The following is a 55849-nucleotide window of genomic DNA, read 5'->3' as shown; positions in this document are numbered from 1 at the left end:
CCTGCCTTATTTGCTGATGTAACTTACTGTAATTCATGTGAGTGACATCAGCTGCTGTGGAGCTATTAAGTGGCACCTTGAAGAAATCACATGGCTGCCACACAGTGTAACCAGTGCTTTGCTGAGGGATTTCCTCTGTTTTCTCTTTATTTCTAGTTTGTTTTGTTTATTCCCTACAAACTGCTGCTGCCAGAGATGTAAAGCACATCACTTCAGGTGACATCAGCATGTGTAAAACATATAAAAGCATTGTGTCTCAGTTGTACTATATAGAATTAACATGGAATCTAGAGTGATATGGGTTCAACTTTTCTCCAGATGTTGTACTGCAATCAATTCACTGCATGAAACGTTGTGTGCGCACACACACACACACACACACACACACACACACACACACACACACACACACACACACACACACACACAGTCTGCAGAGAAAGAAATGTTGAGGAATATTCAAGTTCTGAAAAATGTCTTTCATTAAACTTCCAGGCTGGGAAATGTAATGTTATTGTAATCTGTTCTTGGTCATCTCTTCACACACCCACTCAGGCAGGTGCTGGTAACTAAACCCCCCCTCAGGAGCCCAGTTACAGTAGACTGTGATCAGACTCCAGACTCCAGCACCCCAGCATATTCTGCTCCACTGCTCCCAGTCCCATCATCCTCTGTGATCCACATCTTTCTGTTAAAGGATATCTATTCAGTGGATTCCAGCCACACAGATAGTTTTGATCTTATTTGTCCAAGGTTTTGAGAATATTGTCTCTAGACTACTTCCTCCATTCATATTAGAGCTTTGATTCTCTGCCCTGACCTGTTTGGGCCCGATCTGCCAGTTTCAGGCCGAGTGTGGTTGTAATTTGTGTGACAAATTTGTCTGTGATGCGACAGTGCTGAACATTCAAAGCTGTCGTGTCCTTCCTATCCTGAGTCTAAAGTGTGACTCCTACTCCATCTGATCTTTGACTTCTTCCTCAGGCCACAGAGTGCACATGGAGCCGTCCGCCCTCTTGCTGCTTTGTAGACATTCCTGACAGCGTCTCCCCTCTCTGTCTGAGGCTTCTCTCTGGACAGCTGGGTCTTAAGCAACATGATCCCCGCTCAGCAGTGCAGTCCCTGCCAACACTTTGTGTGTATATATACAGCATGTGTGTGTGAGGTTGTGCATATTCAATACACACACATGTCTTAGATATGAGAGGGGCCACACTGGTGAGCTTCTCATTGAAAAACAGGCCATCAAAGAGTGATTTGGGGAAATACCGACTTACTTACTGTGACATATGTTGAGATTGAGATTGTCTATATTTTTATCTTAGTAGTGGATGTGGTCTGGACATAGAAAGCTATTAGGTTGCATCAAGGGAACGTCTCACAAACCGAAAATGACGAGTCACAACTTTGATGACAAGAGGTTTTGAAAGTTGTTCAGTCCCAGTGCATGTGACACTAAATATACATCCAGAGTTGTGCTCTAGCTTCTGTGTATTAGAGGTGGGTTACAGGTTTGTGACTGTCACAGCCCGAGAGTGGGCAGATATGAGAGCTGAAGATGCGGATATGGGGAGGTATTTCCCTGTGACTCAGAAGACAGAAATGGATGTTGAATTAAAAACAAACACTGTTGTCATGGCTACAGATGATTCGAAGAATGATGCCCTTGTGAATAAGATAAGGGGAAATTTGTCCAAATGTAACCGCAAGAGCAGATCAGGAAATATGATGGTTTTTATTTGGATGGACGAATGATGAATGGGAAACAGCAGAGAACCATGGAGAGCTGGATTTTGATCAAGCATACATTCTTTTGGCCCAATTTTGACTGAAAAGGTTTACGGTATATACATCATGACTTTGTATTGTTTCCGCCATGGCCTAAGGGTGTATGTCTGTCTTTGTATTTACTCAGGTATTTACTCAGGTATGTGCTCAGGTATGCACTCACCTGAGCCATGCGTCACAAGGGGACATACCTGAAGAGGTTGTTTCCTGTAAAACGAGCCGTGAATAGCATTTCTCTGAGATAATCCCATTCTTAAAAAAAGACTAAAGACCAGGTACACCGCTGCCAGCTTTTTTAAGACAGCTGTACTGTTTCAGCTCATCAGAAAATAATAACAGTAAGTTCCACAATTAAAAGATCATGTCCGACACAGATCTGTTAGTATTCAGACTATCTCCCGAGGCCTTGCCTAATACCCTGGTAGCCTCTGCTGTTTGGGTTATTAGAGGTTTGTATTTACACAAAGCACTAGTGTTGTGTCTTGCTGGCGTCAGATTGGATTCTGACCGGAAAGGCCAGTGAGGAAATGACACAACAGATTGAAGTGAAACAAAGATAGAAGTTCCCACATGTCAGGGTCCTACAGGAAGCAGAGTGATACTCTCATGAAGCGTGAGGAGGTGGACTGAGCCATGACGCATACCTAAGCGATCCCGTAAGTTATGCTGTGAAGTGAAGTGGTGCACACACGTCATCAGGCGGTGCTACCCTGACGTGCTATAGGCTGTTTGACACGCTCTCAATGAGCTGTAACGTCACACAAGGTTAGTGCATGTGGTCGTGCCCCACTGGCAAGCTCACGGCCGCCGCTCTGCGCTGCTCTCGTATAGCGGTTACAGCTGATAAAGCTCACCCAGCCGACAGCATTGTCACAGAAGCACAGCACACTTCCTCTGATTGTCCATCAGGTAAACACCTCTAGCTCTGTCAACACTTTTGCCATTGTTAGTACTGTTTACACCATTAGTTGTAGTTAACAGTGCTAATTTGTGTAACTGTTGAATGTAAACTACACTCAAACTCCCAAATTCTCAGAAACAAAACTGAGGATGTAACCAGTGTCCTCAGTTGTTCTTAGGGCCCTGCATGAGAAGAAAAACAATATTTTACATAACAAGATAAAACAAGACTTTTCTAAATGTCACATTTTGTTCCACAAAAAGCATTAAAGCATTTTCCGTCCTGGCAACGCTCTGGTCTCTGTACAACACAGTGCTCTAATGGACTGAGTCATTTTTTCATGTCGAGGCAAACTACTCCATGAAGAGGACAATATAAAAGATTCATATCTGCATATCAATAGATTAATGCCTTGACATATTGTAGAGTTATTGCTGCTTGTGTGGGAGTGAGACAAGTTTCTTCTGGCCACCGACCTTCACCTCACAACACCCTGCCCAGCTGTTACACCATACGCACTGCCTCAGCTTGTCCTCACTACAGCTCATGTTTACGATAAACGCCTCCGAATCAGACATTCTGTCCGGCTTGGTTTAAAAGCTGAAGATTAACTGAAGATGTGTATACAGTTCATTGCCCTGCACACACTTTTCTCACATCCTCTACTTATTGCATGTATCTTTTCCTCAAGAATGTAACAATGCATTCACTGTTGCGCAGCCATGATCCGTCCACATAACGACAGCCTGTATGGAGCGATGACGCCAAGGCTACAAGTACGGCCTGAATGTGGCTAGTGCTGCGTCAGAGGATGTTTATGCAGCCTGAGATCAGAGAGGAAGACACGGTGTGTGTGTGTGTGTGTGTGTGTGTGTGTGTGTGTCCAGACAAGAGAGGAAGTAAAGAGCACCATGATGTGGATTGTGACGTCTTTCATCAGCTCCAGAAAACACTGCTTAGAGTCACGTTAAATACTTAAACAAGAAGCAATTCCTGTGTCAAATTGTGTAAAAAATAATATCATGCCCTGGTAACAAAAAAAGTGTGTGGCCCTTGGCTCAGGGACCGTGTGTGTGTGTGTGTGTGTGTGTGTGTGACATTAAAGTGGTGCCAATTTGTGACACAGTATTTTTAGAAAGGAGGCCCGTCCGCTCGGGTAATACTCCTCAGATCAGTCTAACCCTTTGATGCGTTCATTGTAGTGTGATCCTACTTCAAAGCTGCACACACGGATGGGACGGGACGGGAGGAGTGTGACTCCACTATACACTTCATTACAGCAGGCCAGAGATTCAGCTTTCTGTCACCTTTGACCTCTGGGCGTTTGTGCTCGTAACACACTTCCACTCCACAAGATCCATGACCGGAGGTATTTATTTGCAGGGGGGCTCAGGCCAGAGAGGACACGTCTTTTTTTTTTATGTCCACACAGTGTTCAGGATACACAGTGCTAGTGTTTTAGCTCAAACAATCAAAATCCATCACAGTATTAGAACAGCTTCTTTATTCCAATTCACAGAAAATATTTTTATTTTTTTGTTTGTGCACCTGTGAGGCATCTTGTAACTCTTGTTACATGTTACAACCAACCCCAGAGTTTAAAGTTTATTGTTGGTGTCTAATCTAACACATACTTTTTAGATGGCTAACATACAGCCAATAATAACTAAATTATAGCTAATTTAGAATGATTTATTCTTTCACTTCAATTTTATAACCTCAATTTTCGTATCTCTTTTGTAGGCCTTGGAAGGTTTTCTGAATATGACTAAAGCCGTGCTCACTGGGTTGAGCAAATATAATTAAATAGGTGTGTACCTGGTGTCACATTATAGCCTTTATGTCATGATGACAGGGCAGTAAAGTGGACTTCCTGTGTTTTTTCCTCTGCCTTTTAAGGAACAGAGGCACCTGATAAGGAGGTTGAAGAGGAGTCATCTGAATATCGACTAAAACCAAAGTTCAGCTTTTGTGAAGCTCGTAGTCCAAAACACCACCAACAGAACACATGAAGTAACCACTTTTTAAATGTAACAGTGGCGACCTATAAACCTACCACACCTCGGAAGCAGTTGAGGTGTGCTCAAAGGCACCACTTAGTCTTTTAAGTGTCCCGTGCTGCTGACTAAATCTGCTTATCAGTTATGACTCAAGCCTGAAACCCTCCACGTGACAATAAAGAGTCACATTCCACCTGACAGCAGAAAGGAAAGGGACTTTCCTGTCCTCCACTCCCTTTTTACTGTTGCATGTCTGGCATTTGCTAAGAAATGCTGTTGGTGAAAAGCGTTCCCACGTGTCAAATATACTGTTACTGACTCCATAAGGCTGTAATGAGATACTAACAGACATTGACACCAAGTAGACAAAGTTCTAGTTGAGACATGAAAAACAAAAGTAGAGGAGAGGGCAAAGTTATGTTAAAAATGTACGATTTTTTATTCAAATAAATACACACTCAACACAATATAGAAATAGTAAATAATTTAAACAACACAAGCTGTTTGCCAGTAACAACATAATCCTGGAAACAAATAAATTAACATCATGGTTTTAGGAGGCATTCCTCCCAGGAGAGCAAACTTGAAATAGTTTTGACAATTCAAGAGTTCAGTCCCGTGTGTGGAGCTTCTGAAAATCTCTCCCGTGTGTCGGTTGAGATCCGTTGTCCCCGTTCTCCGAGAGCTCAGTCCCGAACAATCCTTCATCTCTGGACCGGAGGACCTCGTCTTCCTTTTGGTCCGCTTATTATATATGTATGGTCCACTATAAAGACATTGAAAAAACATCATTAGTTTCTGCGTTCAGCTACTGCTAATGTGTATTCGTATTCATACATAATGTCAGCAACATGTGATGGGGTATCCCTCACCATATTAGGAGTGGTTAACTGCTAGAGTCCAGCGGCTCAGGGCGCCCTCGCCATGCGCCTCTCTTGCTGTCCGGGAGACGCGCTCTCATTGTCCTGCCGCGTTTTAAAGTCCTGGATGGCCTTTCTATTCTGATAATCGATCAGAGCCATGGTGATCACCGCGTTCCAGCAATTCTCCTCCCCAGAGCACCGGAAATCAATCTCTTTATTGTCTGTGGTAACGATGGTGAAATAGACGAATTTGCCGGTGCGCTCCACGCAGTCCACCTTCTTGATGGACTGCAGCTTCAGCTCCTTGCCCCTGGTGCGCTTCTGCGTGTCGGCGTAAATGTTGAGGCTGTCCGTGGTCAGGACGCACGTCTTCCTCTTCCAGAACTGGAGCAGGTTGTCGCTCCTCTTCTCCAGCTCTCCCTCCTTGAGGACCTGGCTGATCTCCGCCGCTGACATTTTCATTGTTTATGTCGGGCAGGTTTGTGAACCCCTTCTGTGTCGTCCGAGGAGGAGCCCGAGGAAGGAGCTTCTCTACAAAGGCTTTGGTAATCCAGAGTGTCGTTGTGAATGAACCAAGGTAGCAGAGGACTTTTATAGTCTACTCTGGCCTGAGCCCTTCCCACTTGACGTCAGATGACTTGGGAATGCAACAGTTGCCAGTGGAGTAATTCAAGGCTGTGTGTGGGCGGAAGTAGCGGTGGGGGAGGGCAGAGGAAGTCCTAACGTGGACCTAATTACACCACCAACATGTTAATTACTAATCCACATCCTACTGCTAAAATAAGTCAAAATATTTGCCCACTCTGCAGTGAATGATTCTGTCTAATACGGTTAATTACCAGATGTGCACAGAGTGAGCTGAGCACACACTGAGCGTAAAACCAGTCTGGCCCTGTAAACCTTTAATGTCAACATCTATTTCAGAGGAACTTTTGAATTCCCTGTTAAAGTTTATGATCCAGACTTGTTCCAAGACAGCCTGGTAATTCATTCCCTTTATGCCTTCACTGTGCCAGGTTGCTGTGCCACCCTGCTCTCTAGTTATTCTTTTAAAAGGTAATACTTCAGACAAAACTTGTTTCACCTCAGTGGTATTTGACATAAACTCTGCTATTCGTGTCTGTGGATCTCAAGCTGCTGAAATGCACCCAAACAGTCCAGGAGCTGCACGGTTTCAATCCAGTGAGCAGAAGATTTATCATACTGTGTGTAAAGACTTCAAGTCAGGTGATCTCAATGTCTGATGTAAAACCCCAAATATTAAGTTGAATAAACTTTCAATTAATAAAATATCTATATTTGCATTAATGACAAAGCATTAGTTGATTCCACTACATTGGATGTGCTACTGTTTGAAGCTCAGAGGGATTGAGCTCCAAAGTGTCAACACTACAGATACCAAGTCTTGTTTAGGGTATAGATGCTTGTGTCAATAGGATTGAAACCAAAAAAACACACATAACATCCTTGACCCCATCAAGCACCAACGCAGGCTCTGCTGTCTGCCTCGCTATCAGTCTCCTCTCTCAGACATTTTGGAAACATCTCCCCTCCAGTTCCCCTCCGGAAGTGAAATGTCATCACGGGCTCAGGCTCTCAACACACACGCACACAGAGTTCTCCAGTAATTATGCAAATATCCGGGTGACCCCATTGGAATCAAACCGCTTTGTGCCCACATGAGTTAGAGAGAACCCCGGATGAGACACATCAACACCACCACGGCCATACTGACATTTGACTGCACCAAACACGTAACAATGGTGAATCACTTTAAACAGCACGGCGAGCTGTCTGCTAAGCAACCACTGCATGATTGCTGACACTGGAGCGGGATGTGGCGGCCAGTTTAATCCTCTGATTTCAAAGAAAAGGAAACCACATGTGTCTACTGAGTCAAACAGCACGACTGCTTCTGTTGAGTGAAGAGGTGCACTGCCGCCTCTTTACCACCCTGTTTGTTTTTGGGGTTTTCTCTTTGTTGCCTGGCAGTATGTGTGTGTGTGTGTGTGTGTGTGTGTGTGTGTGTGTGTGTGTGTGTGTGTGTGTGTGTCTGCGTGTGTGAGAGAGATCCTGTGATGTGTGCATATATAGGTTTTTTGTTTGCGGTGGAGACTCACAGACATGCCCAGGCAGTGACTCAGTGTGTGGTGAAGCGCCTTACTTTGGAGGAGTTTGCTTGCCAAAGGAGGGCCAGGTGTGGGTGAGACAGAGTGTGTGCACATGTGGATGACTATGTTGAGTCTATATAATTAGATCATAATTTATTTTCCTTGTGAAGAGGGTTGGAAATGTGCGCAGCAGTGGTGTTTGCCCGTGTTTCTGAAAAAGATAGAGAAAAAAGAAAATATAGAAATTGGACAACTAAACTATGTCTGACGGAGCAGTAATGGGTTACATGCAGAAAGTAGCCCTTAACAGTTATATTAGTAAAAACAAGATCACTATTCAGTCAGAACACCCTCAGATGTCTTTAAACAAAGTGTTTTGGCCAACATCAAATTCCTCAAATAAGCCCTCTGCACAAGCCCAACAGCAACAAAACGCCAATGTGTCACTGTTTCTTCTTGTTTTTCTAGCTTGTGAGAAAGTACAACTCTTTCTGGAGGGAGTCAGATTAAGTCATGGATCTCAGGAGGTGTGTTGTGACAACCTCGTATTCAAATCAGTGCCCTCCGGTTCTCACCGTCTCCGTATAGACAAAACAAAACCCCCAGAGACACACAGAGACAGGAAGTAAGATAATGTGTCTTCTGCAACAAGTGAGGAGGGTTTTGATTATAAAATGAACAGATACAATGTGAGTTACATAGCACAGGAGAAACAAAACAACTTCAAGTCTGTCGTTCTTTTATTCTTGTTACCTCAGTGTGATGGAGTTTTGTAGCCATGAGCACATGGGTGTAACAAGACAGCAGGTGGAAGGACCAGAAGGGCCAAAAGTTTGGTAGTCATGTCGGGGCATGAAGCTGCTGAGTGTTTACTGTGAGTCACACAAATCACCTAAAACACAAAAGAGGTCAACTCCTTAAACCGTGCAGGAAATTACTTGTTTAGGATGAAAATAAGTCAGCAGCCAATGTGTTTGAGATTAATCTATTTCTATTAATAAAACCATTAATAGAAATTACACATGGGTTACACAAAACATGACTGAAGAGCTCTGATAAATGAATATACATTGTTACAGCCACTGAGAACAAGTCACTATTTGTGTATATATTTTTAAGGATTAAATTTATTACATAATTATTGACACATTTAAATACATTTTTTCCTCATTTTTTGAACTCCTTGAGCCCAACAGACCCAGTACCGAATCCACCCTTGTGGTGAAGTTACAAAAAGTTGCAATGAAAGATGATCTATTTATAGAAGACATGCCTGTATAGCATGGAGCTCTTCAGTCATATATGAATATTGATTGATTGATTTATTGGAAATAAAAAATGTTTTGAGGTAAACAGTAACCAGTAAACATACATGGAGACCGCCTGAGTATGTCTTTATAAATTGTATCCTAAGTGGTGTATTTAGTGTATTTTTCATCAAATATATGCTCACAGTTGCAGTGAAGAGTAGTGCACATGCAGTTGCATCATAATCCATAGATCCTGGTTATAATGGGATATTGCATTTTAATTTAATATACTAGACGAGGATTCAAATCTTGTTTTTCCTTTAGTGAATCTCCACTTACTCTGGAACGGTAATAGAAATAGGTTAACTTACAATGGATTTGTATTCCTTCCTTCCTACCTTCTTCAAAGGAGACCAGACATATGCATATATGCCTTATGGTTGAGGAACTATACTTGATTTATTTTGGATATGTTATTTGAAGTGATTTGTAGGGTTAAGGGGCTAAACAAGTTAATCTAAACCTGCAATTGAACCAAAACCACCAGAAAACCAAAACAATTAGTTTGTCTGTAGAGCTCAGAATAACTGCTGTGTCAGGTTATATCTATCTGTGCATTTACCACATTCTCACTCCCAACTCAAAATAAGTAATCATGTGATCTTTGATGAAAGAGAGAGCTGGTCAGGCAGGAACAATGAAAGGTGTGGAGGAATACAGCACAGCTGGCCCGGCTATACAAAGCAAGAAGAAGCTCTGATAACAACGCACACAGAGGGAGAACAACTAAATTCTCTGCTCAGGTAGACATTACTCCACTGTATCTTTACAGGCTGCTGCTATGATGTTCATAATGTTAAATACAACTTCTTTAAATAAGCTATCCATTCAAATTATAAAAAATGTATTGATTTCGGAGGCTTGTAAAAAAACAAGCGAATATTTGCGAGAGTTTGGTAGTTATTGATTATACTGCATATAGTTTTATACAGGATAAATAAGACCTCAGAAAGTATTTTGGAAATGGACATTATCCTAAACTGGCTTTTGCATAACCATTATCTCTACACAATTAAATGAACGTTGCATTTTGTGTTTGCATGCACTTTATGTTTATGCACATCATGAAGCCTCGCACAGACAGTGGACTATACATAGTCAGCTTAACAATGGGGAGCAGTATGGATGAGCTGGCTGTGATGAGCCGCTGACAAGTACAGCAGAGCTCGCAGGTAACAGCTGCATACTGTGACACGTTTATGACTTCGGCCTGTCTCTCTCACACACACACACACACACACGAACGCACGCACGCACACACACACACACACACACACACACACACACGCGCACGCACACACACACACACACACACACACACACACACACACACACACACACACACACACGCGCACGCACACACACACACACACACACACACACACACACACACACACACACACACATCCTCTTCTGCTCTTTGGTGACATGCCCTTGTGATGAGACTCCAGAGCTATTTGAGGCATTGTTCTGATAAGCCCTGTGTGTGTGTGTATGTGGCCACACTGGCATTCAGCAGCGTGGGAAAAAGAACAAATGGCTGATGAAGGCAGCTCTCAGTTAAACTCAATTCTTGAAGAGGAACCGTTGGAGAACAATAAAAAAAACAGTCCATCTGATGAGGAACTGGACAGTTACTGTATGATGTTAGTCAAAGATTGCCAATGGGCTCAAATCACCGTATGTTACAGCTGGAGACGAATGTATGCATGGAAGAACTATTAAATATCCTTTAACTTAAATCAAAGTAGCAATAGAAGAATATATAAATATTCAATTACAAGTAGACGTCCTGCATTGAAAGGGATTAGTAATAAAAGCAGAATGCCCGCTGTCAGAGTATTAATTGTTGTTGCATTGACATAAGTAGCATTTTAATATTGTAGTTGGTTGAGAGAAGATGAACTCCTTTATTTACTTGTGTCTAGTTTGATCTCTAGATGAATAACAACAGCCGTCAGTTAAATGTAAAGAAATATGTCTCCTGAAAAATACGGCATTGCAATGACTGAGCCAGCGGTTGCAGCTAACGGTGCTAACGGCGCTAACAGCGTTAAGCTAAGAGGGAACCAGAGGGTGGGTGCGACACTTCGGGACAGCGTTATCAGATATAACCGCCGTAAGAGAGCAGTGCAGAGTGGCGGCCATGTGCTGGCCACTGGGGCACTCGTACATGCACATACATGACCTACTGCACAGCCGGCCTGGCTATGTCAACAAAGCACAGAGAAGCTCGGATAACAACACACATTGAGGAAGAGCCACTTCATTCTATGCTCAGGTAGACATTACTGCACTATATCTTTCCATTACAAATATTTGTTTACTGCTATATCAATGCTCTGAATGTTGAAAAGAGAACCTTTAAAATGTAGTGAAATAGAAGCATATTGTGTACCTAAGTACATGTAATTGTACTGAAGTACAGTACACAGGAAATGTAGTCAGTTACATTCGTTCACTGGCCTTAATAGTTTGGTATGTATTCCCAGAATACTATTCAGAAGAGACAATCTCATAAATGTCATTGCATATTAAACGCTCTTAATTGTTGTGCCCCACGGTCATTAACACATACTTCATCACAAAAGGTGTGTAAACCATGCAGTCGGTCCACTTCCTTAACACACATGCATGACACGCATGGGCCACATGAAGACACGCCGGTGAGAGTTATGAGATGTGCTCCAGGAGTCCAGCACCTCATACTTGCCGATTTGACTCTGCGAAGAATGGCAGGTATGCAGGTCTGCAATCCTTCTCCCTGCCAGGAATGTAACGTTCACTCTGCTGTCTGCATAGCTTCACTGCGGCTTATATGATAAACCTAGAGTCTTTCCATTGAACTAAAACTAAGCTGTGGTCGGAGCAGGGCCATGGACTGTACTTTTAGGCTTGATGGTTTAACCTCTTTTAGGCCTGTGCTGTCCTGCTCCACAGTTAAAAGGTTTGTTGTAACAACAGCTTATCCACCGTGTTTGCAGAAACACAGTGGACTTGAAGTAGAACACGAAGACAATGGCTCATTGTGAGATAATCATATCACATAAAGCCAAGAGGGACAGTGAAGAGATGATGAATTAGTGAGGAAATTCTTCTTAATGTTTGCTCATTTATGCAGCCGTGATTCAACAAGTCTGACTTTGACTGGAAGTCATCAATCAAAATCAACCAGATTCATTCAATGATTACCTTGAAGAAGGAATTTTAACCAGAACTATGTGAGGCAATATTATGGGGGTGCCAAGAATAAAAATCTCTATAATTACAGAAAAATATTTATGCAGAGCATGGCACAGCATGCAGAGTTTACATATATTCAAACCAGCCTTGCCTCTGCAATGCAGTTCAGGTCTGACTTCATCTGTGCTCAGAAATGGAGGAGCGTGATTCAGGTTAAACATGCCACACCTAGTTCCCTGTTCATTCATTGTTCCATTCATAAATCCAGACAGAGGTGTGCTGCCCTGTCGCTATGCTGTGATTGGGCGTGAAGCTTTCTTTCCCACACATACCAGGCAGAAAGGTAACTGGTGATAATGCAGTAAAGCAAATAAGATTAGCAGGGTTATATTGCCATTGTTTATAGCTCTTCATGTTAAGCACACACATACAAATATAAAAGAACAAAGTAGTTGTGGTTGAAGTCACTTTAATGAAACAGATTGTGGAGAGCTTTGTGATAACTCTCATACGTTGGCTTACTTTTCAAGGACATGATTTTGTTTCTCCTACAGCTCCTTCTAGTGTTTAAGAGAAACAGTGACATAGAGGTCAAGTCAGGTTTGATTCCACTCCCACTTCTCTTCTAAAAAGAGTTTACACATTCTCTCCATATTGCCGTACACTCGTCCAAAGGCATCACAGTCAAACATGCTCCAGCCTGAAATGAGTCAAAAAATAAATAAAGAAAAAGGATTTGATTGTGCTTCGGCCAACAGCTGTCTAAATCCCTCCATATTTCCATCACCTGACGCCCACATACAACATTTAAACAGTACAGAAGAAGATGATTGGAGGGATCTTAAAGAGTTTCATCTTGAGGCGACGGAGAAGATATTGTGAAACCCACGCTGAAGTGTTAGTCACAGCCTTGTTTGGTTTCACTCCTGGACGAGATTGTGCACCCCAAGGACAGTGGCTTTCCTTAGGTTTCCCATGAGGCCTCTGCAGTGTGTGGATCACCAAAGTCATTGGGGTTCATCCTCTGGGCACCACGAATGTCTGTACAAATGTATCCATTACTTATTGAGATACTTCAATCTGGATCGGAGTGGTGGACCAACCGACCGACATTTTTGTCCATTGAGCCACACTATAGAGTGGCCAAAAATAAAAATAAAGTCAGGGGAAAATATCTTCCATCAGCTGATAATGAGTACGAGTAATAAAGAATGATCGAAATGTGTGCAACGCTGTGAGTTCTTGTGCCAATGCCATCAGAAACGTTATCAGATCTCAGATGTAATGGGCTCTTTAGTTCGACTCATTCAGTTCTGAACACCAACCCGGCGTCAGCAGCATAAAGCACCTCTCTATTCCCTTCTTTCTCTGGAACTCAATCTGGCTCACACCACTTCCGACCGGGAGCGGGACGATACAAAAGACCCCACACAGACAATCTCGTTCATGCACACTCCTGTGCTCACGTACACGCTCTGCCAAAAGCACCTTGGAGCCAAGAGTGGGACAGTGGGTGCAGCTGCAGCTGGGGGGCAAGTCTGGAAGAAGACTGCAACCAAACACTTCTGCTGGATGAGGATGAGATGAGGGCAGAGAGCTTCATTTAGGGATAATGCTTCCTTTGTTCTACTGCTCTGGTCATGTGCAAAGCTCGGAGATCATCTCCCTTTGAGTCTACCAAAATGCTTTCTTCTGTATGCGTTGTTGATACACTTCTCTGTGCATCCATCCATGCACATGCACACTTGACAAAACATTAAACATCTGAGGAGTGGTGTTCAGAGGATATCAAAGAAAGCACAAAAGATACAGCCTAAGTAGTTTCTCTTTTTTTTCAACCCCGTCTTCTACAAAATCACGTTCCAATACTGTACATCTAAACTGCACTCTCAATTATATTTCAAGGGGGGGGGGGGTGTTCTCCTGGATTGCGATCGAGGTTTGAAACACGTTAATGATGTAAATTGAAATAAAACAAAAAAGACTAGTCAACAGAAGTACTTGGTTAGGTTTAGTAGAAAACATCATGGTTTGGCTTGAAATGACAACATTGAAACAAAACTGCAACAAACGTTCTTGGTTCACACAGGCCCCAAACAGCAGTTTCCATGGTGACTTCATTGTCATTTCATTCTCCATCTTTCGACAGGACCAAATGAGTTGACTTGACATTTGTTTTATGAACAGCCTGCTGCTGCTGACACCCCCCCCCCCCCCCCCCCCTTACTTTCTTTCTAAATTTAGTTTATCATTTCATAAGTATATTACTGGTTAATTTCTGTACTTGACTCCAACATTACGTTGGCATTCTAAAGGTTTACACACTGTAGCAAATTCATTTGACACCGTAGGCATCAATTTTCATTGGGAACTGTAAGCAGAGTCCACTGTGCAGTTCCATTTCCCTGGCCGTGTTTGAGAAAGCACAGAAATGAGTCTTTCTGACACAATTGGACTCCTTGTTACAGTGAGGCAATTCTCAACCCCCACACAGCAGCCCTAGTATGAATGGTGTCTTGTTCAAAAGTCAGTAAAGCAAATCCCCCAAAATTACAGCAAGAGACAGGAGAGATTTCAGTTTGTGGTTTGTCTGCTGTGGAGGACTGAAGGATCAGGACTCACTGCTGCTTGTTCATTCCCTCCGAAACATCAAAACCACTCGCATATTTTATCATCAAAAAAACATTACGGACTTTGTGTTGACAGTGACCTTGTCCTCATCATGAACTTGTTTTCTCACACTGTTCCCATGAAGATTGAAACATAAACACAGCTGTTAAGTGTTGCTGGACGAGGTGACGGGATAAGAAAGCACCGGCCTTTCAGCACACGGTGGAAAACTTGGGTTGCTTGGACGCGGTGTCGCCACCCTCCTCCAGAAGCTTCAGAGCACTTAGCCATTATCTCCCACAATGCATTACAAGGGTCTCTCAGAGGAGCGTACATGCTTTCTCTATCTACAAGACAGAATGCCAGACATTCTGGTTGCCTTGGCCTGATATTGGGCAGACCGTAAGCAAATTCCTCCGGCCTGGATACAACTCTGCTACGTCACCGTGGTGTTAGAGGAAGAGAAGGGTCAGTGCCTGCGCTCTAAGCCCAGCACGCTGAGGCTGTGACTGCATGCTTTGTTCTAAACTCCCACTAATAATTTGCAAACCATCACCTGACACCTAATAGTGAAGTCTGGCTATAGTGAGTGTGGCTATTCAGTGCCCAGTCACATTATGCTGTCAACAGCATGTGCATTCACCCGGGAAAACTTACCTGAGCACACAATCCATCAGCAAGAGAGCTGCAGTGAGCTGGCCAGTAACTGTGACGAGGGGTTGCAAGAGGTCAAAAGAAGTTTGGGAAAAACTGCTCTACACTACCGCTAAAGCAAAAAATGGTGCGCACACACAAACAGGACACAAATGAATTTCCATGTCGCACAACTTTAATAGAATATTTTAACTAACTCTGTACAAATTGAAAAGAAATATTGCGCAAGTAACAAATTGTGAATAAGAACCAGTTAAGGCCATTGCTAGCGCACGGTCCGATGTGGTAGATTTGAAGATGTCAACCGTGGCTCTGAAAGATCTGTTCAACAAGATCTACAATCGTTCTTTTTAAAAAAAGAGAGAAGGGGTGGGTAGTATTTTCGCTGAAACTGCAATCGCTGACCAGGCAACGGTGTCCCAATCAAACTGCCAAAAATCCAAGTGCAGTATATAAAATACATTGGCAAACCTCTTCCATTTGTTTTCCACAGACATTCTACTGACTCATTAGACAATAACGGAAATATTTATATATTCTTAAACAACTTTAAATGCTGAATTAGATTACACTTTGTTAATGACAACTGGCAAACAATTGAATAAAAGAGGACGGTGTGTTTTGTCTTTCATTTTGGCTTCTTGGCAACGGAAATTACATTTGATTCAAACATCCTGCACCCTGTCCCATCATCCACTGTAAGTTACTTGTTATCATTTGTTAAGACCTAGATACATACATACCAGAAGTGATAACCAAAAAAGGTTGCAGGTCAACCAAAGCGTCTGCTTAAATGTGTCATATTTTAAGGAGACATTCACCAGAATGAATGTAACGCTTGGGTTGGGCTACTTTTCAAATGTCTTGTTTTCTTAAAATGTTCTTATTATCCTTGATGACACAAACTCAAAAGAGCATTTCAGGGCTGATGGTGCAAACAGGGAAGAGCTATACATGACAGTTCTGAGGTAAACCACATGCTTGTCACATGATGTTAATTCATGTTGCGTCTCTAATCAAGTGCTCAGTTTAAATGCTTGTTAAGCCAAATAAGCCTGGGCAGAAATGAGCAGCATTAATGCATAACACAATTTTTCAATGTTTAACAAAAAATAACTGGGCAGTATTCAAGTTTTGTTTACCTGCTTTGCCCAAATAAAATTTGAGCCAATGAGAATGAGCCTTAAGAGCTCCTGAAATGCACAACTGACACCAGAATAAATAGTCCAATGACAATATGACAAAGAACATTTAAAAAAAAAAAGTTAATTAAATTCAAACGATACATTGAATGTCTCTTAAAAAAACACCATAACAAAAGAAAAACACTACCCCAGTGAAAGATTAAGTCAGACTTGTTCAACAGTTTCCTGGTAAACTCAAACTTCTCTTGTTGGCATTAAAAAACCCTGAGTAACCAATTTATTTCCATGAAAACTTAAGTTGGGATCCATTTATTTCATATTTTTTTCCATATGATTATGTTCTGAGGTTCTTGGCAGTAGGAACCTCCTGCACGCTATGGCCGTTTAATTAAATAGGGGGGTGAGATGGGCGCAAGACGAAAGAAACAGAAGTCATGCACATAGTAAAAACACAGTTTGGTTTGTGTTCTATTGCGTTCAGATGAGTTCATAATGGGGCGAGGCCTGCAAGAGTAGGAGGACTTGCTGATTGGCTAAGAACTGATTTGACGGGCAGCAGGTCACCACCTCCCCTGATCACCACAGTTACTGCTGTTTGCATTCGGCGGGCTGGGGCTGTTCTTTCTGTTGGGAGCAGACGGAGAGAGACCAGGTTAGAAAACAAGACGGCAGAGAGCTAATGAGGCCACTGGGCATTAACCAGCAGCTAGAAGAGGCTAACAAGAAAGCAGACGCTAGAGAATGAAAGCACCTGTTCGCTACAGAAAAGGGCACAATGTTAGAAACCTGGGAAGGGACTACAGGAGGAAAAACAAAAAGCGGTACAGAGCAAAGACAGGACAGGGAGAATAGAAACTAAATCTACCTAAGATGTGAGTTGAGGGTCCTAAACACTTCGGACTACTGGAAGTATCCAGGATGTAGGGAAAGGGAAAGAGAGAGCGAGAGCGAGAGCGAGAGAGAGAGAGAGAGAGAGAGAGAAAGAGAAAGAGAAAGAGAGAGAGAGAGAGAGAGAGAGAGAGAGAGAGAGAGAGAGAGAGGCAGCCAGAATAATAGACCAGAGCCAATGGCCTAGACAGAGTATAATGTGGGACGCCATCCTTATTTCTCCCTTACCTAGAAATTGCATTGGGTGAGAATGATTGATTATGCCTGTAATGGAGGGGAATCCAGGGGAGGGAGAGACAACAATATACACAAGTTTAATCGTCACAGTCACAAATGACATCGGAAAACATTGCTGAATTCTGTGAATGAGCACACTGAAGCAAAATGAATAACTGATGAGCTGACAGTAGGGACCACGAGAGAACAGCTGTACTCATTCAGACAAAGCAGCCTCGTTGGTCACTCCTGATGGAGCTGCTTACAGGCCACGTTATGCACTTACTTAGTATCAGACTGGATTAGATTATAATGGATTAGTCATCTCGGTCCAACCAAACCACAAAATAAATGTCTCTTTCACAGAATGGCATTACATAATAATTCGTAGCTAATGGTCTGAGAGAGTAAGTGCAGGTAAGGGAAACACATCTTAAAAAGTCTGCCATACACACATCAATGTATCCGTCTATACTTACTTTAATTAATCAAGTATTAATTTGTTAAAAAGTATTTTTTTTTCCTTGAGTTTTATCCAAAAACAAAACTATTTTCTCATCTTTTTGTACAAAGCGTTTCATTTTATTTTCCCCCTCTTTACCTTGGTTTTATGTCACAATGGTGAACGCCTCTGACTAATGGCATGAAATATAAAAAAAAAACTCCATAACGTTACGTTATAATGTTACTCGTATGCAGAGTTGAACTTCAATATTCTACACATTGGCAGCTGTGTTGTAATCTTAACATCAGGCTCTCTTAATCACATTCACTCTCCCTCTAAACTGCTGTGTGGACATTTGTCTCCGACCTAATTTCAGCTAGTTAGCATTAGCTAAATCTGGCATCTCTGTCTCGTGTCCATCACGACAGACAAACGCACAATCACAGCTTCATTTAAATATGGAACGGACAGGAATACCGTCTGTTTTCTCCCCGTCTCCTCGGCGTTGGCTTTAAAATAGATTTTTCAGGGGCGTGGCTATATTGATCCCTCACAAAACGCTGTATTGTTAGCCTCTCCCTCCGCTAATTTTCAAACGTTTACTCCAGAGATGAAGGACATGGTGTGATTTCCTGTCATTCATCATGTGATCTACCCTAACCCCCACAGAGACATTGCCACAAGCCTTCTCTGACCACAAGACATAACTGCTGCCCAGCAGTGCGGTGTCCTCAGGGGGTTTAGGATAAACACTCAAGGAGCTACATGATTAGCACCACTATCACTGACACAAAAGTAATAACAAGAGTAACGAAAACACTTGAAACATGAAAATATAAAAAGTAAATAATTCACACTGACCTTGGTGTCAAAGTCTCCCTCATCATCATCATCATCTTCATCATCTTGCTCCTGAGACACAAAGACAAGATTTAAAGGAACCCCTGGTTAACAAAAAATATACCACATATATATATATATATATATATATATATATATATATATATATATATATATTATTATTATTATGACATGGTTTAGAAGTGATGTGTATGCTGGCACAGTTGCAGACCCAGGTATTGTGTAAACAGTGATGACCAGCTGTCTGGTACAGCCGATCAAACTCAGTGTCTTTACTAACCTCTTCGTCTCCCTCCTCCAGCTCCTCCTCTTCAAACTGTATGAAAAAGACACAGTTAAACAGTGATGACAAGTTTAGCTTATATGTCCTCAATTTTGTTTCCAGTTTGCAAACATCCCATGTTGTGACTTTTTCAGTGTTCAGGAGTAACGGCGTGTTAGAGGAACAACACTCACGCTCTCGTCATCTTCCAGGGCCTCTCCAGTGAAATACAGCACTGCTCTGGGAACTATTCTCTCACGGAAGAAATGCCCAATCTCAAAGTCTGTGGCTAGGGTGAACTCAGAGTCTTCGTCCTAGAAAACACAAACACATAAAGACCCGTTTAACACCGCTACAAATCCCATGGATTTATGGTAACCGAAGAAGACATAAAATGGGGTGGTGATTTTATGAAGTACAAGCTACATTTACTCACCATTTCTCCTTCTGGTGAAGCTGTAAAGGAAAGGACATTTGAGTTAAGCAATGAGCACCTCAACACACTGCTCTACAATGACTATACAGGGCAATTAAAGGTATGAGGAAATATTGGATGGATTAGAAAAGGCATTCATTTAAAATTACCAGTCACAGGCGGATGTTACACTTGTTTTATCTTAGCTGTAATTCAACCAACATCTGAAAGCCCATTTATGGCAACAACCGTGCTTATTATCAATGACATCACAACACATCATCCACATAAAGTGACGGTTAGCAAACAGCCGTGCTCCACCACCCGGGAAATAAACTGACTAAAGGTGACGTCATCCTTTCTCTTCTTTCAACAATACTGTAATGGAGGAAATGGCTTTGCTACTCTTAATGTATTTTGTACACTCTACAGTATAGTAAAAGCATCAGTGTTTTAAAATGTACTCTAACATTGGGGTTCTACTACTTTACAAATAAACATTAATCTAAAAAGATACAAAAAGACTACATTTTAAACGAATCAAATAAAAAACGATGAATCTTGTTCACACATCCATGAACTGCACAGCAGTCGAGACACATGCACTCTTTGTTTCACATGACCAGTGAGTGACGGCTTCTTCACTAATGGACATCCAAACCCCAGAAGTGCACACCTGAACACACTTGAAGAAGAGCCATTTATATCCACCAGTCATACACCGAGGCCATGACCGAACCGGTAAGACAAAAATCAGCTGAGCCAATGAGTGATCAGGTTGACTTGTCAAAAAGTCAGTAAAGGTCCAGGCATGTCTGACAGGTAGGGTGACTGTAATTAAATAAAAGGTGTATTCGGCCTAAATTACTGATCCTTTGAGAGAGAGAATGACTAATTTCAAGATATTTGAAATCTGAAGGATCATCTTATCTTATCTTCTAGACTGACCTCCATTATCTTTGACGAGGGCAATCTCACCAGTAAGGTTACCTAACAAATCAAATGTTTGCTTTTATCATTTAAATAAATAAAGAAAGGCTCTTTTTTTTCCTAAACCTTGGTATTCCATCCGCTGCTGTAAATGCTTTTACAATACTCATTTATTAACATTCATTTATTCTTTTGAAGCTCTTTGAGATGTTAACTCTTGAGTTTGCACTATATATAAACTCAACGTTTACAGATTTTCTTATTCGCACATCAGATATTTTAAGAACATATTTACGTAGTTAGACTGTTGTTTTGTTAGTGATCTTGCCATTTTGCCTCAAAGTTTGAGTCAGTCATTAACTGACTGTTTAACAACAAAAGCTCCTTAACTCTCCAAGCTAGAAAATATGATGTAAAATTTTTCCAGTGAGTGCAACTTCATGGACACAATCCAACATCTGCCAGCATACCGGCTGGTCGGCCGACATGCAGCAGAGGAACTGCTAAATCTGACACAGTTTTAGAGTCTGCCGCCACCTGCTGTTGAATTCAGGCTAATTCAGTGAGCGTTGGTAAAACCACATGACATGCATGCCAACATGTTGCCATGTTGACTGTCAAGCAATTATATGTGTGTGAGTTTCAGTGATTCATGGTTTGTTCAAGGAGTTTGTGTACAACCTGAGTTTTATTTAAAGAGGTACTGCTATGAGAGACAAGTCTAAGTATGACAAAGCTTTGAATATTAAATTTAGAGCCCAAAGAAATTCAGTACATTTTGTGTGCATCTATTACTGTGTGTGTTCTCACCTTTGACCGGGTTAAAGAAGTTGAAGAAAGAGTCGTCGGGGACCTGTTTGGTAACCGTGCGAACAGTGCCACGGCCTTTATGCTTCTGCTTCTTCTTAATAGTTCTCACTGTCACATCCTTCCCCTTGTGCCAGTCTATCTGACAGCTAGAGAGCAAGAGAGAGAGAGAGAGAGAGCGAGCGAGAGAGAGAAGAAATCAAAGACACAAAAAAGGTAAAAGTTGGTAGAAGTGGAGGCTGATATGTGGGATGTCAAGTCAAGAGATGAATATAGAAAGAGTGAAAAGAAATGTCTTATGAAGCACACAATCTCTACTTTATCCTAAACCTCAACATCATTTGTGTAAAAGCCACAGTTTAGCCATCATGTTAGTGTGCTCTTTCTCTCACCCTTCACAGTCAATGATCTCGGGCCCCTCAAATGAGAACGGCTCCGCGTCGTCAGGTTCTGACTTCATCCTGTAGACTTTAGTGAGGACTGCATTGTTGAAGTAACCATTGGACTCAAAGTGGAACTCTAATGTGAAACTCTGAGGGGGGGAGACCAAGATAGATCGACAGTTTGAACTCCATCTAGTTTATCAACTTGAATGATATCAATTCATTACTATAACGTGATGAAACTGACCATTGGTTGTCCTGGCTCAGAAAACTTGACTTGAATATCTTTCAGGTGCTTTAGGATGGGCTCGTCATGTTCCTGGTGGTAGATAAAAGTCAGATCAGAGACATGTGAAACACATTCAGAAAAGTGGGTTGACATGTGTATCAATCATTTAAATGTACCTGCAGCATGTCACTGAGCATGTCCACACTCTTGAAAATGGTGAGCCAGAACTCAGGGATGCCTTTTGGATCTTCCCTTGGCATGGCTTCCTCTTTCTTTGCATCCTCGATAGCAGCTTTTTCCTTTACCTCCTCCTACAGGAAGTGGACAGAGCACTTATCAAAACTGAATGATCACCAAAAATCTAAACAATTTAGCTAGTTAAGCTTTCGAGACAGGGTTCCTACAGCTTGAGGCAAGTTAGATTTAAGACTTTTAAAAGCCACTCGGAATGAAACTTAAGACCAAATCTACAGCCCAAATTGAAGGGAAAAAACACAGCAATTACTTTGTGGTGTTTGACTCATTGGTTGTGTGTTTCTTAGGATGAGTGTCTATATACCGTGTTGCACTGGAGACACCAACAAAAAAAACAACTATGTACACTCAGCCTCACTTGCATGTGGGATTCCCCTGCATTCATTCTCATCTTGCTGAGTTTGAAACACGTACTGCACAAAACACAACGTGCCTCTTATTCATTGACTGGTACCAGTTGTAGCCATGCTGCGTAACCTTGGTTGAATAGCCGATTGTCATTGAATTTGAACTTCCCCATGTTATCGCGAGATTGCAGACAGTGTATCTGCTCTGAGCATTTCAGCCATCACAGTTTGTTAGCCCTAGTGATTCTCATTAAAACCACATTTCCTACAATCCTGTTTCCTGTTGGACAATTTCAGCAGATTTTTGGTATCATTGATGAGATTAAGCAATCTGTGTGATTGTAAGAAAACTATTTTCCTTTTGTGGGAAACTGAGTGGAAAACCAGAAGAAGTAGGATTTGGCAAAGTGAAATCTGTACTTACAGCTAGCTCCTCCTCCTCCTCTCTGTCACTGTGCCACTCACACTCTTCATCTGTGGGTTCCACTGTTCCTGTGACAAAATCTCTTCTCTGTGACACACATTCATTACAACAAAGTTAATCATTTTAGAGAGGCATTGCATTTGTGAATATTAGCATGAAATGTATGTGTGTGTCTGTGTGTATATATATATGTGTGTATATATATATATATATATATATATATATATATATATATATATATATATATATATATATACACACACACACACACACACACACACACACACACACACACACACACACACACACACACACACACACACACACACACAGACACACAGACACACAGACAGGTGCAGCAGCATTCCAGCTGACAGTCTTCAGTGCGACTAGGAATGGCTGAGTTCTTGTCACTAGCTCTGGAAATAGCCTTGACTGACAAAAGTACAGATGACTACTCGTTATAGCAGTTTTCAATTTAGCACCAAGGATGCATCCTCACTGACATCATATCAGACCAGAGAGACACACTTAACCACCCATTGGTGCAGGGAGCAATTCATGTGATTATTAGACATTTGGTCTCTTAACACATAACAGACATTGTTAGTTGTCTTTTTTCCCCTAGCTTTTGCTCTGTTTGCATAAACATACAATTAGCAAAGGAAATGTGAGACATCTGGGGTTACAGTCAAATGAAGTAAAGTAAAGAAAAAAAGTTACTGTACCTTGTCAAACAGTGGCTGATAGAGGGCAGCATACTTTCTCTCTAACTCGTGGACCTCCTCGTAGAATTTGGCCTCTATGTTGGCACACTGCACCTGTAGCCTTTTCAAGGCATGCACTCGCCGCTTCACTACTTTGGGAAGCATGCTATCAGAGAAGAGAAACATAAGAATGATTTTTTAAATTATTATCAATTATTGAAATTGACAATCATTAATCCGGTAAAGTGGTGAGTCCGCCACCTAGGTGGTTGGGAACCACCAGAGGATCTCAAGATGTTTTATGAGATTGAAAGATGATTTTGTTTGGGTGTGGTAGTGTGATACTGTATCTTTTAGCAATAATATTTCTATCGTCTTAGTCAACAACTTTGTAAGTAATAGTTAATAATCTAACAAACATCAATTTAAGTGTGAAAAGTTTTGTTTAATAACAGAAGAATAGTTTAATGTATTGACCCTCAATTGGATAATTGTAATTGTGTGCGTGTGGTTTGGAATCCATTTCATTTTAGGGTATTTCATTTAGTATTTAGTATCTGATGACATCAAGGTCACAAACCTGAATGATAACATTCACCATCAGATCCCATGTAAACCTCACTACAATACCACCTTGGGTAATACAACATGTTTAAGTCATGAGGAAGTTACTATAACTGACATATTTTGACTGGTATGTGCCAATCACATCAATATGCTACTTTTTAAAAAAGCTGCACAGGGAGTAAATAATGCCAACGTCTCCAAGGAACATACAAACATGAATGTTTTATGCTAATAATCGCTGTTTAGATAAGATAAGTTTTGGATTGTTAAATACAGCTACATTGTTTGCTGTATTGTATCAGAAGCATAAGCAGTTACCATTTTACACTATTGCCATCCTAAGTAGGGCAACTGCTGTGAACAATAGCATGCTACATTATAAGAACTTTTCAATTCGTACCCTTTATCTCACATTATATAAACCTAGTATAAAACATCTGCACTAACCTTTCCAAGAAGTGGATGCCGACAGGTCTTTCAATCTGCCCACCTGGATTTTGCATCCCTTGATCCCCTTTACCTGCCAAAACCAACAATGAACATTGTTGCAGGTTAATCATCATCACACAAATTGATTTTTTTATTGACAATAATTCATTAATAATGTTTGACTGTGGCTCACCATAAACTTTACAATATTACACACTCCAATTCATTAGTATTCAAACAAATACTTTGTGGAGCTTGTTAGTTGTGTTTCTTTTGGTTAATTACATTTTTTTTTGTTGGTAAAAACAATAATTTCAAGTTTCACTTGGTTTGTATTAGTCTTTGTTAAATGCAAATACACACAAATATCACCTTATGTTAAACCCTGATTCAAAACAGATGAACTAACGTTCCCTACACTGAATATCTACTTTAGTATAGTAAGTTAACTTAAAACACGTTTGTCTTTACCTTTATTGGCTTCCATTACCAAGTGGCAGCTCCTTCCTCTAATAAAGACGGATCAATTATGTTAGATACATACTCATCATGAGTCACAGACAGAGTAACTACAGAGTCAGCAACAGTGTGAAGGGGGGGTCAATTGTTGTTCACTAGCGAGCGCGTTATTTAACGTGCGACACGCATTTTATTATAATATAACCACAATATTAAGTCAAGTCTCTGATTATTTTATGAGTGATAGAAGCTGAGACAAGCACCAGCTGGTTAGAGCAGCGGTCAAACCAGCTGAACTAACCGATCAACAGCAACACGGGTGTTGAGCAAGCGCTGGCCGATGACGCATTGACATGCTAATGGCAGCTGGGCTAGGATATGACAACCAAAGTTAGCATCTCTCCTTTTACGATGAACAAAATGCGTATCGCTGACTCTGACAGTTACAGAAGAACAATGATAAAGCAATATCAAATGAGTCTACGCACTTACATCGGAAGACTAACAACCACATACTAATAACTACCTAGTATGGGCGGTGCCAAAAATCTGACAGCAGCTAACCGGGCTACCTAGCTAGCAAGAAGCTACTAGCCAACGTGCTGTGAACAATGCTTTAGCTAACACAACAAGTGCGAAGGTTACCACGTTTAGGTTCCAATAAACTTTGATCCGCTATTCGCACACAACAATTATGATAGTGTTTGCTAAAGACTTGCTGTGGCAACAATGCCATGGCTTCCCATTATGTAGAGAAAACTGCCCGTCAATACCAGTTAGTTACGGCTACTAGCATACTGCTAGCTGCATTGACGAGCTAATATTAGCTAACGTTAGCAATCGTTAGCTCGCGGGTTAATAAAAGCACAAGTGTCAGAGCAAAGTGTCTTTTGGACAGTTCACCGGCGGCATGTCACACTAGTGAGATAACTCGATACGTTACTGATTAATATCCTAACGTAGTCGCAAATATTTGTATTCAGGAAACGTCTGTGTTTACTAGCTGTTTTAGCAATCTTACCTCTAGCTGAGCGGAATTCTAGCTGGTCGCCTCGCTCACGCGTCTTCGCTTCAACCCCCACGCACGAGGAACACACACGCGCCCCAGCATCCTGGATTCTCATTGGACAGCTGGTGAAGGAGGGCATGGTGCTGCATTCAAGTGCTTCGTTGCGAAAATCTCAATCCTGTATGCCATAAAAGTATGACTCAATCATGTTCTCGTGTTCTCTCAAATAAACAGACACATACATTTAAACAAATAGTGTTTACAAAAATATAATTCTCATCTCAACTTTGCAGCAATCATATAAAATAACAGACAGAAACATTACAGAATTATTATTGAATAAATCACAATAATATGACTCTTTTACAATTTCTTTATGTCTCTGTTTTCAACAATAACATGTTTTATGGTTTCTGTTCTGTTTATTTTGCTCTGATTGCCAAAGTTCCCTTCATAGAGAGACCACACAGAAAGCACATACATGTAAGTGCTTTGATTAAATATGTGAACTACGAAAGTACAAATGAGGTGCGTCTGTAAACAAATCAGAGATGAATGTAATGCTCATTAGTGTGAGTATGTGTATGTGAAATTAAAGTGCAGTAAAAAAGCAAACGGTGTAAATTGGCATGCAGGCCAGAGGGAAAGGGTGAGATGTAGTCTACTCTCCCCTCTGACTTTATTTCAAAGCTGCCGATCAACAAACTTTCTATGAATTCAGAGGAAGTAAAATGATAAGGATAACCATTCCATCTTAGAGCATCTTAAAGCTTTGTGAGATGTAAGATGACTCTTCAAATAAGACAAAGACATGCATCATTTTATATGAGATTCAAACTACAAACATCTTAACCTCTGTGAGTGTTTATCCAGATTAATTACACTTACATTTATACATTTGGCATGTACGCTTTTATCCAAAGCCTTGAGAATCACACGTTTAGACCACAAGAGGGCTTTGTATTACCATGATTCATAGGAGACTATGTCTCTATCTGTGTCAAACATACTGTATGTGGGAGTGGTGGTGAGTGTGTGTACTTTTGTGTTTTTTGTAAATTGTATTCCCACCAGCACCTGTGCTTGTTTTCACTCTGACAGACACATTTCTTTTTTCAAAGTCTGCAAGTTTTTGCACACGAAAACATACCATTGAACAGGAAACAAATAAAATGTATACATTTAGGTGAGCTGACCAAGCTCTTTGTGTATTGACTTGGCTGTAAGACATGGTCAGAGGGGCTGGTTGATGATTGGAATGAGTGAAGTTAAAATCACTTTAACAATTATTTTTTTTATAAAAAGTAAGGTTAATACAAAATATTGTCCCTGGTCTTCTATTGAAGTGATACACATGACCCCAACATCTTAAAACACTACAGTAACAATGGAAATGCATGTTTTCCTTTCTTTTCTCGTCATTAGAAATTACATCTCAAATTAAAAAATCCATCTATATGGAAATATGTTTTTTATTGGAAAATGGTCAAACGCACTCATCTGTCCGTATTCCACCGTATTCTTTTGGAAATATGCTTTTTTTGCTGAAAAGCCCGCTGGGTTACAGACATAAACCACTAAAATCCAGCCTTCTTTCTGTTTGCTATCAACTACTGGGTAGTCTACACACTTGAGAGGAAGTGACAGCACCAGGGCCCCTCAGGGTACGATTGTGGTGACCAGGCTTTGTGCCTGTCACACTGTGACATTTACCAGCAGGGTCTGTACTCACAGAAAAAATCAAAATGTGATTGAGTAGCATTTGGGATGAACCTGGGATCTAGAAACAAGTGTACAGTAAGCGCTATTTTTGGAAATGTTGGGTGATTGTAATGTTTTTTTAAATGGAAATTGGATAAATGTACATAGCTCAGTGTGCCTCACTGTAAGGTGGATATTTGAGTTGCCGCTAATAAATCAAAGAATAAGAATTACTTTAAAAGCAGTCATTTGAAAGCCTGTTAAAATGACTGTGATATTGTTAGGACAATAGTGACACCTGCAGCTCTCGCACAAAACTGTAATTAATCCTGACTTTACAGCTTCAGCCCGTCAGTAAATCCCCAACTCTCAGATTACACCCCCTCTCAGTCTTTTGTACTTTTCCCGACAGAGTGGGAGCACACACCTGGCTGTTTAAATCATATTTATGCCGATGCATCTTCTCATCTCAGCTTTGCCTAGCTGTGTGTACACACTTTTCATTGTGTAATAGTGCAAGTGTTTGCACTGCACATATAGAGGATGCTCGATAAACTCTTATCACTTGTGTGCAGTCTGTCAGATTGTCTATATTAAACACTGTATATGTAATTGATATCATGTCAGGGGAGAAAAACTACAGAATGGATGTTAAAACGTGAAATGCACTGATCCATGCTCTCATCATACACCACTCTTTGTCTTGAATCTTTGGCAGAATCTATGAGGCTGGATGGCAGGAAAACATCACAGCAGAAGTTACAATTTACAAGATCCACTTACTTGATGATGTAATACTAAGCGTAGCCCAAAGGTAAATGTGACTTCTCCCTGACCTGTATGGGTCAAATGCATGTTATCTGTCGATAAGTGTAGCATAGACTCTCTTAGTCTTTCTTTCTTATTGTCTCTTACCCATCCAACGCTAAAACAACATGTGTACAAGTTGTCTCTACTAGCTTAGATTTTGCTGCTCTTTAATATTTTCTCAATGTTATATATTTTGTACATCTGTCTCATCTGTACATGTGCCACCTACACATCCTGGAAAAGTCCTTGATGTTTCTCACAGTTTTTTCTTTGACAAGGTTTCTTGTGAAGTTTGATAGATTTTGTTCAATTGGTAAAATTGAAAGAATTTGTAATTTTGGGCTATACAAACCGAACTGACTTGACTTGACAGGTGGCCTGTGTTATCCTGCAGGTTTTGAATCCTTTCTTGATTTGTTCTTGATAATTCGTTTTAACTCTGACTTCTTTCTTACATTTGATCAATGTTCAGCCCTCACAGTCTTGAATCCTGATCATTTTTGTGTTTGCCTGTTCTTCCCATCAATTCTTTGGTTGTTCTGGTTTGTTCCCAAAACATGTATTAACTGAACAGATTCTCAAAATGATCAACAGGTGTAAATGTGTTTGTCGGTGTTCATGTAACCAACTGGTGACATGATGACATGATCTCCTTGACCTCTGCCACATGCATGCTTAGATTGGCTCCAGGTCCTGTGACCATGAATAGAAATGAGCGAGTACAAACAGCAAATTAATGATTGATCCTTTGTATGTAATTGTCTTCACATTTTCAGACATTGATTAGGCAATTTCTCAGCATTGAGTGTCTGAATGTGGAAATGTATGGCGCAGACAGACCTAGATCATGATCTGTTCATCATTTAGAAGCTTTCTAAACAATATTTTTTCATTTGAAAAGAAGGTACACATTTGGTTGCCTGTATTGGACATTGTCTGGAATAAAAGTGGTCTGGATGTGAAGGTGGTCCAGTCAATGCACCTATTGTAATCTATTGTTCTCTGTCTTTCTTTTGTGTCCTTGTTTCTCACTTGCTTGCCCTCACAAAAAAGAGAAGAACAGAATGACATCCTCCTGTAAGTGGATGTCATGATAGCCCTCGTCTTTTCCCTTTGATTGAACACGTAGCAACAGTGTCTACTTCCATCTCATCCCACTGGGGTATTGGTTTTGTGAATGAAGTGGACAAACTCCCAGATGGCAGTATTGATATGGCCGGGAGGACAGGGCAGCATTTATGAGCCATCCTGCCCCTGCATCCTCTGTCGTCCATTAAGCCCCTCTCCTTCTAACGCATGGGTAATGGCCTATCTGTACACCATAATCAGACAGACACACACATACACACTGACTGTAAAAAGCCATCAAAATAAGACACACAAACAAGCGCACAGACAGCGGTCAGCCACATTGACACAGCTGCAGTCATTATTCACAGTAGGGTGTCTTGGGTGGGGTAAGGGGTGAAAATTGGCAAGCGGAACTACTACATCTCCTCTGAGATGGCTGCGTCAGAAGGCCCTGCATGTGTAACAAATTCATCGGAGCCATCGATCCAACTTATGGCAGGCTGAGTTCTCTGCTCACGCTTTACGCGATTTGAGTGCAATTTACTTTCATCTGCACCGATAAGCAATTTCAATCATGACATCTTGTTGTTTGTTTTTTTTCTGTTCATTGTCCTCTGCGCTCTTCATCTTTCTGATTCTGCAACGACAGCTAAACCTTTTAGCCACTGAAAATACAACAACCCATAACACCTATCACACGAGCAGACACGCACAGAGACAGTTTGTGTGTTGATAAAATGTAATTGACTAGTTTTTTCCCCTATTATTTCGGCATCAACTTTTTGGACAACAAAACAGGGTTTATTCAAATTCTGACAGTTAAGGATTTTCTGTCAAGGGCACACATACTTTCATTGCTTTCATTATTAATTAAATTAGTCTACAATTGTCTTTTTTTTTTAAGAATTAGTGTCATTGGTTTTGTGTACAAACTTCAAGCCGAATTAGTGGGATTTAAAAAAAAAGAAGAAAAAAGAATGTGTAGACTCATACAAAAGTAGTTCCTCTAAAACTTCACTTATGACCTGAAAGTGTGTGGCAGTTTCTGTATCTGCAGAGATTCTGCCCTCTAGCCTGTATTCTCTTATTTTGCTGTATTCGAGTAGTTTAGGGGCGTGCACCTTGAAAAAACGCAGAGACCAGGTGCCAGATCGTTATTGGAGTTATTTTACAGAAGCATTAAAGGTTCTTTGTGGCGGTCCCAAACTCCTGCTCATTTTTAAATATCTTGTTCTCAAAAGATTAAAAACATATAATTCAGCATTATGTGGACTTCATACTCTTGTAATGAATAACATGTAATGCTAAAATATTTTATCAAATGCCAGATAAAATGACATTACATTACATTGTACATCTAATAGGTCTCATTTACCATTGTATAGCCTATGTTAACTAACTGTTCTGCATCATGACTGACACATGCTTTCAGGTTATGTCCATATGGACAGTACCAAACATTTTGTCCAGTGGGCAGGTCGAGATCTGCTTCATTCTTCTGTAGCATTGTTGTCTGTGGCAGAAAACAATGCAATCAATGAAAACAATCGCTACCCCCTTATCTCTAATTTAGTGATGGCATGAAGACAATCTTTTGCAATGCTAGGACATATGATGCACTTTGACTGTTTGGTATGTTGTGTCCTGTGCAGCTCACATGATGGAAAGAAGACAAGAGGTGAGCTACTTATTCGGTATTTTGGTGAAAATTGGGTCTGTTGGACCTGGTAAAATACATATCTACAAATTATTAGCAGCCAACCCTAGACACATCTAGCTCTGTATAATCATGTGAACATGATTATTAGGATCAGCTGTCCGTTTTTACACACGTGTAAGTGCTTTTAATAAAGCGCATTACAGCTATATTGCAGAACAAGCAGAAGCAACACTACAGGTGGGGTTTATCTGTGACTCCAGCTGCTTGATTTTCATCATGAGCTGCAGTAGCTTGGCCCTCCAGGCTGCTGGATGACAGGGGCCCATTAAGGAAAGGTTAATCTAATTACTAGTCTCTTCAGCCACAGAGCTCTGTGCCACTGCTTGAGGGGGAATGGCCGATGTTACAACGTCATAATGCTGCTTCTGTGACCCCGGCCCTGGGCAAATGGTTGAATAGACTACCTGAATACAAGCAGGTTTATGTTTCTGGACACTCAGGCAGGTCAGATATGAGAAGTGCTGAGTCGTAAGAGTAGACCGTGTAACAAATCGTGTGTGCATACACGTGTGTGTATGTGTATGGTGATGGACAATGTTCTCAAAGAAAACATACAAATAATTTCCTATCCTGAAATAAATCAGATTCTTCTCCATCATTCCTTCCAGCCTGTAAGCCAGAAATAAACTTAATTGTGCTATTTGTGACCAGTAAGTTATCAGACCACTTATGGTGATTGATGGAAATTGTTGAATGACTTATAACTCCTGAAGTGAATTTCTATCCGATATGACACACACAGTAGATATGTGGATGCATCCGGACCACAATCAGACTTATCAGATATGACATTTAGAAAAGCACAGGCTGCTCGAGAAACAAAGAGCAAGAGGGAGGCGCAACACATGTAGCCTTAAGCACTTGATATGGTAGGGAAGCATCAAATCGCATAAAAAAGTTAAAGCTGCTTCCCTTTAAATGCGCTTGTAATAAACTGCTGTTTCTAAATAGGCCAAAGTGCAGCAATTGACAGGAATGATTTGTTTTTGCTCAAGAGGAAAAAAAGGATCAGTTTCGTCATAGCCCTCAATTTAGAAATCTTCAATCAACCTGCTTTCTGAAGTCATAATGTTTAATTGTGTTTGCACATGGTGTGACTGTTTTATACCTCTGTGTGTGAGGCTATACTCACATCCAAGCCCAGATGATTGAAAACCAGGTTGATTTAAAGTATGAATGAAAAGACTCTATTTTGGGTGCTAGCATTGACAGTCTGAACCGTGATGGGGTCACAGTAGCCTGCTGGTAATGTTGGTAATGTGTTGCTGTCGAGTTACGGCCACAGCTGTAGTTACCGGCCACCGTGGCACCAGCGTTATGACGGCAGTCAACACGGACCATTGAGCATCAGTTCCTCAACCACTTGCCCACCCCAGGAGCACTTTACACGAAAGCTGTCAAATTGCACATGCAGCCAGAGGCATTGGAGGAGCACTCTGTGTGATTAGTCATTCCACTTGGCAGCTGTATTTTGACACATGCAAAAGCAATCACAGTCGCCAGTTGCAGATGCTCAGATGCTCTGTCAAAAAGAGAGAGGGCGGGAGAAAGATTTATATGGAATAAAAATACCTGAAACAATCATGTAATACTGTGTTTGAGCACTTTAAGATTCAAATCATCACTGAATAATATTGCTTTGGCCAAGACTTCTTATACTTTCCCATTCTCAAAATGAGTTCCCATTTAATCAAATTATGCTCTTCTATTCATCAATACAGCACCGACCAGCTACAGATGGGTGATAAAATAAAATAAAAACAACATCAATGGTCTTAATAAGGTGTGGGTTCATCCACTTCAGTGCTTATTGTCTGTCAAGTTCTAAAACTACTAAAGGGATGAGCACCATTCTTCCAAAAGATTTCTCTCTTTTGTGAGTGCATATGCTGATGATGCTGTTGGAGAACATTGTCGGACATGTCAGTCCGAAATCTCCCAATGATGTTGACCTGGGTTGGGTTCTGTTGATGTTGAGCATGTTTATTGTTATGCTCCAAAATACCGAGACAAATTCCTTGTATATCAAAACTTACTTGGCAAAAAAACCTGTTTCTGATTCTGATTGATGTTCAGTGACCCTTATAGATCGAGACATGTATATCAATTCTGTCTCCCGTTTATATAGCATGTAGCATATACAGCATTTAAATTTAGCATTTAAAAGTTGGAGTGGTTGAAAGCACTATGGAACAAATCTTTTGATCCCCAGTCTGTTCATCCCGTGCACATACAGTACATCCTTGTAGATGTGCAGGCTTCACAATACACACATTCCTGCCAATGGCCTCACATTAAGTGTTTTGGCTTTGTGTCTTTGTTTTAATATTATTAAGCTGTTATCCTAGATATTATTTTCAAACTGGGCAAATAAACCTGCAATCATATTTCTGACTTGCAAAGCAAACAAGAAATCTCTCAGTCTCACTCTACATGTGTGTAGATCCACATGAGCGCAGTACGATTTGATCTTAATCACAAGTGACAATCAATCACAATTAATCAGACATCTTATGGATAGGTCAAGAATCACCAAAGTTCCCTTTTCTTTAATATTTAAAATTTACAATTGTAACGGACATATACCCTACACACACACACACACACACACACACACACACACACACACACACACACACACACACACACACACAAGTTCATGAAGGTATGTACAAATCACTACAGGCTGATATGCTCATTTTGAGGCTGTTTATCCAACATCATTGTGATTAATAGGACATTTATTTTCTGTTTCCTCTTCTCTTCATCAACTGGATGAGTCGAATGCCCCTCACAAAGCTGACCAGCATTGTTCAGCAGCGGGAGAGAGAAAAGAAATGTGGAGGATGATGAATAATAGCCCAGCTGGGCGCGTTAGCTGCAATTAGCCCTTCTGAAGTCCCACAATTATCCAGGGAAAAGCTGACACTCACAATGCCACAATGCTACCGATGAATCAATACATAATTGTAATAATTATCATCCTGGTGTCATTTGTGGACACGTCTGACACTTGCAGAAAAGAAGATTGAATTGGAAAAACACAGAGGGATGAATGTCTAACAAAAGGTAGCCTCGATACCTCGTACGAGCAATGATGGGGGTCGACTCACTGACGATGAGTCAGCCTGACTATGTGGCCAGAAAAGACTTCAAAACCCCTCTACAGCCGGGCTACTGTACACCACACCAAGAGTCGAGTAGGAGAGGGTGCATGTCACATTCTGCTAAACCTTGAAGTCAAAGCATTTATGAAGGTACAAAATTTCAAGTCACTAAGAAGTAGGGTGTCCTGATTATATGTATGTACGTAGCCAATAGGATTTTCTAGATGCCCCCTACAAAATCAAACATTATAATTCACAAAAATAAAACATTTAAATTTCAAATGTAGGGTAATAGTAGAAATTGCTCGTAGCAAGGCAGAGGCAGCTAAGAAGTTTCCTCATCAGTCCTTACTTCTGTACTTGGACAGTATCTTAAACATTGTCCTATTCAAAGCTCATGTCATCTGAGCTAGTTTTTGTCATTCTCATGTTCATCTCATTTGTCATCAAAACATCTTGGAAGCAGCTGAAAAGACTTCTCAGGTTGGCTCTTGTGGAAGAGAGGCGACGCGGGGCATAATGTGCGACACAAGTCTGGGCTTGATTACAGCCAGCTGGGTCATCTGGGTGACGGTGTCTGATGTTAAATACTGAAACGGATCACATCACTCCAGTTCTGAGGTCTTTGCACTGGCTTCCTGTCCAACAAAGAATTGACTTTAAAATCCTGCTGTTGGTTTATAAAGCACTGAATGGTTTAGGGCCAAAATACATCTCTGATCTGCTGCTACCCAGCAGATCAGAGGGCAAAATGCAAAATGTATTTTGATACAAAATACAAAATACCCCTCAAATAAATGTATTAAAATAAAATACAAAATACTGGTGCCAGAAAATGTAACAAAATACAATACATGTATTTTGTATTTAAAATATAGGAAATACTTTTTTCTGGATTTTCTGTTTTCTCACAATTTGGTATAGCAGAGCATTCAGGTTTGGGCTATATTTTGTCTGTCCCTCAGACAGACAAAATCTGGTTGAAGTTGAATCAACCTGTGTTGTGTACAATCTTTAAGTCTCTTGTGGTGTGATGTATTCTTTTTTCCTGAACTCACTTTGTAGATATTCAATTTTGTAACAAAGATGTTGTTTGCATTTTAAATGGATAGTGTTTTCTGTCTGTTTTAACATGTCTTACTTCAATAATTCGTAAATTATTATGGCAGCAAATTCAACAACTTCATCAACCCGAGGAGTCATTTGTAAAAATATGAATTGCTTTAAAAAGAGATTAAACCGCTTGAAAGACATAGATAGAACAAACCATAAAATTGATAATTATTCCTCTAAATAAATGTAAATCTTCTGCCTGATGTTCTTTTATGTCACACCACTTTCATAAAAAGGGTAAGATAAAAAAGAAACACACCCATGCTTCATTTCTAAAGATATACCCATTTACTCTGTTTCCATGCAGAAAACAGGCTTAAACAAGGTGGAAAGGTGATTTCTATCTCATTGCCTGTTTGGATTATCATTCTTTCTTCATACTCACTCTGTCGTTCCCGAATAAAAAACGGAGCCATCATTTTCTGTGCCCGGGGCTACGTCAGTGCTCTTTAGCATTTTCAGCCTCTGTGTTCCTGCTAGGGGAAGAGTCTGGGGCCCATTTGCCTTCTCTGAACCCATCAAGATTGGTGCTGTGGCAGCATGATCTCAATGTGGCAGCATGGGACCAGAAATCAACAGATAATTATTTTATCTCTGCTCGCCGGTGGGCACTGTAGATCAAGTCCTCAGCCAAACAACAAATTCACTTGATGTGGTTGTTGCTGAAGAAGAACACAGAGTGGCCCAAACAACAAAACAATGTCAAGCTCTCTTGTTCCTTGTGTGTGTGTGTGTGTGTGTGTGTGTGTGTGTGTGTGTGTGTGTGTGTGTGTGTGTGTGTGTGTGTGTGTGTGTGTGTGTGTGTGTGTGTGTGTGCTTTCCACAATCAAATCTAATTTGTGAAGTGCTGTGGAGATTGGATTGAGCTGATAAAGTGACTTAATTTTCCACAGCTGACTTTTCTCTGGTCTAACCTTTATGTAAAGCCCTGAGGTCAAAGCTGTAATTATTGTCTGAAGATGACAGTGTATCCAACTTCACTTTATATAAATGTTAATCATATGCACATTTAATATTGTAACATGAATTAAGAAAAATAACGTATTGTTATTTAATCTATACTAAACAGTAGGTTAACTTATTCATTTTCTTTTTAAAATAATAAAATATATAAAAATCATAGGTTGTTAATTACAAATATCGTAAATTCAACACACATTTTTTGAAGTAACTGTGACTAACAGGAGGAAAATGCTTCAACTTAAATCCTGTGTGTGAAGGCTTTCCATAAGGTTTACTGTATATAGAGGGCTCAGGTTGAGATGTGTCTGATTGATTAGGCTACAGCGAGATTTGCGTGTTTGACGTCAGAAACTGCAAACAAATGACCCCATAAAAAGAGGGACCCTGTCTGAAAAAAACGGAAACGCTCCGAGTGCACAGCTGAGCCTGAGAGGTCTAGAGATCGCCACAACTACACTGCCACTTCAGTCGCACTTCGACACGCACACAAAGACGATACAGAAGACTTCTGCGCCTGAAGATGCCCCTTTCAAGCAGCTCCACATCCTCCACAAAGAGCATCCGCAGAGCAGCATCCGAGTTGGAGAGGTCTGACTCCATCACGGTAAGAAATACAACTAAACTTGAAATGATAGGAATAAATCAGACGTATTTTTAGATTAAGTTATAATGAACAATCTGCAATTGTGTTTCGGGTGATATGTTTAAATTATATCCAGAGAACCAACAATAACTGTCATAGTACGCGCAGAGCGCTTGTTGAGGTGACCATTACGCCGCGGTGATGCCTGATGCACAAAATTCAAAAAGAAAAAACACATGTTACAATTAACAGCTTAAATCAGCTAAAATGTGTGATATGGCAGCTACTTAGTCTTAGCTATGTCGTAGGTTTACCTTGACTGCATTGCTGTTCTAATGCGCATTTGGAGATGTAAGGCACTCCCATCAAATATCCAAAGAAATATCCAAAAGGTAAGAACATCTGAAAGCAGTTTTCCCGCTTTGCTGTTGTGTCTGCGTGCTCTGATAGTTGAATTAAAACACATGCAGTACACGCAAGCCTTTGGTTTCTCTTTTGGAACAGTCTCCAAGATTCCTCGGTCGACGACAAAGCTTGATTGAGGACGCGCGCAAAGAGAGGGAAGCCGCCGCTGCAGCGGCAGAGGCTGCAGAGGCCAGCGAGCAGATAGTGTTTGAGGAGGACAACGGAAAGGCGCTGCTCAACCTCTTCTTCACTTTGAGAAACTCCAAGACACCTGCACTGTCGCGGACACTCAAGGTTTTTGAGGTATTGTAATTATACTTGTTAGGTTACAATAATGTATTTGTTTATTTGAAAGCAACACTTTTGGCAAAAAGGGGTGTAGAGGGTATAACTCTCCCAGCACGCTTTATTAAGAGTGTATATGGTCTAACTCATAATTGAATAATTGGTTAATAAATAATGTACTAATGCTCTAAATGTCAGTTAATGAGATCATCCATTAGACCTATTTTTTGAGTTGCTGTACGTTGTGAAAATAATCTAAATGGGTGGTGATTGTTGTCTTCTTCGAGAAAATTTTACAAATTCATGTTAATCTGCTTATGGGTTTCTTACTCTGAAAAGCCATCAAGTCTGTAGTCATAAATGTTAATAAATCAAGATGTTCAGATGTTCTGTAGCCTTTTTTCCACTCAAAGGGCTTGTTCCTTTATAAAGGATGCATTATTAGAAAGCTCAATTCGATTTAAAGCTAATGGTATTATAGTCTGTTTATACAGAATACAAAAAAAGTAAAATAACCTCTTTTAGGGGGCGGTGACAATAGGAAGCGTAACCAAATTGAAAAATGTTATTTTTAAATCCTCTCAATTCTATGTTAGATATTTCTGTACTAGTATTGTATGTATTAAAACAATATTGTTTTTGTCTTTGTTTAGCTTACCATTATAGAAAATTGTGCATATTTTTACTTTGTCATGCAGATAATAACCTTGTCAGAGGTGCCTCCATGCACATTTCACAAAGACCGTTCAACATTTAATATGGACATGCTTGTCTGAAATACTGTGCCGTATAATTCACATCCAGCACCGCAGCAGGAGTTACATTTCAGTGTGTTAACTGTATTTCAGACATTTGAAGCTAAGATTCAACATTTGGAGACGCGACCATGTCGTAAGCTCAAGGACAGCCTGGAGTACTTTGTTCGCTGTGAGGTGCACCTCTCGGATGTTAGTACGCTCATCAGCTCCATCAAGAGGAATGCAGAGGATGTTAAAACCACCAAAGAAGTCAAATGTAACAGCCTTTTGCTGCTTTTAGAAAACAACATGTTCAATATTTTTTAGAAGCAATCAAGAAAAGAGAAACGGCACTGAACTGAACTTGGCCATATCTGTTTCTTTTTCCCTGTAGTTCATTGGTTCCCAAAGAAAATAGCAGATTTGGACAAATGTCATCATCTGGTCACAAAATATGATCCAGACATGGACCAAGACCACCCTGTAAGTAATTACTTTTCCAGTAGCATGTTTAAGGGGAATTGTCAATATTAGGCTGGTTATGTTGTTGGACCAATATTTCATGACACAGAAAATGTGATCAGTGTTTGATGTATTTGATTTGAAAAGGGCTTCACAGACCCTGCTTACAGACAGAGGAGGAAAATGATTGGAGACATCGCCTTCAGATACAGACAGTGAGATACAGTCTTTTACCCTAATGGAGCACAGACCATCAATAATAAAATAAAATAAACATTAACAGTTGATTATTCCTGATACATGTGTACATATGTTTGTCCACAGTGGGCAGTTGATTCCCAGAGTGGAATACACAGAGGAGGAGATTGGCACATGGTAAGGGCATGCTCATTTAAAACTGCAGTTAAAATTTGAAACTTATACCACCAAGCAGAAAATCTAATTTTACACTGAATGCAAATCGTTGCTTGTTTTTCAAATGAGCAGTTTACCTCCTTGTTGTTTCAATATCAGAGCATCGTTGTGTCCATTCACCCCCCACTGAGTCAGTATCATCTTGTTTCTCAGACAGCTGCATATGATTTGTCTTTCATGGGTATTTTGGGTGAATAAGTTACAGATGGAGGGTGCTATCGAAGCAGTCTAGATGTGCCAGCTTGATCTTGTCTGTGCACAAAATGTATCAGGGAGCTGAGAACATGTGATTTGACACATGTCAAAAGTTAAGTAATCTCTAAAGATGTATGACTCCATCAAAAAACATCCATAAATAATAATAAATGAATGATAAATTGATAAATATATATTTTCAACAAGAAGTCAAACCAAAGTGCCTTACATAAGTAACTTAAAAAAGCATTACAAAATAATACAAATAGATATCAAATAAAAGAATGGCTACATTTAGATTTCAAATTTGATTTTAAGAGATTTAAACTAGATTTTTATTAACTTATTTCATACTGTTTTATGCTTGAGAAGCCTTTGTTTGAGGAAAATAAATTTGAATTATGTTGTTATATCCCTAATTAGGAGGGAAGTCTACTCAACTCTGAGAGACCTGTATATCACCCATGCCTGCAGTGAATACCTCGTGGCCCTCCGTCTGCTGGAAAGGTATTGTGGGTATAGTCCAGACAACATTCCCCAGCTGGAAGACGTGTCATGCTTCATCAAAGGTAAAAATGGGATACCAAACGATGAAGAAATGTTTAGTCAATACACTCTCTCTTAACTCAGGGTTTGATTCTCTCTTTGTGTCTCTTTATCTCCCACCTCCTGAACACACACACACACACACACACACACACACACACACACACACACACACACACACACACACACACACACACGCGCACACACACTCTCACACAGAGCGTACAGGGTTCCTGCTGCGTCCAGTGGCAGGTCTGCTCTCAGCCAGAGATTTCCTGGCCAGTTTGGCATTCCGGGTGTTCCAGTGCACCCAGTACATCCGTCACTCTTCCTCCCCCATGCACTCCCCAGAACCGTGAGTATGACTGTGACTCCTCTCCTCCTGCTCATCGCATCACGTCCCATCACACATTTTGATATTTTGCCATGTGCTATCGATGGACCTCCGTTAGCCTCCGATCCTTCAATCACTGCTGTTTCTTGGCTTTTTCCTCACTCTGTCTCTTAATTCAGCTTAATAGAACGATATTGGAATGGCATTTTGATCAAAAGCATGTTGCCAAAGTATGCACACAAACAAACTAACAGCACAAAGCTAACATATACAAACAACTTGTGAATAAAAAAGCAAAACAACAAAGCGCATAGAATGAAACAACCAGAAATGTAGATCAAGTTGGAACTAATCTTTGATTTAGAAAAAGAATGAAAGGAAAAATCAATTAATTTTAGTATATATGACTTAAAATTCAAAAGCCATCCCATGTAGAAGTAGTTATATTTATCTTCCGGTTATCTGTTTTCAGTTTAAATAAGCTCACATTTTGAGGGAAAAAAGTAAAGTCTGGATGTTTATTGCTATTCAGTTTCTATTCAGTCCAAAGAAAACAAAATTCTGTCTTCCATTTTCTTGTTTGCACATAATTATGTTTCACTCTGTAACCATTGTTTTGTAATCTAACCAGATTCAATCGCCAGTTTGGGATCTCAAAGTATTTAATTCAATTTATCAGGGTAGAGTTTTTTTTCCAATGTGGAACAAATATGGTTCCAGTTGATTCTGTCTTTCTCTTTCTCTTAGTGACTGTGTGCATGAACTGCTGGGACACGTCCCCATGCTGGCTGATCGCACGTTTGCCCAGTTTTCACAGGTAAATGGGAGGAGGGCCTAGCAGACTTATGCCCCATGCTGTATTTTTATGTTTTGGTAACAATTTATTGATTATTTGCTGCAGAACCTTGGTCTGGCATCACTTGGGGCTTCGGATGAAGATATTGAGAAACTATCCACAGTAAGACACTCGTCCTCCAACACTGACAGAACCTAGGAACTGTACTAAAATGGTTGAGGTGGAGAGAGGGGCTGGGCCTTATGTTTGTTTAAAAAAACCAGACCCTCCCCAAGGGTATTAATATTTACTTCAAAATAGAACAATCTATCACTAATATCTCAACTCAGCTTCAATTTCAAGCCTTATGCAATAATGTATTTGCAATAATCAGAAATAAAAATTACCAAAATGACAAACACAAGATGTGGGGGGGCGATCTGCTCAAAGAGTGTTCCTGCTGCACAAACGTTTTGTTGACTTTCTCTAAAATGATGCACCCTTTAGCGAGAAAACGGCCACTACTGTTTCTCAATACTGAAATGATTGCTCTATCAGCTACTAGATAAGGAGTGTTGAACTCATTTTAGTTCATGGGCCACATACAGCCCAATTTGATCTCAACTGGGCTGGACCAGAAAACATTTATAAAAACCTAAAAATAACAACACCTCCAAATGTTTGCCTTTCTTTTAGTGTCAAGAAGTGCAAGTACATTCTGAAAACGTTTAACTATTGATGAACAATCCATTTACAAAACAGATGATGAACAGCCTGAGATGTCTTGCTGATCTCTTGGCTACAACTAAAAACAGACTGCTGTTTCCTTAAACCTGTCAACAATGTATTTATGTTCTCTATTTTCAGTTGTCCCTGCAAGTTATTGTATTATTCACCATGATGAGTTTGATGATGGCACAAAATATTGCATTTGTACTAGATGATTAAAAAAAAAGTGTAAAATGAATCCACAATATAGAGACATGATCGTCCTCTTCATACGGCCAAATTTGATGGTGCTTGGAGTGCACAAAAGGCATTTTCTGGACAAAATATTTTCATTGAACCATTCAGTCTTGTGCTTTTTTGTAAATCTCTCAAGAAATCTAAAGAAACTTAAGTCTGAGTCAAGAAAGAAACTACAGACCATCCCCCATGCTCTCACAAAACAATCAGACTACCCTCCCTTCAGCCAGAAAACAAAAAACACCACCCTCCCCCTCTCTGACTCCACCTCCCTCCCTGATCACTTTTGTACAGTCCCTTATCCCTTATCTAAATAACATCCAAATATTATAAATAATGAATTGATTGTCCACCCTAATATCCTTATTTTTCTCTGTAACTCTCTTTCTGTTTTTCCCATCAGCTGTACTGGTTCACTGTCGAGTATGGCTTATGTAAACAGAATGGGGAGGTGAGGGCTTACGGAGCTGGACTGCTCTCCTCTTATGGAGAGCTTGTGGTGCGTTCCCCCATGTTTTCTCTGCTTGAAAATTTAATTTTCTCCAGATTGAAAAAAGAAATGCAACAATCACAGCCAACTGAGCTGTCAGCTAAGTCTTCCTATAACTTTTAATCCAGCACTCACTGTCTGATGAACCAGAGACAAGGCAGTTTGAACCAGAGGCCGCAGCAGTGCAGCCTTATCAAGACCAGACGTACCAGCCTGTCTACTTTGTTTCTGAGAGTTTTTCAGATGCCAAGGAGAAATTCAGGTACTGAACCATTCCATGTTTTGTTGTTTGGACCCACATGCAAACACACAAGAACACACAGAGACAAAGGGAAGAAGAAAAACAGCAAAAAGAGAGAGGGGGTTATGTAAGGACAAGGTCAGAGAACAGCCAGTCAACCCCTGAGGGCACAGAGTGTTGTAGGTCACCCATAGCAGCCAGAAGACAGCTGTTACTAATGTAGGGTTTCTTACCGAGGCAAAACGTTGGAGTTTTAGTTGGCAAACAGATCAAATGTTGCCCTGCAAAACAAGTAGCGTAAGTGAGTGTTTTGACAGCATTTGGTCTCTAGTAGAGTACAGCATATGACATCCCTGCCACGCTAGATGAGAAAATATCAACATGGGAATGATTGTAAAAGCGTGGTAAATATGAAACAGAGCATATTATAAATCTGTGGGTAGTGTACGTCTTAATGTTGTGCCGATACAAGCAGGATATGCCAGTCTTTATTATGTGTATACATGAACAACAGGACACACTACAACTGGGTGAATGTTTTCTGCTCAATAAAAAGGTTAGTTTCCACTCGACAAGTTATATATTTGGGTTTTAAATTCTCAGGCGTGCCATCTGTAATGTATTCGCTCATGAATAGTTTAAAGATGACTTTGACTTCTTTAGGTCTTACTTTTCTGTTTTTAAATCTTTAACAAGGGGGTACGTGGCCGGTATCAAGCGTCCCTTCTCTGTGAAGTTTGACCCGTACACCAGCAGCGTTGAGGTGCTGGACAACCCGCTGAAGATCCAAGGAGGCCTGGAGGGTGTGAAGGACGAGCTTAAGATACTGACGGATGCCCTCAGTGTTTTGTCATGATGACGCCTCTGTCTGCGACCGCCCTGCTGTTGTCTGCTGCGCTCTGAGACGTCTGACGTGTGATCAAGACCAATGTGTTCATCTTTCTGTGCTGTACCTCCAGTATGATTCTGTTTCTGATGAGTTGTTGTTTGCTGTCACTGGCTAGTTGGCCGACAAGGTTGCAACCATTAAAACCTCAATACGCAGTGCAGGCAAAGTTTCTAAAGATGTTAAACGCCTCGCTGGGTGAAATTATTGGGTTTTACAGGCTGGGCCATTCATGCTTTTAAAGCAACACGTGATATAATGAATGTATTTAAAGAAAACTAAATGAAAAAAAGAAAGAAGCGTAATGGTAAAATAAAGATTAAAATGTATATTTAAATTATATTTATTTTATTTAGAAAGAAATAGATCTGTTGCGTTGAAGGCTTTATTTTCCAGATATGCGATTTCAGTATTTGTGTATTGGTCTACTTCTAAATTTGTTGATTTATCTGGTTTTATGCTGTTTTTGTCTTGCACGTTATATGCATACTAAAATAAATATCAAAACATACTTTCCATTTAATGTACTGTTGATTATTGCTCGAGTAAAAATATTCCATCAAACAAATTAACATTTTGCTGTCATATTTACGTATTTTCTAAAGGTTATAGTCCTTCAACATTGTATATACATAGTTTAGACATATTCCGTGATAATCTGTTCATCTCTCATGCTTCAGAATAATGACGCTTGGCTACATAATAGTTGACGTTTGACTGCCACAAGAGGGGGCAGTCCAGCAGGGTGTACCTGCCTGCAGAGATGCCCTCCAACCTGCTGGAAGCTAAAAGACAAACAAAAAGATGTTCACTAGGCGGACCACTAGGTGTCAGTCTAAGGCTGAAGACATGTCCAGCTCCTTACCTTCTGCAGAAGCCACACTTATATAAGGGAACCCTCAAAATGTTTTAAAAAGAAGGAAAAAAATAAACTTTCTCATACGTAAAGTTACAACTCTGTAGCTCGATGTGGGCTATGCAGCCACTTTTGTCTGTCGTGGAGCACCTGTGCAACATCTGGATGGACGTTCTGCTGGACATTTAACACCATGGCAGTGACGCATTGATTGGCGTTTGTTTTCTTAACACTATGTTTTTGTTTGTGAAGCATCATATGTGTCTTCAGAATTCACAGTGACCAAAGACTTTGACACTACTGCATCAGTCAGTCACATCTGCTGCATCCTCCTCCTGCCTTCAGGTAGGATAAACTGACTAATCAACCTTCACTCAAACACATTCGACCACGGTGAATAAAGTCTACATTTACACCTGAGTCAGAGGAAAGCCGCAGACCCTGGCCACAAGGCTTCAACTCTGAATGTTAATCTTAATTACAGCAGGGTGGAGGCATTGACATTTTCCTTGGAGTCTGAGGAATTACGTCTATTCTTGTTCAGTCTGCGTCCTGTGTGTAAACATTGTGATTGTAGGTTACAGTGCGTAAACGTGGAAAATGCCTATGGAATTGTTCCATATTTTGTAACTCTCACTCTCTCCCTCTCTTTCTGCTTTTGCTTTTTCTCCCTTTAAGCACTTTTCCATAAAACGTCTCTGGACCATTTCTTTTTTCTTTTTTTTACCAGTGGTGAAGAGGAGGAGCGAGGGGTGGGGTGGGTGTAAGGGGCGTGTTTTGGTATATAATACTTCTCCCTGAGAAGTTTTGCCTGTCGCCTGGTCTTTGGGACAGCCTCTCACACATCATCTCTATTGCCGCAGCAACTGGGAAACTAACTCACCTGCAATCTCATCAACCAAATAACCCACAACGTTTTGACTACTGCCAACTGACATGGAGACCCAGAAAAGACACGGACACCACTCACTTTGCCACACCTGCCGGAGAACGGAGACCAGCCGAATGAAGGTAACCAGAGGGAACACATAGTTTTATACTCCCCGGTTGTTCTGCCCGGGTATTGAAAAACGTTAACCAGGGTTATAACCGTGTTTTGTTGGCTTAATTACGAAAAGCGCCTTGGGTTGACCAGATGCATTGATCACATAATTTTTTGTGCAATATGAGCAACCGGACATCTCTTAATTTGCATGCAACAAAGAAAGTTCAAAATGCAAGAATGACTTGGAGTGCGCCTAAAGCTTTGAGGCATTTGTGCAACAGGTTGCCTGCCAGGATAGAAGAACAAATTAGTTGAGAGAGATTTTATTCTTCTCTCGTCTGGATGGTACGCCGTTCGCTGGACTCGAAGCAAACAGCTGGTCTTTTTGTCGGTAGATAGGGGGCGGTAGGTCTGAGGGTCAGTGAGCTCACCAAAGGGTGAGCAAGGGGAAAATATATGCTGAGTCTGGGTTTTCAGATAGTTAACTATTGAGCAGCCGGTCTTGCAACTTCTGTGGAGTTGTGTAAGAGTGTGAACGACAGAGATTCTGTCTACTTTTTTTCTCCAGAATAAGCAATTCTCTCAGGTGCAACACAGTAACAGTGGCTGATAATAGTTCCAAGGGGAGGGGGGGATAAACATTTTTCATCATTTATCGCACGCAATGGGCTTTTTCTGAGTTAGTAGGTCAATACATAGGGGGGGAAGCATTTAGCACTAGAAGTCGTAAATCTTTTACACGCATCCAAATGTGAAAGCGAGTGGATCCTCTTAAATCATACTGAAAGGCAACATCTGGCTGTCAGCTGAGATTTTTTTGGTATGTCATCACTTCTTAAATGTGTGGTCGCATTTGTTGGTTCAGTGATTTATTCTGCATGTGTGTGTTTTTTTCTGCAGGTCAAGAAGATGTCTTCGTCCAGTCGCGCGCTGCTGTTTGCACTGGCCCTCGCGCTCTACGTTGTGGAAATAGCCTCGGCAGAGACGCTGTGTGGGGGAGAGCTGGTGGATGCGCTGCAGTTTGTCTGTGAAGACAGAGGCTTCTATTTCAGTAGGTTTCAAACCAGCACAAGTTTGCACAATGGGCTGCACAGACGCAGTTTCGCTTTTTTTTATGTCCCTCTGTTGAGTCTCCCTGTTGTTCGTTCACACACATCTGTTTGGATAGCTGAGGCTATCGCTCTGTCTGAGGCTGTGTGGTGCGCGTTTGGTATTTTTCCTTCTCATGCACTCAGCACACGCACACAAACACACACACACACACACACACACACACAGACACACACACACACACACACACACACACACACACACACACACACACACACACACACTCACTGACTGAGAGCCAGAAAGAGAGAGAGAAAGTGTGTGTGTGTGTGTGTGTGTGTGTGTGTGTGTGTGTTTGGGGGGGGGCGGGGGGGGGGGTTATGGCCAGCTGAGTGTCTCAAGACCTCGTCCGGGCTGCTCTGCTGAGTGTGCGCATTCTGCCTACAGCGCTTACCTCTCATTGCATATGAAAGGAACGGCACGGCGAGCTGTGAAGGCACACACGACGTAGCGCGGCACAATGGGCCGCTTGTTTACCAGTAAAGTAATAGCACCCCAAGAGGCATACCAGTCACCTCAGCACCAGTGTTCCCAGGCCAGGCAAACACTCTGATGATTCGGGGGGGGGCTGTTTTCGATGTCAGGTTAAGATTATTGCTTCCACCGTAGTGATGGTGGGGATAGACAAAGGTTAAGAGGACAGTTCATTAACATCAATTCTGATTATTGCTTCCATTGTAGTGATGGTGGGATAGATGAAAAGCCTTATGCGAATGCATTGTGGTGGTTGTTAATCCTCAAATGGATAAGCTTCTGATTGCACAGTGTTTGTGACATACATGAGTTCACCTTCCTCTGGTATGTCTCCAGCAGAGAACCCCCCACCCACCCCCCATGATGATATTGTCCCACCCCCCTGCTTTTCACCTTTGACAGACAGGCAGCTTCTTTGTGTGCTGTCTGCCACAGAAGCTTCTCCCCAATCAGAAAGATCATTATCCAGTTTAGGCCAACATAGATGTGCTCCCTCCTCCTCCTCTACGCCTTCTCCTCCCCCTGGATCACCCTCTCTTTCTCTCTTGTGTTCCTCTTCCTGCAATCAAATCTAGCCTTCCCTCTCATGAGATTTGGGCACAGGGCTTCAAACAAGGCCTTTATTGGTCGCGGATAGTGTTCCCCTGTGCAACATGCTAACCCTCCACCCCCTCATCTTATTCTTCTATACCTTTTTCTCCCACGTCTTCACTCTCTCCCTCTTTTGTTTTTCATTCTTTCCCTCTGTTTTGACCCTCACACACCCTCTCACTTTTTCTGCACTGATCTCCTTTCTCCTATTTTCTCCCCTCCTCTGCCCCGCCTCTCTCCCTTCTCATCCTCTTTATCTACGCTGACTTGACAAAGGACAAGGTCACACAAGAGTTTCCATTTTATGTATTTGCTCACCCAAAGGTCTGTCTGAGGGCTTAGTTGTCTGTCTCCATCACTCTCTTTTGGTGTCTACAGCAGTCTACTTGTGTATTCACTCATTAAAGGACTTCCAGATAGCCCTAATCAGATTATCCTACAAACAACAAGATTTGTTGCAGTTGGTCATAGATTTCCTTTTATCCTCTTTGCTCCATGGACCGCTATGATTGTCCAAGTAATCCTGCAAAAACAACCCACATTCATTACTGATGACCGGCCTGAACATCACCATCCTCACTGCCTTTCCTTATCCCTTGTTGTGTCTTTCCTCAGGTAGGCCAACCAGCAGGGGTAACAACCGGCGCAGCCAGAACCGTGGGATCGTAGAGGAGTGTTGTTTCCGTAGCTGTGACCTCAACCTGCTGGAGCAGTACTGTGCCAAACCCGCCAAGTCCGAAAGGGACGTGTCGGCCACCTCTCTGCAGGTCATACCCATGATACCCGCAATAAAACAGGTACGTTTCGAAAACAACAACAACAGGCCAGTATGGGAAACAATTCCAATCATGGTCTCTATCTTTTCTCCATTCACCTCTGAGCCTCACCCCTATGTCCCTGACAGACAGAAACCCACACAGAGACAGGTTTATCTTGTTAAAATGGTCATTGGTAAGCAGTTAACCTCCATGCAAAGTGCTGAGCTTTGCGGAAAACATCAAGACAGTCACAGCACATCATATTACAAAAAAGGCAGTCATACTCACAGACTTGTGTGTTTGAGAGAGAAAGTGCGTGTTTGTGTTAGAGAGAGAGAGAGAGTCGATGAGTTGTTAAAGACATCTGTCCTGTAACAAAACAGTGTGTGATTATTAGTCACGGAACAGCAAGCTTTCTGAAACTGGCATGCATTTTCATCTAGTCAAAAACACCTGACCTGGCCGGCAGAGCCTCTCTGAAATATGTCACAGACATGCAGGGAATCATCAAAGAGTTTCAGGTCTTTTCACTGCGATCACAAGACTGAGCGGTGGCTGCTTTCCAGGTCTCTTCAAATCCCTTTCGACGAGGCTGGAAAGATTTTTATAATGTTTCTGCTTTGACTTGTTACAAAATCAGTATCAGTAACATGGGATTGCTAGTGACGTAAACAAACAAAAAACTAAAAAATACTGCAAATATCCAGAGGAAAGAAATGTACCCTTCTTCTGAATTGCAAAAAAAAAAGGAATTGGTTAGGACATGTCCCTCGTTTGTGTGGGCAGGGAGAGTTGATGGGTACAGCCTGCTCTGAGGGCCAGCTGTTCTTTGGCTATTGAACAGGCCTGGAGTGAATGAAGTGGGATAAACACTCCTCAAGTGGCAGGACCAAAACAAGCCATTCATATGGAGCACTGGCTACTCACGCATAAATTCTAGCCTCCCTGCTACCACTCCCACTTTGTCTCAATCTGTGGTGCTCAGCACAACACTTAACTCTATTTAAAAGAGTTTGCTGGGTAAGAATAGAGGTTTTGATATGACAATGTGTTTATGTGGCGTTTCATTCGGTCTGTGGAGGTTAGACAGTTCAGCAGGTCATTGGGTGAACGACGTGCTCCTCATATGTATATGAGGCGGGTGGCCGCCCTTCCCTTTGACAGTATGTTAAAGAGGCTGAACTAAGAGCTTGTTGACTGCTTCTTTCAGTCAAGGAAGCCAAAACAAGGGCAAAAAGTTGGAGTTCTGTTATGACGCTCTGCGCTATAAGAAGGACATTTGATTTCCATTCGACTGGCCCAACAATGACAGATTGTTTTTACAAAAATAAACAAGGCTTTCCTCCATTGTAATGAGCACTTTCACTGTATGTTATCACAACTAATGAACTGACTCCCTCTTTTCCCATTTTCCTCTATTTTTTGCCTGCACGCCACAATAGGAAGTCCCAAGGAAGCAGCATGTGACCGTGAAGTATTCCAAATACGAGGTGTGGCAGAGGAAGGCGGCCCAGCGGCTCCGGAGGGGTGTTCCCGCCATCCTGAGGGCCAAAAGGTTTCGGAGGCAGGCGGAGACGATCAAAGCCCAGGAGCAGGCAGTCTTCCACAGGCCCCTCATCAGCCTGCCCAGCAAACTGCCTCCTGTCTTGCTCGCCACGGACAACTATGTCAACCACAAATGAGCCCGTTGCCAGCCCTTTGCACAGACAAGAGTTTGGAGGGAGAAAAAAAAGACTAGGGGATTATAGCTTTGTCTCTGACGTCATTTCTGTGGCAGTCCTCTTTGACCTCCCCTGCCCTGTCCGAGCCCACCAATCCCTCCCCCTGCTCTCATCCACTACTTCTTGACCCCGTGGCCCTTCTCTAATGCCCCCCTTAACCCAACCTACCCACCCTCCTCAGGCACACAAACATGCCTTCACATTCTTCCTGTCTGAACTCTTTCGCTCCCTCTCTCTTTCAGTCACTGACACAAAAGGCACAAACACAAACGATGAACAAAAAGTTAACAATTCGGCTGAATGCAATTCAGGTGGATCCTTAAGCAAAAGAGAAAAGGGAAGGGAGAAAAGAAGATGAAAGAGATCTGTGGTTTGCAAGTGTCAAGAGGACACCCAGCGGAATGTTTTTTTGTCCTTGTTGAAGACAACTGAAAGTGAAGAGCAGCTTGCATGAAAGAATCCATTCCACATCATTTTTCCTGAGGCAAAAAGAAAATCTCTGTTAGTTCTTTTTCTTATTAGTTTGCACCTCTACCTATAAAGGGACTTCCACACTGTAAGGAATTATTTTGTAAAATTAGATTCCTGTTCCAGCACCTTTTGATCACAAACAAAAAGCAGAAAAGAGTCTGCAAAATTGCACATTGCCACGGATTACGTCAAAGTAAAGAAAAAAATGGCACTATTTTTTTATGAACAATGAACGTGTAGCTTAAAAAAATGTCATGGTGCTAGCTTTGGGAATGGACTCAAAGAAGAGGTTGAAAAGCACGTTTTTTTCCTTTGAATGAATATTAAAACTTTCCGTTTTAAGGAAAGTGTGACTTTTGAAAAAAGGAAGATAAAGGATATGGGGGAGCTCCTGGCAGTGGCAATGTCAAGGGGGAAGTGTCACTGAGAGAAGACATGGGCTGTGTCGGCTTCTAGGCTCACAGTGAGTGCTAGCGGCTGCTCGTCAATAGCTTGCCAGCATATAGTGGCAAGGGGGACCGGAGACCCAGTCCCTGTTCCTCCTGTCCCTGCCAGACACAGGGAGCAGTGTGAGGACATATATGGACCGTGGACAGTGGACCGCCTGGATTGAGACAGTACTACAGTTCTGGGACAGTACTTCCTGTTTGCCATGGCTTTGCAGACTGCTCTGACAGGAAGTAACATGGCATGGACAAAGAGCAAGTGGGATAATGATTATATTTTATTTTGTCTTTTTTTCTGTTTTCTTTTCATATCAATGTTTTAATGAAAAAAAGGAAAACCCCGTCAGTTTCTGGTACCGTGACATTCCTGTTTTTCCAAGTTAGGCTTTTATTTTTGTTTCCATGGTTATTGTTATGATCTTATTTTACAGTTCTAAAGAAAGGCACAAAATTTAAATTCAAAGGGAAAAAAACAGCAATAATGTCAACTAACATTTTATTTTTATTGTATATCAGTAGTATTCACATGCTTTTACCTGAAAATAAATACTTGAATATATATATACATCTATATATATAAATATATATATGTATATATATATATATATATACATATATATATATACATATATATATAAATATAGATATATAATTAGTTTCCAGGGACGTTGTGTTATTTTCCTTTAGTCTGAGCTGTATCTTGCGTAATGAGCCGCCAAGCTTTTTTGTTTGTTTGTTGAAATACAAATAAGGGCACTGTATAAAGGCATTATTTATTTTGTTATAAAATATATTTGAAAAATTGGTCCAAATAATATACGTAGCACTGATGCTCAAATGACGGATTTATTTTTTATGATCTCTGTTTTCCAATTGGAGTTGTAAGGCTTTTTTGTAGATGCTTTGTACCAAAAATAATGTCTTTTTTTTTCCTTTTTTGTTTGCCATAGTTACTTTAAATTAATATTTTAACAGCAGCATAGCCTGGATTGCTTAGGCGTGTTATGTCACAGAAATAGGCACATACTCTGAATACGTTGGTCTGCATGGATTTCCAGAAGCCTGTCAGGGGTTTCTGTGAAAAGGATAGCATCAATGAGTGACTTTATTATTGGAAAAATAACTGTTCAACATTGATTGTACTCAAACCCACTATGTTTTGAAGCCACTTTAGTATTGATGGCAGGGGAATGATCAGTCCTTCATTAAATCATATCTTTGTAATTGTGCATGGTGTCCTATATGATCTTCTAAGGAGCATCTTGCCTATGTGCCAGTGCCACTGATGTTGCGTGTTAGTTTGGGTCATGAGGCCATAAATGTGCGGTCAGTTGTAGATTTAAGGGTTTAGCTTACACGTGACTTACATGAGTCATTGTGTTGAGGCCTTAATTGGAGGTAATGATGTTGCTATGATGCTAGTAACCATCAAAGGTCACCTAAAGGTCATTGTCTATTAAGGAGAGAGCAAATCATCGCTCCACACCTCACTGTCTGTCCGTCTATCTGTCCTGTCTTCTCTGTAGACCATACCCCTGATCATGTGCATCAACAGTATGTCTCTGTATTCGCATGGCGAGGGGGGAGGGGGGTTGTTAGTTGGCCATTCAGCCCTCAACAATCTTCCAGTCATCTATCCATTATGCTTTCGATGAAGGGCTATCACGCTGAACCATTTCTGAAGCACTCAGGAAAAAACAAACAATATATGCTCTCCGAGGGAGAAGTGCAGTAGTTGCTGAGTGTCAGTGATAATCTTGTTGTGGAAGGGCAGCTGAGGTTGATACCCATACCTGGCCACAATGATACAGCTCTCTGTGACAAACCACTGAAGCCCATGTCAGAAACAAGGTCATTCTGTGCCACATTATAGTTTCCTCCTCTATTGTGTGATGCATCACCCATGAAATGGAGACTTAATGGATACTCGCCCTACTGTGGTGAAGAGTCAAGCCAATACTTTATATCTTCTTTCTTTCAGAGAGATCTCAATTATCACGGCTGCGTCCTGTCTCTAATTATATTCTACTTCAGTTGTGCAACAAAGCAGGCAGTGCAATTGTAATTATTATTATTATTAGTAGTATTATTGATAATATTATTATTATATTTTCTATTTTATTCTATATTTTCCTGCTAGGACTGCATTCATTCACTATTGTAATGTTCAAACAGGCTACTCTAGTGTTCTTATGAATGGCGTGAAAGACAACCACTTCTTTTCGCTGAATATGAAAAGAAACCTTGCCGAGCAATGGCAACTTTTTCTGTCAGTAGCTCACTCAGCCTGTGTGTATTTTATTGATTTAACCTCTGCACGCTAGAACGTCCGAAATGCACAATTCATGTACTTTCATTTTTAATATCAATAAAAAAACATTTTATCAAACATACAATGTCTAAAATATTTATTGCTTTGTTCAGTGTACTTGCCTGTCTCGGGCGTGTGTTTACACTTTTTGGTGTGTTGGCCTTGAGAGCCATTTTTAATCAATTAAACCGTATGTACCTTGTAAATGATTTATTACATCTTAAAGCCTTGCAGAGAATATCCAGCTGCTTTTAGCACCCTCTATCTTCCTCTCCCCTCCCCCTTTCCCCTCTCTTTTCTCTCCCTCTCCCCATTTCGGAGTCCATGTCTGTCAGTCTGTCTCCTGGATAGGGCAAAGTGTGCCAAAGTGGAATTCAGCACTCACAGAGTGCCAAACAGGCTAGCCACAACTCCTCAGTCCTTCCTCTGCTGCATGCCACACTAAACCTGACCTGTGTTCACTGCCTCTGACACACCCATCTGTACATCCATCCCTCCATCCTCCAGCAGCTTGCTAACTACTGGAGCAAGCTCCACTTCAGTGGCCAAGTTTAGTAACCGACATGTCTCAAATTATCACATGCATATTCTGAAAATGGCACGACCTTTCATTGTTGACATGCATGCACATGGGATGTCTGTTACTGGGCAGATTTACTGTACAGTATCTTTGCTCCCAGAATGGAACAGTTTCGGGAACTTGGGGGAATCTTGGTGCAGGAGAGTTACTACTGTAGCGCACTGTTCTGCTTTAGGTTGGCATCAAAGAGTTTGAACTTTACAACCAGGACAGGCAGAAATCTCTTACAGTTCTGCCTTACAGTGATGAGATGCACATGTGTTGCTTATGGGAAAGTGGAGAAGCTGGTTGGCTATCATAGAAATGGAGCTTGCGTTCTGTGTTTTATGGTTATAAATTGCTCAATAAAATCACCTTTGCCCGTCTCATGAAACCTTATTGCCCTACAAAGAAGTCCGTCCCCCTGCAAAATGAGGGAAAAACACTCAGCTGGAAGTGCACGCAGTCAAAAAATTATTTAGTTCATTTCTGAAGGATTGCCGGAGGCTGCACAAGTTCACACACACTCATGCACATACTGAAATTCCATACAAACACACCTCTTTCAGCAAGTGAATTCCGCAACATTAGTCCGTCCCTTTATTGATAAATGCATTATTAGCACAGTGTTTTTAAAATGTCATTCCCAGTAAAACACTTTACTATCACTGACTTTTATAACCTTCTGGCAGGTGTGTGTGTGTTCTCCAGCAGCCGCTTCGGGACTTAGACTGTTCCCTGCTGGTGTTTATACAAAGTATGACTCTCTAGAGCTTGGTAATGAGATCAGGGACTCTCTGGTCCTCAGGGCTTGTCACGTCACCTCTATGCCTGACGGGGCAGCGTCTGGCACAACATAAGTCAACCAAAACAAGCCAAACCGGGCCACAGTGCACAAAGACATATACCTGTTTTCCCGATTGTTGAGTTTGAAGTTTAGAGCTTGTCAAGATCAGGCACAGTGGTTGGACATAGTCTTAAAAAATGATCGATGTAGTTAGACATTCTCATTTGTTGTCTGGATTACAGTGTATTAATAACCCTGACGGGACTGAACAATGTGGAAATTGTGGTCATTTGGATAGGCGCATTTTTAACTTGTTGTCAAATTTAAATTTAAATTGGCATCTAAATTTGGAACCTAGGCATAAAATCACTATAACATTATCCTAAATAAGTAAACAATAGAAGAAGCACAGAAATGCCACCTCAACCTAAACTGGTGGAGTCAAATAAACCATAAACCCAAACCCACGCATCCATCCCCATAAGAGAGGCCTCCTGAACTGTGGAGCGGAGTGTAGATGTGGGTGGCACAACTCTCCCAGGCCTGACATTGGAAACTGCCAAAGAGCACACTAGAGTTAGTTGTGGTTGGCCGGATGCACGGGATGCATGTAAGGCCAGGCCAACTATTGAGGCACAGGGTTTGGCAAGCCCAGACCATCACAGCCCAGCGTGGCCACACAGGCCAATTAAGACAGGCCTTCTCCTCTCCTTTCTTCTCCTCCCCTCCTCTGTGTCTCTCTCATCTCTCCCTCGCTCTTTATCTCTCACTTTCTCTC

General features: G+C 41.1%; 4 protein-coding genes across 5 annotated transcripts; 2 read left to right on the top strand and 2 right to left on the bottom strand.

The window, feature by feature from the left end:
• Positions 1-5104: 5104 nt before the first annotated feature.
• On the bottom strand, positions 5105-6132 carry phlda2 (pleckstrin homology-like domain, family A, member 2). The gene is made up of 2 exons (XM_068723193.1): positions 5562-6132; positions 5105-5455 (listed from the first exon to the last, which is right to left on the bottom strand). Exon 1 carries the CDS (start codon positions 6012-6014, stop codon positions 5598-5600), a length of 417 nt encoding a protein of 138 aa, XP_068579294.1. The 5' UTR covers positions 6015-6132; the 3' UTR covers positions 5105-5455; positions 5562-5597.
• A 9441-nt stretch (positions 6133-15573) lies between these two features.
• Positions 15574-26282, bottom strand: nap1l4a (nucleosome assembly protein 1-like 4a). Of its 2 annotated transcripts, XM_068723042.1 has the most exons (15): positions 26211-26282; positions 25202-25239; positions 24749-24821; positions 23756-23900; positions 23028-23114; positions 22178-22312; positions 22020-22091; positions 21782-21921; positions 21393-21538; positions 19674-19693; positions 19432-19551; positions 19256-19291; positions 18976-19026; positions 17682-17717; positions 15574-17189 (listed from the first exon to the last, which is right to left on the bottom strand). In XM_068723042.1, the coding sequence occupies exons 2-14, from the start codon at positions 25215-25217 to the stop codon at positions 17712-17714; spliced, it is 1047 nt and encodes a 348-aa protein (XP_068579143.1). In that variant the 5' UTR covers positions 25218-25239; positions 26211-26282; the 3' UTR covers positions 15574-17189; positions 17682-17711. The 2 variants fall into 2 exon arrangements, with proteins under 2 accessions (XP_068579143.1, XP_068579141.1); XM_068723040.1 differs by lacking the exon at positions 17682-17717.
• A 10825-nt stretch (positions 26283-37107) lies between these two features.
• Positions 37108-44465, top strand: th (tyrosine hydroxylase). The gene is made up of 13 exons (XM_068722909.1): positions 37108-37287; positions 37771-37974; positions 38805-38970; positions 39088-39176; positions 39303-39370; positions 39480-39530; positions 40188-40333; positions 40530-40665; positions 41392-41461; positions 41546-41602; positions 42789-42884; positions 43004-43137; positions 43813-44465. Exons 1-13 carry the CDS (start codon positions 37204-37206, stop codon positions 43970-43972), a joined length of 1461 nt encoding a protein of 486 aa, XP_068579010.1. The 5' UTR covers positions 37108-37203; the 3' UTR covers positions 43973-44465.
• A 1215-nt stretch (positions 44466-45680) lies between these two features.
• Positions 45681-53810, top strand: igf2b (insulin-like growth factor 2b). Its single transcript, XM_068722528.1, has 4 exons — positions 45681-45869; positions 46744-46898; positions 48638-48815; positions 50219-53810. Exons 1-4 carry the CDS (start codon positions 45795-45797, stop codon positions 50456-50458), a joined length of 648 nt encoding a protein of 215 aa, XP_068578629.1. The 5' UTR covers positions 45681-45794; the 3' UTR covers positions 50459-53810.
• Positions 53811-55849: the final 2039 nt, after the last annotated feature.

Source organism: Cebidichthys violaceus, unplaced genomic scaffold (genome assembly GCF_023349555.1).
Source record: "Cebidichthys violaceus isolate CVI_PGR_0920_01 unplaced genomic scaffold, fCebVio1.0.p SCAF_3, whole genome shotgun sequence".
Lineage (NCBI taxonomy): Eukaryota > Metazoa > Chordata > Actinopteri > Perciformes > Stichaeidae > Cebidichthys > Cebidichthys violaceus.
This window is presented reverse-complemented; position numbering and strand designations above follow the sequence as displayed.

What these genes read in the sequence shown, in the direction of transcription:
- phlda2 (XM_068723193.1), bottom strand. Translation starts at nt 6,014, where the DNA reads ATGAAAATGTCAGCGGCGGAGATCAGCCAGGTCCTCAAGGAGGGAGAG.
- nap1l4a (XM_068723040.1), bottom strand. An exon ending in TGCTCAGTGACATGCTGCAG is followed by an intron (nt 22,092 to 22,177) that starts GTACATTTAAAT and finishes ATCTACCACCAG; the next exon opens with GAACATGACGAGCCCATCCT. An exon ending in CTGAGCCAGGACAACCAATG is followed by an intron (nt 21,922 to 22,019) that starts GTCAGTTTCATC and finishes TCCCCCCCTCAG; the next exon opens with AGTTTCACATTAGAGTTCCA.
- th (XM_068722909.1), top strand. Translation starts at nt 37,204, where the DNA reads ATGCCCCTTTCAAGCAGCTCCACATCCTCCACAAAGAGCATCCGCAGA. An exon ending in GGACACTCAAGGTTTTTGAG is followed by an intron (nt 37,975 to 38,804) that starts GTATTGTAATTA and finishes ACTGTATTTCAG; the next exon opens with ACATTTGAAGCTAAGATTCA. An exon ending in GAGGAGGAGATTGGCACATG is followed by an intron (nt 39,531 to 40,187) that starts GTAAGGGCATGC and finishes ATCCCTAATTAG; the next exon opens with GAGGGAAGTCTACTCAACTC.
- igf2b (XM_068722528.1), top strand. Translation starts at nt 45,795, where the DNA reads ATGGAGACCCAGAAAAGACACGGACACCACTCACTTTGCCACACCTGC. An exon ending in AGAGGCTTCTATTTCAGTAG is followed by an intron (nt 46,899 to 48,637) that starts GTTTCAAACCAG and finishes TTCCTCAGGTAG; the next exon opens with GCCAACCAGCAGGGGTAACA. An exon ending in TGATACCCGCAATAAAACAG is followed by an intron (nt 48,816 to 50,218) that starts GTACGTTTCGAA and finishes ACGCCACAATAG; the next exon opens with GAAGTCCCAAGGAAGCAGCA.